The 60,948-nt window shown below is 40.2% G+C and overlaps 1 protein-coding gene across 1 annotated transcript; it reads left to right on the top strand.

Moving 5' to 3' along the window:
* Nucleotides 1-5,889: 5,889 nt before the first annotated feature.
* On the top strand, nucleotides 5,890-28,456 carry PSKH2 (protein serine kinase H2). The gene is made up of 3 exons (XM_025433625.3): nucleotides 5,890-6,068; nucleotides 10,518-11,184; nucleotides 24,506-28,456. Exons 1-3 carry the CDS (start codon nucleotides 5,890-5,892, stop codon nucleotides 24,809-24,811), a joined length of 1,152 nt encoding a protein of 383 aa, XP_025289410.1. The 3' UTR covers nucleotides 24,812-28,456.
* The last annotated feature ends 32,492 nt before the right edge of the window (nucleotides 28,457-60,948 follow it).

Here is a 60,948-nt window from a genome sequence, read left to right as displayed (position 1 = left end):
CCCTAGTTATCTTTGACTTTCTAAGTTCCTCTTTCTAGTGCAGTTTCACCCTCTGGTCTTAGTTCTGCCCCGGAGGAAGCCAGTTTTCAAGACGGCCCCCTCCAATGCCCACCTCCTAGTAGTCATCACACCCTTGCGTGCCTCCTGCACAAATGGTACCAGAGTTACCGTGTGACCAAGAACAAATGGCAACCGTGATGGGATGTCACTTCTGAGATGAAGCTGTAAGAGACTGCAGCTTCTGTTTTGGGTCCTTTCCTACTCATTCACTGGTGCATGCTCACTTGTTTTCCTTCCCTATTGTGGGGGAAGCTGGCTGTTGTGTAGAGAGGACATTCAGGCAACCTGTGGAGAAGCATGTGTGATGAGGCTGTTTGTCCAACAGCCAGTGGGGAACTGAGACCTGCTGATAGTTCCAGACATAAAGTTGGAAGGGCATGCAGGCTCAGTCGAGCCTTGAGATGCCCGCAGCCTCATTAGACAGCTTGACTGTAACTTCCTGAGACCTTGAGTCAGATGGACCCAGCTAGGGTGTACCCCTCCTAGACACTTGCTCTTCAGAACTGGGAAAACACAGAGGCTTGCTGTTTGAAAGCTGCTAAATTTGGGGGGAATTTGTTATGTAATAAGAGATAACTAATACTACCCCTTAAAGCCATTTACTTACATTCATTTTTAATATAATATATAATAATTATATATAATATATAGCAATAATGATATTTACTGAGTTTCCAAGTACTGTTCTCAGCACTTTACATGAGTTAAGTTATTCACAACAACCCCATGAAATTTATATTTTTATTATTTCAGGTTCCTTTTTAAAAAAATTATTTATTCATAAGAGACACACAGAGAGAGAGAGGAGAGAGAGAAAGACACATAGGCTCCCCTGTGGGGATCCTGACATGGGACCCGATCTCAGGACCCTGGGATCACGACCTGAGCCAAAGGAGATGCTCAACGACCCAGCCACCCAGGCGTCCCTATTTCAGGTTCCTAGATAAGAAAAATTGTGTGTGTGTGTGTGTGGGGGGGGGTTGCCCAGAGGGTTAAGTAGCCTTCCTAAGGTCATAGAGCAGGTTAAGAGTGTTACTGGGACTTGAAGGTGGGAGTCCGACTTTCTGAGCCAAGCTCTCAGAAGGTTGCATCAAGCTGTAGGCTGGGGCTCTAGCCATCTCAAGCCTCGGTGGGAGCTGGAGAATCCGTTCCCAAGATCGCTCACATAGTTGTCAGCAGGCCTAATTCCTTACTGTTTATTAGCCAGAGGCTTCCTTCCTCGCAACAGGAATATATCTCATTAGCGAGTTTAAAAATGAGATCACACCATATAGGGCTTTCTTTTTTTTCACTCACCAACATATTGTAAAGATTTTTCCATATAACTAAACGTTTCTAACCATCAATTTTTAAAGGCTTTGTATACAAACTCCCACCTTGAAAAGACAGATTTCTTTAGGCAAATCAACTGAAATTGTGAAATACTTTCCCGCTTTAATTTATGCAGTAAGACAGGGAAACTTGATTCACCACGATGGCTGTCAGCTACTATAGAAAAAGTGAAATTTGTGTTTTTGACAGCAGAGCTCTTACGTACAATATAGTACTATATACTAATATTTACCTTCTTTTTTGTAATTACAAGATAAAGAATGTTTAAAACTTGATATTCTACAAAAATTAAGTACTCTTTATTTAGTGCCAAATGCAATGAATAATTCATTATTGTAGCGAAGGAGAAACATTTCAGTCATTGAAAATTTCTTCCTGACTTGCCTGGATTATGGTCTTTCTTCTTCTTCTTCTTCTTTCTTTTTTGGTAAGGTGTCATGAGAGTGAGAAACGTCTGCCAAGGGAAGGGGGGAAAGTTTCTCCCATCTCTGACTTTCACACAAAGGCATCCTACTTAGAGACTCTTTTATTATTTGTTCGGGGGAAACAAAGCTCATCCAGCAGGTTTGCGCTGCTGCTTGCTTGCAGTCGCATCGCTGTGTATGTGAAATTGGCTTAAAAGAGCCCCAAGCGAGTTGCCATTACAAACACAAATCCTACACCTTGGGAAAAGGAAGTCAATCAGATGAATACCTTCAAACTGATGTTTCAGGCATGAGATCACTTCAGGGAAAATGGATCCCAGCAGGGAGTTGGGGTGGGGGGGCTCTAAAGAGAAGTTAAGACTTGAAAAACAGCCACAAAAAATTGCAGCTATTCCAAGAGGATTTAACTTGAGATAAAACAAATTCTTCATGTTATCTGTTTAAAAAGTCATTTGATTATAGATGCATATATACATAGACATTTTGTTTTTGAGATACAGGAGGGTATAGACTTATAGGGCTTCCCAGTGCATCACTCCTTGTGATATCTTTAATTTCTTGTTTTGCTCTCCTTTACTGAAGATTGGTAATAGACTAGAATACACAATGTTTATAATTTTTTTCATGTTTTCCACCAACATCACTCACGTTAAGAGTTATGTGAATTTTCTCTAAATTCTAATCTAAGTCTTTTATTATTATTATTTTTTCTAATCTAAGTCTTTAATTGGTTTTGATTTGGCATAATTCTTTACATGCTCTCAGTGGAATACTCTTGAAGAGTTGGATTATAACCTGTGGAATATAGCTTTCACAGGTCAAGTTACAGAAATCTATTTTTGAGGTATAAGCCAGAGCGTTATTGTAGGAAGTTTCTGCAGGTCCAGAATCTGTATCGCCCAGAACAATATTTAGGATTTACACTCTTTTTTTTTTTTTTTTTTTTTTTTAAGATTTGGCTTCTAATTCTGATTTTTATCTATTTTATTTTTATTTTTTTAAATTCTGATTTTTAAAAACTAGTTGTAAGACGGAACCTGGCATTTATTACAGCAATATATTCCATACTGTTATGAATATTATGGCTGACTACTTCATAAGAATTTGTGACTTTTGGGCAACTGGTGGAAGTTAAGAATGAGCTAAGTTTTTTTTTTCTTTAGCAGCTGGAGGGTCGATTCATCTAATGCTCTTCAGAAAACACCTCAGGAGTAGAATTTAGCTCAGAACCAGGAGCCAAACACCATTTCCATTTATTCAGCTTGTATGAATGTTACAGGAAGTAACTTATAGGCGCTAAACATTTGATGTAAAAATAAAAATTCATTTAAAACTGGCCTTGAGTCTAAAGTTCATTTTAACAATTTTATTACTTCAACTAGGATAAAATATATAATTAACTATAAATAATGTATAAATAGCATGTAAAAATAACTGTGTTTGAGAAGTCTCCCAAATAATGAAGCAATTATGCACAATAAAGAAAAATACAGGGGCACCTGGGTGGCTCAGTTGGTGAAGCATCTGCCTTCTGATCAGGTCATGATCCCATGGTCCTCGGATGGAGCCCTGCTGGGGCTCCCTGCTCAGCGGGGAGTCTGCTTCTCCCTCTCCCTCTCCCTCTGCCCTTCCCCCAAGCTCATGCTCTCATGCTTTCTCTCACTTTCTCTCAAGGGAATAAATAAAAATCTTAAAAAAAGAGAGAGAAGAATACACATAGAAGGCTGTAGTAGGGTGTTTCTCTGCATATAACTTTAGGTTAACAAACTTTCTCAAGGCTAACTTAGGCTCCAAGAGCATACTTACCCGTGATTTTAACATTTCAGCATTTCAAAACTTGGTACAAGCCTTAAAGTACAAGTTTTGAATGCATTAAGTAGTTAATCTTTTTTTCCTCCGGGCACAAGATTTATTTTTGCCAATAATACTTCCAGTTACTAGTTGGTGCTTCCCAAAAGAGAACTAATCAATGGTTCTATTACTGTTTTCCTTCTTAAAGACTTGAAGATCAGTGACCCTATTGGCCAATTTTCAAAGAATGTGGTTCAGGCTTAGTGAGAGGCTCTTGACAAATCTCTTCCTGCTGTGCAGCCAGTTGTGGCCATGACACAGAGCTTGCGCAGCCAACATAGCACCCAGACCACAGAAGGGTTGCCTCATAGCGCCCCGGCGCCTTCCCTGCTGCCCAGGCTCAGCATTTAGAGTAAATGCTTCCTATTTGCTGGGCCACACATATCCAAACACCCCATACACTAGGGCTCTCTGGGTAACGAAGACTGTTCTTCTTCTTCTTCTTCTTCTTTTTTTCCCCAATATTTTTTATTTATTTATTCATAGAGCCACAGAGAGAGAAAGGCAGAGACACAGGCAGAAGGAGGAGCAGGCTCCACGCAACAAGCCTGATGTGGGACTCGATCCTGGGTCTCCAGGATCACACCCCTGGCTGCAGGCGGTGCTAAACCGCAGCGCCACCGGGGCTGCCCCATGGAAAACTGTTCTTTAAACAGCACCTTGACATTTTACTTCTGTCCATTTGTTCCCTTTTTCTTTTCATTTCCATTTTGCTTTATGTTTTTTATTCTGCAACTTAGTTTGAAAGCTTGAGACCCCCGCAGCAGTTTAAAACCTGCTTAAAACCAATCTTCTCTCTTTGTTTCCCAGTACTTGGAGAATCCTGGGGGTTCTTTATCAAGAAAAATTCATTTTTGGGTAGTTTAGCTCCCTTTGCAGGATAGGCTCATTTTTCTCTCAGTTACCCATAAGACATGTCTTAAATTTTCCTTCAAAATAGAGTTCTTCTGGGCAAATTCGCGGCTAACTGACTCATCAGAGATATTCTGTTAAGTCAAACTAAAAATTAAATGAAGTTATAAAGCAAATTGAAAGAGTGCCACATTGGAAGTTTGGGACTGGGCCTCCGGTTCCGCCTCTACAACTTGCTAGGGGTGCCTCATCTTGATTAGCTTGGTCTTGACTGAATCTCAGTTTCCACACATCTTTTACTTAACATTTAGCAATGTAAATTATATATAATCAATATGTTGATAACTAATCAATACATAAACTAACATTTATCAAAAAAGAAATATTTATCAGATATATACAATATGCACACCCATACATGTAGGGATAGTTATGAAAGCAAAGTTGAATTATCTAAAACATAAGATTATATATAGTATAATAACTATATTCATAATATAATTATATTAGATATTATGTGATAATATTACACAGTCTCCACATAATATAAAGAGAGTATATCATTTTCTCCTTCTTCTTCTTTTTATATATTTTGTTCTTGTAGTTGCATTACGTGTTGGGCTGGGTTCTAGACATCTGGTTTTCTCCCAGTTTTTCTCTTTGCAATGCCTCATCCAGAGGGAAGGCCCTTCCCGCTGTAGGAGAGTTAGTGCAGTACCAGAAAGAAACTAGTGTGTTTAATAAATGCAATAGGGCAGCCGGGGTGGCTCAGCTGTTTGGCACCGCCTTCTGCCCGGGGTGTGATCCTGGAGACCCGGGATCAAGTCCTATGTCGGGCTCCCTGCATGGGGCCTGCTTCTTTCTCTGCCTCTCTCTCTCTCTCTCTCTCTCTCTCTGTGTCTCTCATGAATAAATAAATAAAATCTTAAAAAAAAATAAATGCAATAGAGCAGCCTCTTATTACATACTTCAGATGTCACAAGCTCTTAGAGTTTAAACCATATACGCATTCAATGTTCCTGCCATCTGGATATGAGCTCGGCCCTGGAAACAGGAAGATCCTTGAGAGATGATGAGATCCTTCATTGACTCCCATCATTTTGGGGGCTCACATCTCCACTTTGCAGATGAGAAAACAGGCCCAGGCTTCGGCCTCTCCGCGGAGGTAAGGGGTCGCTGACCCCTCCAGGCGGCCTACTGGCAGCCAGACCTTTTGCAAGCTTGTTTTCAGAGGCCCGCGGTGGGGGTTCCTTCCAAGCGGGCCCGGGGGGTGGGGTGGGGCGGATGGAGGTGCCCCCGCCCCCCCCCCACCCCGGGGCTCGGGGTTAAGCGCAGCCCCGCCCGCCCGGCCCTTCCCAGCGCGACGGGCATGGGCTGCGGCGCCAGCACCAAGGTGACCCCGGGGGCGCCCGAGCGGGTCCCGGGCGGGCAGGAGCGCGAGGGCCGCGGCAGCTCCGGGGGCCCCGGGCCGGAGGCGGTGGCCGAGGCGGCTCGCAGGATGCAGGTGGCCCGCTTCCGCGCCCACTTCCACCCCCGCGTCCTGGCCAGGTAAGGTGCAGGGCCCCGCGGCGGGGCCCGGGCGGGGAAGGCCCCGAACCCTCCCCCGGAGGCCTGATTAAACCCCAGGCGGGCTGCTTTGGGATGCAAGGCCCCTGAGGGCCCTAAGTTCTTTCTCTAACCCCTTTGAGATGTAAAAGTCTTGCAGGAAGGTCTTTCCCGAGGACCGGAGCACCCTCCCCTTGAAATGCAATCAGGGGGCCGCTTCCTCCGGGTCTCTGCCCACCTTGGGCCAGCACCTGCCGGACCGGCTCCCTCCGCAGGCCCTTCCTCTAGGACTCCTCTTCTACTAGCTCGCCCAGGACTGAAAACTGGCCTCTGGTCTCAACGGGGCTGAAGCCAGTCCCCCTCCCCTGCTGCCATAGCTTGGACTCCAGTCCTGATAGTCTTGGGACAGAGTCTTCCTCATGGTTTTTAAACAAGTGTTGGGGCAGATTCTGTTTGACCCTCTGAGCAGGGAGGGCAGAGGAGTGGGAGGATTCCAGACTGAAAGTAGAGGAGGGACAGAAGCAAGGAAAGAGGGAAAATCTGGGACTTCAGAGCTGGGGAAGGAAGGAGAGGGTCCCCCAAGCCCTACATGGCTGATGGGGGCCTTGCCACACATACGCTGGGGCTGGGTCCAGACAGGCCTGTTTGTGAAGGATCTTGACCACATTCTGGAAAAGGAGATCGTAATTCATAGAATAGAAATAAGGTTTTGAGTCAGCCAGACTTGAGATCCACTCCTGTGTCTTTTATCATATGTCTGGATGACCAGAGTGTGCCTTAGCCTCTCTCCTTCCTCAGTTTTGGTCTCAGTAAAATGGGAATAATCATAATATCTACCCCATATGAATGTTGTGAGGATAATTAAAGTGATACATTCAAATTGTGCTGCTTAGTTCATGAGTCAAGTCTTTTTTTTTTTTTTAAGATTTTATTTATTTATTCATGAGAGACACAGAGAGAGAGGCAGAGAGACACAGGCAGAGGGAGAAGCAGGCTCCATGCAGGGAGCCTGATGTGGGACTCAATCCTGGGACCCCAGGATCATGCCCTGAGTCAAAGGCAGATGCTCAACCGCTGAGCCACCCAGGCGTCCCAAATCAAGTCTTTACTGAGCTAAGGTGCACATAAGACCTAGCTGACCCCTATGTACGAAATGAGCAGGGATGATAGGTTGGTTGGTCTGAAAAAATAACTTCCAGAGTGTATCATGGCAGACGTACAGAGGAAGAGAATCATGAAATCCTCTTCCACCCTGCAGGGCTTGGTGGGTGGCTCATCTGGCTTCTCAGGGACATTTCCAGCTCTTGAATTGTATGCTCACTTCCCCGCAGTGCTGTGAATAGAGTCTGTGCAGAGCCACTTCTTGGCCTACGGGGGAACTTCTAATACAAGGAGACCTTGTGGATTAGTCCAGTAGCTGCTAAGCATGGAGACAAAGTTGTCTGATCCAATTGTACCTAAATCAGAATGGACATGGGAGGGATCTTATCACTTCTGAATTGGTTAGATGGCATCTCTGGTCATCTGTAGCCAGAGAAATGAGGCTGCTGTGGTCTAGTCTTACCCACTCTCATAACCTCCATGTGCAGGGTAGTCCCAGTTCTTTAGAGTGTGCAGGGGTCATAGACGGGGAAGGTCACAACATTGTAAGGGCTCTAGCGACTGACTCAAGGCTTTTGACCTGATGAAGAGTTAACCCCCAGATGATAAAGTGACTTGTTCAAGTCAGTGGCAGACTTGAGTCTCAAATACTGTTGTCTTTCTTCTCCATTGTGACTCTATTTATAACTCTTGCAGAATAGAGATGATAGAATTTAAATCTGACTATATGCACTTTCTTCTTGGGAGTTCATTATAATTGCTTCTATCAAATAGGTTGTGATATTATTATTGTTTCCGTGTTTCATTTTTGTATGCATGTTCAAAAAATTCCCAGTCTGTAGCAGCTGAAGTTAGAGTCATGATTTCAATTCTGAGGATGATGTAAAATTGCACCACCTACAAAATTAACTTTGAGGGTCGGGCGGTGGGAGGAGCAGAAGAGTGGAAGGGGAAGGAATGGAATGGCCTTGTAAATGCCTTCTCCAATGCTTGATTTGATCCTTAATGTTTTCGAAATATAAGTGATAATTTGGAAATAATATGTATTTAGTGAGTGATTCTTTCATTCAACATTTATTGCTGTACCCTCTGGGCCAGGTGCTGCAAAGATATAGCCACTCAAGTCATAAAAATGGTCACCATCCATGGCCATCAAGCAAGGCTGCAGTTACAGGAATTTGTTATGGGACATTTGTTGTTCAGTCTGAAACCATTTATTTCCAGTACTCTACATTTTGGCTTTAAGCCTACGGTTTCCTTCAATGCCAGATGACTAGCATTTTTTCAAGTATTTGGTATATGAGGGCCCCTTAGCAGCATTGAATAAAGCTCCTTTTATTTAAACAAAAGAGTGTAGTTCCTCAGAGATGGTAATGCAGCTGATAATGGATGATTAATTCCATGAACAAATGAATTTGCCTGCAGTTTTGAAGGCGTAGTGAAAAATTAGTACTTGCAAAGTGCTTTCATCCACATTAGAGGTAAATGTAAATTTTGGTCGGTCTGCAAAGCAGTAGCATTTGAAATGCCTGTGATTATCTTCAAAATCAACCTGAGTGTGCACGTGAATAAAAAAGCAAAGTTGGAAAGAGAAGAGGCAACAGAATCTATTTAAGATGAGTAAATTGCTGTCTGTTTTGATAAAGTAATTGGCCAGAAAATTAAATGCATTGCATAGAACAAAGCTGTTTTCTGTAAGCCAGTGCAGCCAAATGCCATTTTTATTCAGGAAGCATAGAAATATAAGGAACAGAGAGGTAGGGGGGGAAATTACTGGAAGAATGAACTCAGCAAAAAAGAAGTAAGGCTATTTACAACACAGATTTATATTTGCATTTGAATCTCTGGTACTGAGTGTGCAGTTGAAAGCATTACCTTTCCCTGCACACTCCCCTCAGCACACTCCACTCCCTGGCCTCCTCTCCCAGGAGAAGTTTTAATAAAGGGGAAGAGCAGCAAATTATGATAAAAATAAGGCGACCTGGGTTCTCATCCTCACTCTAGAACTTAATCCATCTGCTAACCTGATCTTCAGAGTTCCTCATTTGTAAAATGAGGGGTTGGATTCGGTCATTCTCCAATATTCTTTCCAGCTGTAAAAATCATGATTCTAAGTGATGCACTTTCTCAACATCTCTCAGATAGGCAGTTAAACTTGATAAAATTCTTAAATTGGCGTAGACGTTTACACAGATAGTTCAAGTGTAAGATCACCAGCCTTTGAAATACTAGCTGAGAGATAATGACTTTACACGTTAACGTGTATCCCCTGATAAAATTCGGTTTCTTGGGTAGAAAGTGTAAGTGTAGGGAATAAGCTGGGAGGAAACGGTGGCTCAAACACCACCCCCATCAGACGTGTTTATCAGTGATCATCTGTCAAGGTTGCTATCGTGGGCGCAGTAGGGCATGTGTGCTCACAATCAAGTAACCTGAAGAAGACTCTTTGTGCCCTGTCTTTTGATATGATTTCCTACTTCTTATGAGAGAGAGGCTATAAACAGGACTAGGTTTCTTTTCTGTACTCTTTCCACCTGGGTTGGTTGTTGTTTCAGAATAGTAAAAACAAGGGCTGGAGGGAGGAACGAAAATGGTAGAAGGTTGTCCCAAAGTTCAAGGGAATTTTGGTGAAACACACTTGAAGGGGTTGGATTTAAATCCTATCCATTTCAACTACTATGTACGTGGCCTTGGGAAATCACTTAACTTATGTTATTCTTCATTTCCTTATCTGAAAAAGGGGGATAGATAGTATTATATTAGCTGATAGGGACATTGTAAGAAGAATTTTTTTTAAAGATTTTATTTATTTATTCATGAGAGACACACACAGAGAGAGGCAGAGACACAGGTAGAGGGAGAAGCAGGCTCCATGCAGGGAACCCGATGTGGGACTTGATCCTGGGATTCCAGGATCACTCCCTGGGCTGAAGGCGGGCGCTAAACCACTGAGCCACCCAGGGATCCCAAGAATTTTTTTTAAAAAGTAAATTTTTAAAAAAAGTAATTAAAAAAATTTTTTTTACTAAGTAAATTTTTTAAAAAATATTTTTTTAAAAGTAAATTTTCTGGCATACAATAAGTATCTAATTAAATGGTAGCTGCTGTTATTAAGATGGTTGTCTTAATAGTTATCTTTCTGCCAACTGATTGCTTTAACATTGCTTACCTCCATTTCAAAGATGAATCTGGGGGGGGGCTTTCAAATATAATAAATATAATTAAGCAATAGCGAGCAAAGAATCAGATAGGGAGATGTAAAGATGAAAAGATGATATAAAGCACCAACTCAGATAATTTTTAAGAAACATCACTTCAGAGGATAACAAATTTGGCTTTTCTTCCCAATAGATACGACATCAAGGCTCTTATTGGGACAGGCAATTTCAGCAAGGTTGTCAGGGTGGAGCAGAAGACCACCAAGAAACCTTTTGCAATAAAAGTGGTGGAAACCAGAGTGAGGGAAGGCCGAGAAGCGTGTGATTCAGAGCTCACCATCCTGAGGCGGGTGAGCCACCAGTACATTGTTCAGCTCGTGGAGATCTTTGAGGCCCAGGATCGAGTTTACATGGTGATGGAGTTGGCTACTGGAGGAGAGCTCTTTGACCGACTCATGACTCAGGGATCCTTTACAGAGCACGATGCTGTCAGAATTCTCCAGATGGTTGCTGATGGTATCAGGTATCTGCATGCATTGCGAATAACCCACAGGGACCTAAAACCTGAAAATCTCTTATATTATCATCCGGGTGCCGAGTCAAAGATTTTAATCACAGATTTTGGTTTGGCACATTCTGGGAACAAAAGTGGAGACTGGACAATGAGGACACTCTGTGGGACCCCAGAGTATGTAGCCCCCGAGATTTTGCTAAGGAGACCTTATACCAGTGCAGTGGACATGTGGGCTCTTGGTGTAATCACGTATGTTTTACTTAGCGGAGTCCTGCCTTTTGATGATGAAAGCCATACAAGACTTTACAGGAAGATTCTGAAAGGCAAATATAATTATACGGGAGAGGTAAGAAATAATTTTATTCCTATTGAGTTAACCTAGTGTAGTTTCTCAACCTCAGCACTATTGACATTTAGGGCTGGATGATTCTTTTTTTTTTTAACTTTGAAAAAAAACAGGATTTATTAATTTATTACAAGTCCTGGAGGGTGTATGGCATGCCCAGAGCCATGCAGTAAGTTTGTGTGGGGCAGGAGAGATACCAGATGATTCTTTACAGGGAGGGGAGGGGAGAGGATGGGAATGGGGCTGTCCTGTGCATTGCAGGATGTTTAACGGCATACTGGGTGGGTCTCCATGCCAGCCCCCATACGCTACTGTAGATACTGGTATGTACTGGATATCTAGTAAATACACTAGATTCAACACCTTCCTCAAGTTGCAACAACAAAAATTGTCTCCAGACATTGTTAAATGTCCCCTATGGGGGCAAAATCACCCCTGGCTGAGAGCTCTTGGTCTCAAGGTAGCAAAGGCCTGGATTACTGAGTTGTCTGTGGTTAGCATATGACATTGATAATTAAGTAGACAAGTGAGTTTGTAGTTTTTCTTCTATCAGCTGAGTAGGCTGATGTGTACTCAGAAGCTCAGCATGACCCTTGGGTGTTTGGTGAGAGATTTTCTGCCTTGAATCTAGGTGATCCAAGCCCTTTTTGTAATGTAATGTTTCCTCGGTAGGAAATGTTTAATCTCGTAGCTTGTGTAAAATATTTATCTACTCTTTAAACTTGGAACTCCCGGTGTTTATGAATGTGTTCACTTCTTGTTGTTTTGGGGTAGAGAAGGGAAGTTGTGAATGCTTGTGTGTAGGAAGCCTGACAAAAGGGGAAATTCATTTCATCTTCAGCAAGTGACCAAATATAGTGTATGTTGAACTATGAAAGGATTCTTTGTCTCATGAAGGAAATTTTTGACAGTTTGATGATATCTACTTAAGGTATAACATCTATATATTTAACATCTTAAGCAAAATCAAAAGCTAAATAACTTTTAATTTAAATCTATATAAATTAATTTAAATATTATATATTCTGTACTTTGACAAAGCTTTAATATTTTATTGTATATGTATGCATTTTAAAAAACTCCTCCAAATTGGTGATTGAGAACTGAGACTTACATAGGGAAGTGGGAAAGGATGGTGAGGATTCACAGATAATGCAGTACCATTTTATTAAAAGTTGGAAAGATGTCCAGCCTCCCTAATAACCAAAAAATACAAATGAAAACAAAGTCTTGTTTAAAAAAATTTTCAAATTGATAAAGATAAAAAGAAAACCCCTTCAGCTCTGCTTATTGCTGCTGAGTACTAAGAGATGAACCATCTCATTTACTGATGATTGAGGGCAGATTTTACAGATTTCTTAGGATGCAATTTTAAAATATATATCTAGAACTTTTAAAAGTTTATATATTTTGATCTAGTAATTCCACTTGTTTGAGTCTTTTTTTATAAAAGATTTTATTTATTTTTTTGAGAGACAGAGCACAATTCTATTCTTAGAAATATAATTTGTGACTCCCCACTAAGCAGGGAACCCCTTTTTGGACTCAATCCTAGGGCCCACTGAGATCAAGACCTGAACCAATGGTAGCTGTCCATCCCATTGAGCCACCCAGGCACCCTTGCACTTCTAGAATCTAAGGAAATAATTCCAGATGCGACAAAGGTTTCAGTATAAAGATGCTCATCTGACCTACAGTTACAGAAGTGGAACATTTTAAAAAACCCTAAAAGAACATTTGAGTAAATTATGAAACATCCATATGATCGAGTATGATAGTCCCTAAATTATGCCTGCTTAAAAATTGTAGGGATGTTGGAAAATGTTCTCAGTATGCTACCAAGTGTAAAAAAAAAAAAAAAAAAGGCAGAACATAAACCATATAGAGAATGTCACAATCATGTGGAAAAATGTATGCATAGGAAAAAGGCTTAAAAGAAATACAGTAAGATGTTAGCAGAACTTCTTTCCTGGTGTGGGGATTATAGATCATTTTGGTTTTTCTCTTTATAGTTCGAATATCTTTCTGTCTCTGTTGTTCATTTATTTACAAAGAATTCATATTTCTGTTTTGCTTATAGCTCAGTGACTCTTCCGTCCTATGTGATGTGGGATGGAATTACAGTCATGGGGCCTTGATTGAGATAATGTCCCTGATGGTCTTTCAAATGTCTGATATCTTGGTGGGGGTGGCTGGAAATTTGGGGTCAACTAGGTCACCAGAACCGTAGGCCTTATTCACCTTCCTCTCTCTTTGCTTCATAGGGCCTTCTCTCCCTGGGGGATTCTTCATGGCATCTTTCCAGCGGAGTAGTAGTAGTCTTACATGGTAGTTTAGGCCTTGCAAAAGGGAGTGTTCCAAGAGGGAGACAGTGGATGTTGCCAGTGCTTTTCAAGGCTGTGTTTGGAAATGGCACAGCATTACCTCTGTCTCATTCTATTGTGAGTTCTATGAGCCTTAGGCTAGCCCAGCTTCAATGTGGAAAGAGACCACACACAGTCTAAGTACCGGGGGTGTGCTTTATTGGGCCATGTGTGGACTGGATATTGCTATTGCTTTTTTAATGTGCAAAAATAATGAGCAATATATTGTTTAAAAAGTCCTTTCATCAGGTTTAATTCTGAGGGTTTCTTTTTTTTATAAATTTATTTTTTATTGGTGTTCAATTTGCCAACATATAGAATAACACCCAGTGCTCATCCCATCAAGTGCCCACCTCCCCTTCCACCACCCCTAGTTTGTTTCCCAGAGTTAGGAGTCTCTCATGTTCTGTCTCCCTTTCTGTTATTTCCCACTCATTTTTTCTCCTTTCCCCTTTATTCCCTTTCACTATTTTTTATATTCCTCAAATGAATGAGACCATATAATGTTTGTCCTTCAATTCTGAGGGTTTCTAGGGTTGGATTCCCTAAAAGGCTGAGAAATCCCTGAGAAGAAGTTTCATGTTCAAGTGACTTATTAAGAGTCAACTCCCAGGGAGACAGGTCAGGGAGTGGGGTAAGCAGGACTGGGAAGGTGAGGAGGACTAAGCCATAAAGGTCAGCCTCATCTTGCAGGGAAGAATTCTTCAACATTCTTCCAACCCAGGTGAGCTGGATTTTCACACCTACCTCTCTCTGTTAGTCAGTGAGGGTGATGGTGGTGGGGAGCTGGTGGTATATTTTTACATTTTCTGAGGATCAAAGGCAAGTAGCTCCAGGAGCCACAGCACGGTCATTGAAAAAAAGCAAGGTGTTGGGTTTTAGAAGCAAAGTACTCCAAAGGAAGGGGGTGTGTGTACATACAGAAAAGAGGAGCTCATAATCCGGATGGAGCATTGACATTGTCTCCACAGTGGCACCCTCTACTACTTGAGGAGATGCCTGTTTGTAGCCTCAGACAACATGCAACACAGATTGCCAGATTGTGAAATACATTACTGGGTTTATATCCCATTGGCTTTCTTTCCTGTGTTTGTCAGGCACCTATGTCCATCATATTCACATTCTTTTACAAGACACAAACTAAGTGTCTTAGCTCAAGCTGCTGTGAAATACCACAGACTGGATGACTTAAACAACAGAAATTTATTTCTCACAGTTCTAGGGGCCTAGAAGTCCAAGATCAAATTTCCAACAAGGTAGGTTTCATGAAGAGGCCTCTTCCCTTGGCTTGTAGGCAGCTGGTATCTCATGGTGTGCTCTCGTGACCTCTGTGTGTGGAGAGAGAGAGGTGGGGTAGGGAGAGGCAGAGAGGGACAGAGAGAGCAAACTCTCTGGTATCTCTTAAAAGGGCACTAATCCTATCAGATCAGGATCCTACCCTTATGACCTCATTTAAAACCTTGATTACTTCTGTGGAGCCTTCTTTAAATATAGTGATACAAGGATTAGAGCTTCAACATATGAATTTCAGAGGGACACAAATATTCAGTCCACAAATATTCAATCCATAAAACAAGATAGTAGACATAGAAACATAGATTAGTAGACATAGAAAAGTATATCATCATGTTTTCTCTGTCATCATATTATTGTATTCCTACCATTTATCAGCAAGCAAAGTAATTTCTAAATGCACCAATTATTTAAATACCAGGGTGACCATTGATTCTGGAAGCATAAGTGTGGTAGACAGAATAATAGCCCCCCAAAGTCCATACACTAATACCCAGAGTCGGTAGATGTGCTACCCTCCGTGGCAAAAAAGAATTTGCAAATGAGACTAAGCATCTTGAGATGGAGAGATTATCCTGGATTATCTGGATGAACCCGAGGTGATCACAAGGATCCTTACAATAGGAAGGCTGGAGTGTCAAAGATAGAAAGAGGAGATGTGATGAAGGGAGCATAGATTGGAGCGATGTGCTTTGGAGATGGAAGAAGAGGTCACGCACCAAGGAATGTGTGCAGTCTCTAGACACAGGAAAGGGAAGGAAAGAACTCTCCTCTGGAACCTCTAGGAGGCAGCTCTGCTGATACCTTGATTTTAGCTTGTCAGACTCCTTTTGACCTGCAGAACTGTAAGATAATAAATGTGGGTTGCTTTTTAAAGTCCCTTTGTTTATAAATAAAATTCCAAGTATGACACATTGCGTGAATCACTTCTTTTCTCTAAAAGTCAGGTGGAAAAGTGCAATAAATAGAACAAAACTTCCTGAGATTTAAGTGCTGTAGCTCCTATGATGATGAAGAAGAAGAATGTGTTTAATATATATATAGCAAATATTTTGCTAGACACTTGGCAAATATATTATATGCATATCTATATCCATGTATAAGCAAATATAATATATATATATATCCATGTGTAAGCAAAAGATTAGCTATAATAATGTTTAATTCTTCTTGATTTTAGGTGAAATATATTCCTTCATGGAGTTTTGATGACCATTCCACTTGTGTTATTCTTTCTCTTTCCTGAATAGTGTATAGGATTATAACGAATTTCTTTTGCTTTGACATTTATGCAATCTTTCTAAGACATTGTTGGGTCTTTGAAGGCTGGGCCTGTATCATATTTCCTCCTTAGATCCAATAAGATGTCATGAAGAGTTAAGCAGAGAGAATGCATTTAACACAAATAATTGCTTTTAAAAAATTATTAAGAGATTCTGGGAAGCCTGGGTGGCTTAGCGGTTGAGCATCTGCCTTTGGCTCAGTGTGTGATCCCCAGGGTCCTGGATCGAGTCCCACATTGGGCTCCCTGCGAGGAGCCTGCTTCTCCCTCTGCCTATGTCTCTGCCTCTCTCTCTGGGTCTCTCATGAATAAATAAATAAAATCTTTAAAAAATTATTAAGAGATGCTGATTTATAACTACATGAATAAATATATCTCAACTATAACTGCATTGAACATAGAATTCAAATTTTAATTTATAGCAAGGTAAAGTTTAGATAACCAGTATCTTCAATTGCTAAATTTATTAAATTCATTCTGGAATGTTAGGATGGTTTGGAAGGGTACATTTACTCCACTCACTGGGCTTCTCAGGGTAGAGGTAGGAGTTCCCCTTTTCAGTCGCTTCTTGCAATGGCCAGGAGGCAACCAGGGTAGAATGACTGAGCGCCTGGTGAAGAAAAAAGAAATCCTGTCTCCTGTGTGAGGGAGGCCTTTACTTAGCTACTGGATCACCAGTACCATCACGATGGCTTTCAGCTTGGCAGCAGGGCTCATGCTGGAGATAGTAAGTAAAAGACTCATCCATCATTCTCCCAGAGACTGTTGGAAAGCCTTCTTGTGTGCTCTCCACCCTCCTTGTCAGGCCTTCCTCTGGCCACGAGTTGTGGTTAGCTCTGGGAATATCCACATCCACATGAAAATGCTCGGTGTCCCTGTTTCCCTGTTCTTTGGAAGCAAATGGTCTTGTCTGAGGGACCAAGTACTCTTTTTTTTTTGAAGAGTTATTTATTTATGTGAATGAGAGAGAGAGTGTGAACAGGGTGAGAGGCCGAAGGAGACAGAGAATCTCAAGCAGACTCCTTGCTGAACAGGGAGCCCGGCTCAGGGCTGCATCTAACACCCCTGAGATCATGCTCTGAGCCAAAATCAAGAGTTGGATCCTTAAGCCACCCAGGTGCCTGAGAGACCAAGGATTTTTATGTATCTCTTCAAATGTAAGTGCTCTGCTACATGAAGGAGCAGAGGTGCAAAGTCCATGGAACAAGGGAAGACAGTCTTACTGCTTAGGAAATTTGAGTCAGATTTCTTGAAGGAGGGGACATTTGTGCTGTGTCTTGGAGGAAAGGGAGGAGTTTCTGCAAGGGAGATTGACACATTCCAAGTAGACAGAACGATATATGCAAAAATACGTAAAAGGGAATATGTAGTAAAAATGAACAGTTTTAGAGCATTGTGTGCAGGTGAGTGTATATTTATGTGGGTATTTTGTAAAACAGTGTAGTGTTATGGTTAAGGGCTGGAGCAATGCTGGCTGGATCCATTCTCAGCTCCGCCTTTTACTAACTGTGTGACTTTGGGTACATTTCTTAATTTCTCTGTATCTCGGTTTCTTTATTTGTAAAATAGTAATAATGACAGTGTTTACTCACAGCGTTGTTGTGAAGACCAAACGAGCTTAAAAATGTCCAGTGCTTAGAATAGTTTCAGATATTAGTACAGGGCACTATATATGTGTTAGCTATTTCTGTTACTATTACTATTAATGTGGGAAACAGTGGGACTACAAGTTTGAATTTTACTTAACTAAGTTACTAGTTATAAATAAATATAAAAATCTTTATATTTATATATAAATATATATATATAGGCCAGTATATAGGCCTATATATAACCAGTATCTTCATATATATATGAAGGCCTATATATAGGCCAAGTATACCTTTATCACCTTTTAAGTGGAAAGTGTGAAAAGTGAGGTGTTAACATTTTAATGCTAATGATAAATTAATTACACATTCTCGCCAAGGAGTTGGGAATTGTATTATTGTCTAATTATATTGCACTATATCACAGTAATCTTTTTTGATGTGAAAAAAAATTGATAATAAAATGAGTCTCGTAACCATATTAGCCAGCTGGCAAAGATAAACACTGGTATTAAAAACATTTTTAAGAAATCCTACATAGATATTAATAGAAAATGGTCCCCATGTACTTAGATTCACCTATGATTGCCCTACTGGTAGGAAAAGGTTTATTGATGCCCTGACTTAAAAGTAACATATCTGATGGATTTTGCTCACCAGCCATGACCCCAATTTTCTTTCTATATCCTCATCCCCATTAATTTCTTTTATTTTTTCTCTGCTGTATTTCTTTTCCATTGAGATTATTAAGTAGGAAAAAGGGAAAGGAGAACAGAAGATTTGGCTCTTTGATTCTCTTTTATCCTCTTTCCATCATGACTAGAATTTCAATAATGAAATGAACCACATTTCAGTTAGGCCATAATTCTTGTAATTTGGTTACCATTCCTGTGGTTTAGTTCTTAAAAACTTATACTCACAAAAATGTGGTGCTCAACTTTTTAAGTGAAATTTTTACTTTGAAAGTTGAAAGTTGTTTTACAGAAAATAATTTTAATGGTTATAAAATCTTTCATTTCACATCTTTCACATACATCAAATGCACCTCATTTTCTTTTGATCACTTTCTTCATCTCTTCTCTGACTTAAATTGTACAAGTATATTTTCTTCCCTTAAACACAATCTGAGTGAGTGTTTCTTGGCATTGAAACCATGTGCATTTCATTTTGGCTGTGTAGATGTTACCCTTGGTATAACGGGTAGTTTATAAGAGTGTAAAGTACTTATCTGTTTCCTTGATTATGTTGCACTTTTTGACCTTGATATCATCAACGGAATTCATGGAGTTGAAGAGAAAATAACTATTTGCATGACGTTTTTGCCAACCTACAAATATCAAAATTTAATATTATGTTTGTGTTCTGGTTTATGAGATGTATAATAGGAACTGGGTTCTAATATATATTATATATGGGGCAACAAATCAACTATTGATTTAGATTTCAAAGACTAGTTCAGTTTCTCGTCTTATGTTCTATTATTTATTTATTTATCCATTTATCCATTTATTTATTTAAAAAGTGAACACATCTCTTTTTAACCTTGAGTGTTTCAAAATGTGATAATACTCAAGCAAATTAGACTGTACAATCCTCTCTAAATTCCACTGTTTTCCTTATAAGAAAAACTGGAAGCATCACTTCTCTCCTGTCAGGAACTCCTTAACTCACAAAAATATTCTTTTTGTGAGCCTGGTATAGGATTGATTCTTTTTCCATTTTTAATTAGATGTTACTTGTAATAACTTGCATATATCTCCTGACTTTTTCTAGGGTTTACAAATGCCACGATAGATAAAGCATTCTGACGCAATTAGCTCTGTCTTTGAACAGTTTTAACTTTGGCAAAGATAAAACAATTTAAGGTCTGCTTTTAGATTGGGGAGAAAACATTTTAAATTTTAAGTATTTATAATATAAAGATGATAGAATCTCCTGCTTTCTGACATGAGGAAGAGTGATTTTTTTCTGGTCTATGACTAATAAAATCATGGAGAGTTAATTGGTACTTTTGGGCACATTTATATAAAATTTAATTGCAAAGCTTAAGTGAAATCCTACCAAGGTTGGTCACTGAAGTTTAAGGAAGGAAAATGCTAGTTAGAGAATTGTCATCAGTAGAAGTGTTTTTTTTTCCTTAAGGATTTGATTATTTATTTTAGAGAAAGAGGGTGATCAGGGGAGGAGCAGAGGGAGAGGGAGAGTGTGATAATCTCTAGCAGACTATGTGCTGAGTGCAAAGCCTGACACAGGGCTTGATCCCAGGACCTGAGATCATGACCTGAGCTGAAACCAAGAATTGGATGCTTAACTGACTGAACTACCCACGTGCCCTCAGTAGAAGTTTTGAATAAATATTCTATAAAACAAATTTTTAAAAAGTATGTATGTATGTATGTATGTATGTATTTATTTTAGTGATCTTTATACCCAATGGGGGGCTCGAATTCACAAGGCCAAGAGCAAGAGGCATGTGCTTTTCTGACAGAGCTAGCCAGGCACCACTAAGTGCTACTATTTTTAAGGAGATAAATTCTACTTTGAGTGCTCTTAGTCCAGGGATTTTAATGGTAGCTTATCTGTCTACTTAAAAACAGATATTTGTAGTTTTCTGAAAACTATAATTAAATCCATCAATAATTATTACCCTGTACTTCATTAAGCTCTTATTTAGCAAATTTTAATGTTAATTACAATACTTAAATTATGAGATGTTGCATCTAGAATTTTAGGAGCTGTGTATGTGTGTGCATGTGTGAGTGTGTGTGTGTGTTAGTATCTAGCTTCTTAATAATGATTTACTACTGATTCTCTACAATCATTTCTGCAATCGAACTACATTAGGAGGAATTATTCATCAAGAAATTAGAACGCAAAAAACTAACATCATTCCTTACTTCTCTGCTTAAAGGTGAAAGAATCAAGACCAATAGAATATAAAATACCATTCCTCTAAGTTCCCTTTATTCTTCCAAAGTGAATAGATAGTGCAACTGCTAGTATTAAATTTCAGTTTGTACCTTCTTTTTGTTATTGTGTTTTATACAGTTTAATCAATTTCTATTGGAGAGGATAGACAAATAGACAAAGAACCAGATGAGGAAAGGAAGAAAGAGCAAAGGGAATAAAGAAGGACTGAATTGTTCATAAATATTACAGTTTGCTTGTCACTAAATTAATTGAATGACCTCAGAATAAAAGCAAGTGCTACCTTTCTTTCTTTCTTTCTTTCTTTCTTTCTTTCTTTCTTTCTTTCTTTCTTTCTTCCTTCCTTCCTTCCTTCCTTCTTTCTTTCTTTCTTTCTTTCTTTCTTTCTTTCTTTCTTTCTTTCTCTCTCTCTCTCTCTTTCTTTCTTTCTTTCTTTCTTTCTTTCTTTCTTTCTCTTTCTTTCTTCTTTCTCTTTCTTTCTTTTTTTTTATAGTTTTAAGTTTTGATTTAAATTCCAGTTAGTTAAAATATAGTATAATATTAGTTTCGGGAATAGAATTAGTGATTCATCATTTACATATTACACTCAGTGCTCATCCTGTCAAGTGCCCTCCTTAATTCCCATCACTTATTTAACCCATTCCCCGCCCCCCCATAATCCTCAGTTGCTTCTCTATAGTTAAGAGTCTCTTATTATTTGTCCCTTCCCCCCCTGACATTCATCTGTTTTGTTTCTTAAATTCCACATATGAGTGGAATCATATGGTAATTGTGGTTCTATAACTGACTTATTTCACTTAGCACAATACACTCTGGCTCCATCCATGTTGTTGCAAATGGCAAGATACATTCTTTTTGATGACTGAGTAATATTCTTTGTCCATTCATCAGTCAATGGACACTTTGCTTCTTGCCATAATTTGGCTATTGTTGATAATGCTGCTATAAACATTGGGATGCATATATCCCTTTGGATCAGTAATTTTGTATCCTTTGGGCAAATACCTAGTAGTGAGCCTGCCAGGTTGTAGGGTAGTTCTGTTTTTAACTTTCTGGGGAACCCCAATACTGTTTCCTAGAGTGGCCATACCAGTTTGTGTTCCCCCCAACAGTGTAAGAGGGTTCACATCCTCACCAATATCTGTTGTTTCCTGTGTTGTTCATTTTAGCCATTCTCACAGATATCTCATTGTAGTTTTGATTTGTATTCTCCTGATGATGAGTGATGTTGAGCATCTTTTCATGTGCCTGTTAGCCATCTGGATGTCTTGCTACCTTTCTTTCCACTTGGTTCATTACCTCTTAACGCAGAACTTGTTTTTGAGGACACACATTTATCATGATAACAGTAAGTAGAATCAGTATGAGAAGTTTTGGATAGTTTTCTTCTTCCAGTTCTCCGAATATAGTAGGTGGATGTGTCCACAAAAGAACTGAAGAAAGAACTATATTTTGATTTAATAGTAACAAGAACATGATATTTTATATTTTGAAAACCATTTGTCACATACTTGATCTAATTTGGTTGTAATAGCAATCTAGTGAGAGAGATATGGTCTCCATTTTTTTTGATGAGGAGGCTGAGACCCTATGTTAGAGCTGTATAGGGCTGGACAGCCTGTGTAGTCCAAATCCACTTGCCTCATCCCAGACTTTTTCCGCCTTAAGATGGGTCGACAGGCTGACTAATGGTTGATAGGCTGATTGATGGCAATGTCTCTTTGAGATTCCTGAGCAAAGCAAAACAGAGGAATTTTCTAGGCAAAAAGTGGAAATGGCAAGGTGGATGTCCAGGCTGGTAAAGGGACTGAATGATGTCATCAAGTGAGAGTCCAAGATATGAATTTAATTCAATGTTTGGTCTCCAAATCATTTTTTTAAAAAAGTAATCTCTATGCTCAGTGTGGGGCTCAACTTCACAACCCCAAGATCAAGAGTCACATACTCTACTGACTGAGCCAGTCAGGCGCCCCTCTAAATCATTTCTCATCATACAGCACTATTAGTCAAAAAATTATGAGCATGCACACTCAATTTTTATTCATTTATAAAATAGATATGTATGTTAATTTATTTCATACTTTATATAACATAGACAAAAATAAATTTTAGATCAAGAAGCTAAAAATAGATAGTTCTGACATTTTTTTCTATACCTGTCATTTTCTACTGTGTAATATGGAATTGACTCTCAGGTGCTCTCTAGCTGTTCATTATGGCTCAGGAATCCTGTAATTTATAACTCATCTTTGAAAAATGCACTTTGGCTAAAGAACTTTTCAATGTTGCCTTATTTTCTGCAACTGCATTTTAAGTATATATTCATTTGGGGTCATCTTAATGAGCTCTTCATAAATCTCACTACACATATTTTATATTTTCCAGAAATATTCAGTTGCTTGTCTTATAATGTTCCATTGGGGACATCTAATTTAACCTTGAGCCTAGATAAATGTGTCTGGATCCAGAGCCAAATAGATGTCTAGCCAAAGCAGAGGATATGCCATTGTGAGTGTCAGCCACTGACGTACTTTGTCTAGACATGTAGTGTTTACATTTTATTTTCCCTGTGTTTGAGTATTTGGCAAATGTGTCCATTTATTTCATGCCTTTTATTTTGGAGATAAATATTTCTCATATCTCATTTACCTAAATAAGATAAAGGAAAAAAAAGGAGCAATTGCTTTACTGGCTTCTTTTGATTCAAATTCCAGGCCAATAGAGTGTTAAGAGATCGAGAGTGTGACATCTGAATTGAGTCTGATTTTTTTCTTACATGAGGGCAAAGACAATAGGTTGTAAGGATTTCCTATCCTTCTTGGGAGATGCAATTTTTAAAAAAACACCTGTCAACCAGAAATTATTGTTTGAAATACAGTGACTGTACTGGCAATTTTCTCAATGTTTCTCTGTGGTAGATGACAACGGATACAAAACTACAGTTTTCTTTTTTCCTCCTAGGTCTATGGTATGTGTTGATAGATAATGCAGAAAACAAGTGTAAAACAACAGCTCTATTGTCTCCATCCTCACAAAAGTCACTATGAATTGCTGCTATTGTAAAGTATGTGCAAACTCTGTAAATATTGCCAGAATGAATCCCCGAAACATCAAGTAGCTGGTTGTACACGTGGCACCCTGCAGTCTCTCTGCCACATGACCAATCCCACTTGTATTGTATTGTATTGTAGCTAACTGATTGGGAGTAATGAGGGCTCTGAGTGTGTGTTGAAGAAATGCACTGCAGGAAGGTTCTTCACTCAAGTGCCCTTTATGTTTTACTCTTTCTCTCTGGAGGCCGTGGAGATGGAGGTGTCCTAAGTCTGGAATAAGTTTTTAAAGGGAGAGAAAAAGCTGACGATTTCTCTATCCATTCCACTTCCCAGTCTAGCTCATTCTCAGAGTCCCGGGAACTCTCTGAGATGACCAGAGAGATAAATACAAACCCGATTCTGCTGTACTGTCTGGACCACAGCTGCTTTGCCTCGTCCAGCCCACGTCAATGTGATGTGGGAACTCACACTGCTAATTGAAGCACGCTGGACAGATTTCTGGAAAGGAATTCTCATTCGGGAACAGAGAGTTTGGAAGACAATTTGTGTTTGTTTTTTCCTTTTGCCAAATAGAGTGTTTTTTTTTTGTTTTGTTTTTGTTTTTGTTTTTGTTTTTTTTTTGGCTCTCAAAAGTAGATTTTCCGATTCCCTGTATATTTAATGCTACAGTATTTAACTTACTTTTTAAAAAAGAGTCTTTTGGATTTGATATGCATTGATCTATGTAATTAAGAAGATGATTCTCTATGTGTGTTTGTGCATTTTTACTTTATATATTTATTTTATTCTATTTTATTTATTTTTCCTTCCTAGCCTTGGCCAAATATTTCCCACTTGGCGAAGGACTTTATAGACAAACTACTTATTTTGGAGGCTAGTCATCGCATGTCAGCCGGGCAGGTCCTGGATCATCCCTGGGTGATCACCAGGGCTGCAGGGTCTTCCATGAAGAATCTTCAGAGGGTCATATCCAGGAACCTCATGCGGAGGGCATCTCCCCACTCTCAGAGTCCTGGATCTGCACAGTCTTCTAAGTCACGTTCTTATCACAAATCAAAGCATATGTGGAACATGAGAAACGTAAGAGTAGAAGAATCACAACTGTCTGCACTTTTGTGAGCAGATAACCTCCAAAACCACTTTAACCAATTTTAAGGCAAATCTGTTAACTTTATTAATAGCATTAGGTCAACAGGGACCATTTCATCACGATTAAAGCACCTAAAACTGGGGACATGGGACATGGGACCATGGGGTTTTTGTTGGATAATGTTGACCTTAACTTAACCATGTTTTGGTCTGTATTGCTTCCTATGTCTATATTTATTCCCCAAAATATACTTCTGTAAAAGATAATTAATATAGTAAATACTAAATCTGTTTATACGATTAGAAATAGTTGAAGAAAAACTCTTAGGAATTGATGGATTAAATAAAATATGAGATAATAGGGATATGAATGTGAAGAAATGATAAATCAGAGACCTAGCAGGCATAGTTAGAAATGGGGAATAAGTGTATTTATAATGACATTATTGATTTATACTTAAAACTACTGTATGGTGTTAATAACCACTATGTAAAAATTACAAATTTGTTACGCTCATATTTAGTCTGCCAATATTAATGGAAATTGTTAATTATGGGGCATATAAAGAAACTTAGTTGGCAACAAAACCAAAAATGAAACAGTGGAACTATCTCAAACTAAAAATCTTCTGCATAGCAAAGGAAACAATTAACAAAATGAAAAGGCAACCTATGGAATGGGAGGAAATATTTGCAAACCACATATCTGATAAGAGGTTATCTCCAAAGTATGTCAAAAACCCCTAAGACTCATTAGTAAAAAAAAGAAAAAACAATCTAACAGCCTGATTTGAAAAAATAGCCTAAAAATTTGAATAGACATTTCTCCAAAGAAGAGATCAAATGGCTAATGATATCTCTTTGCACCTGTCAGGGTGGCTATTATAAAAATAAATAAATAAATAAATAAATAAATAAATAAATAAATAAATAAATAAAAGACAGCAATTGTTGGTGAGAATGCGGTTAAAAAGGAACCCTTGTACACTCTGAGTAGGAGCACAAAATGGTGCAGCCACTGTGGAAAACAATATACAGGATACTCAAAAAACTAAAAATAGAAATACCACATAATCTAGCAATCCGATTCCTGGATATTTGTCCAAAATAATTGAAATCATGATCTGGAAGAGGTATCAGCAAGGCTGTGTTCACTGTTTCACTATTCACAAAAACCAACGTGTGGAAATATGCTAAATGTCTGTCAACAGATGAATAAAGGCAATGTGGCACCTACATGTGATGGGATACTGTTCAACCTTAAAAAATAAGGAAACTCTGCCGTATGTGACAACCATGAATGAACTGGAGGATATTATGCTAATATATCTGCCAGTCACAGAAAGATGAGCACTACATGATTCCCCCCGTGTGAGGTGTCTAAAATAATCAAACTCAGAATCAAAGGGTGGCTTCGTGATTGCCAGGGGCTGAAGAGAGAGGAAATAGGGAATTACTAATTAATGAGTACAAAGTTTTGGTTAAACAAGATGAATGAATAAGCTCTAGAGCTTTGGCATATGACCTAGTACTCAGAGTCCATGAAAATGTATTATACACTTAAAATTTTGTTAAGAAGGTAGGTTTCATCTTACCACAATATAAGTTTTTTAAAAAGAATCTGAAAATACATTTTCTATTCCTAAGACACTCATAGTTTAATTGGGGCATGACTCACTGGAAATGGGAATTTTGTGGAGTCAGACAATAGTGATTTTTTTTCTAGTGTTAGCCTTTGTCACCCACTATGGTTCACAAAACAGTATGTGATCCTCTTGCTTCATTCTTCTCCTGTCAACTCTTTCTGATTATCACAGGTTCCTTCTAGAATCATCTCATCAAATATCTTGATGACTCTAAATACCTACCCTGGAATAATTATAAAAGGCATATTAAGAGAAGTAAGCTCTAAAACTCAGTTCTCCAGGCAAGGCAAATATGGTCTGATCTTTAGTACAGCAAATTTTTGTAAAGTGGTACATAGACTGAAATATTACTAATAAATATATCTGTGGGACACTTGGATGAATGGATATAGTACGTAATGGTTCATCAGTTGGTATCACTTAATATGTTTAATGACACACAATAATAAAATGCTAGAGTAGGGCATCCCGGGTGGCTCAGCGGTTTAGCGCCGCCTTCAGCCCAGGGCGTAATCCTGGAGACCCGGGATTGAGTCCCACATCGGGTTCCCTGCATGGAGCCTGCTTCTTCCTCTGCCTGTGTCTCTGCCTTTCTCTCTCTGTCTCTAATGAATAAATAAATAAAATCTTTACAAAAATAAAAAAATAAAAAAATAAAATGCTAAAGTAGACATTTCCTATAACTATAAAATCAGTCTCAATTTTCTACTTTAGGTTGCATAAATGGAATAATTTTGTGTGATATATAAATATGAATGTGAATGTATAATTAGTGACAGCAATATTTTCACTATAAATTATAATGCTGCACCACATACAACAAACAGTGGGTTATTTACTAAGAATTTAGAGTCATAAAAAAAAAAACAGGAAAATGGGCAAATGTTTTGACAAGTAGTTTATAAAAACACAAATGTCCAATGAGTAGGTGAAAAATGCTCAATTTCACTCCTAATTAAAAAGATGAAAATTCAAACAACAAAGAGATAAAAATTTTTCATCTATCAGATTAATGCAGTTCAAAACGTGGATAATACATTTGGTGAAAGGTTACAGGAGAGCAGATAGTGTCATGCTCCACTGAGAGATCAGAGTGCAATCTGGTTCTACCCCATAGGGGAACAGTTTGGCAGCAATATCTATTCAAATTAAAAATGCATCGACCCTTTGGCCTAATAGCAGGCATTTCTAGAAATTTGTCTTACCCATATTCTTGCCAAAGGGTGTCAAGACATGTGTACCAAAGCATAGAAAACACTGCTATTTATGTAAACAAGAATCACAAATAAATATCCATCAATAGGGGAACTCAAATAAAGCATGTCACATTTAAGCAAAGGACTAAAAAAGCCATGGTGGATCTGTATCTTTTGTTATATGACATACTATTGTGTTAAATGAAAAGGCAAGGTGCAGGGGGTATTGTAGTATGACCTTATTTGTATGGAATATATATTCGGAAGCTTGAAGATTCGTAAGAATTTGATAGAGATAGTGATTATCTCAGGGGAAAAAAAGAATAGGAAGTCAGTGATGGAAGAGAAAAGTTCATTTTTCATTTTATACCTCTTTCTACCTTAAAAGTTTTAAAACGGATGCATTGTCTTTATAGTAAAAGAAAACCCGGTTACAAAATGCAAGTGGCAGGAGGGAAAAAATAACAAAAGGGAGAAGCCTGAGTAGGTAGCCCTAGAGGAATTGGGGATGGACTAACCGGATGTGAAAATTGGTTCTTTATATAATTGGATAGTTTGCCTATTTTCCACTTGAACCTTTCAGAATAAAAATACAAGCAATAAAAAATCTAATGTGAGTGCTTTCAGATTTTTTTAAAGAGCTAGAAAATAGCTTTAACATGTAGCCAGGTTATTCTCCCCTAACGTTGGTTGAACACTCACTCTGTGCCGAGTGCTATGCCCAATACCCTTAACGTATATTATTTCGTTTAGTCCTCACAACAACCTCACAACAACCCTATATGAAGTATTATCCTTAATTTGATTTTCCAGGTGAGGAAGCCTAGGCTCAGAGATGCGCGGTAACTGTTGCATGGTCGCACAGCAGGTGAATTAGCAGATCTGGAGTTAAAAACTCAGAACTCCTCCTTCCATCTCTATGTTGGATCAATTCCAGAAGGTCAGAATGCAAAAGGCAGGCCCTTTTGTCCAAGTCCACGCGAAGAGATAGTAAGATTCAATATTGCCTGAAGTTATGATGTAAATATTTGTCATTTCTAGGAGTAATTTACTTTTGTGTTCTTTGCTTATGCCGATTACCCTGAGGTGCCTTTCTATCAAAAGCCAGGCTTAAAGAGCCCGCCTGCAGGTATCCTCTGGGCCAAAGTCAGGAAGGACTAGTTATTGCAGCCAACAGAGGTTACTGATTGCGGGGTGCAGAGCGAGGTTGTGGGGGAGATAGGGCCGACCTGGGAAGATGGGTTGAGTCTCAGAGATGAGCACAGGCAGGAGGTTATCCAGGGAAGTTATCCCTGTCTGGGGCAGCAGGGGCCAGAGAAGAAGGGTCAGGAATGTGGTACCTGAATTGGGTGTCTCTTGATGGGATGGGGGCCCCCCAAATGTGAGGTGACGATCGTGGAAGCTGGTGGCACAGGAGGTGAAAGAATTCACTGGAGGCAGAACAAAGGAGATGGAAGTTTATGGAAGCCACCAGAAGGTGGGCAGGCTGTCTGCCTCCAGGCAGTGGATGGGGGCTGTTTTTATTTATATTTATATTTATATTTATATTTATATTTATATTTATATTTATATTTATATTTATTTAGTTGTATCATTTTTTTATTAGTGCTTCAGTTTAAAAATTAAGATTTTTAAGGACAGTGACTGAGGATTTAAATCATCAACCTATATCTGGAATTTGATTTCTGTGGACTATTTTATGGTTAAAATCCCCCAATTATTTTTTTAACTTAAAATTGACATGATGTCATAGCATATTTCTAATATAACATCTATTAACAATGAAACCAATTACAAGAGCTTTTAGTTCAATAAATCTTTGCATTTCAACTTAAATGTTTATTCATTTTGTTTATTGAATTAATTATATATTGTTAGGGCTTACATAGTAGATGTTGCAATTTTTATTGATTTATTTCTTATTGCATATGGTTCTTTGACACATCTGTTTACTAATTACTTATTGTTCTTCTAAACACTGACATCAATGAGGTTTCTGTTTCACTTGACAGGTTTCAAAATTTTTCACTAGGCCAGTCAGTCGATTGATTGATTGATGTATGCAACATCCATCCCTTCATCCATTCATCCATTCATTTTTCCCTATTTATCCCTAGTTTGTGTTTCTTAAGGAGAAAATTTTCCTATAGAATCACAGTGCAATTAAGAAGAAATTAGGAAATTTAACTGTGATGGAATACTACCATTTAGCTCACAGTCAATGTTCAAATTTCATCTGTTGTCCTAGTAGTCTCCATCATAGCCACCCTCCACCGCCACCCCCACCAGCCCTATTCAACATCAGTTGAAGGATTATGCCCTTCACTTGTTTTTTATTTTTTTATTCCGTCTCTAGACAGAATAGTTCTTCTTTTTTTTTTTTATTGGAGTTCAATTTGCCAACATATAGCATAACACCCAGTGCTCATCCCATCAAGTGCCCCCCTCAGTGCCCGTCACCCAGTCACCCCCACCCCCGCCCACCTCCCTTTCCACCACCCCTTGGTCGTTTCCCAGAGTTAGGAGTCTGTTTTTAAAGGGGGAAGATGAGGAAGTAAGGTGACTAAGGAATCCTCCCTATTTGGGTGGACTGTGCCTGGCTGTAAGTAGCCCATTGGCCAGGAAGGACCTATGCATGTTTTGAGGTGGGTCCCCTGCTGGGCCTGTCTGTATGCAGCCTGGTTGGGGGTCGCCTGGGCCCCTTATGCATCCCATTGCTCAAGCCTGTTTGCCTAAAAGCCTGGATCCCAGGTAGAGGGATGACAGTGACTCAGAGCCTCTGGGGGGCTAGTGGGGGAGCTTGACACCGAGCCCCATGGTTTCTCAGGGTAACTACAGCATTATTGAGAGAACCCGCAGGCCAGAGGGCCGATGGCTGACAGTGCTTAGCTCAACATCTTTCACTTCTCAGGCTTAGGGACCAGACCTTATTTACCTTTGGAACCCCAGAATGCGGTAGTCGGCACCTACCAGGAACTCAGTGACTGTTTGAGAATAAAATGGGGACGATTCAAGGCCTACCCTTGCCCTCAAGCATTCTCCCACCAGCAGCTCCAGTTCCTGTTGAAGACCAAAATCTCTCCATCTTTTCCTAGAAGTTGGGTGCATTAGATGGGAAGAGCGTAAGATGCCTAGTGGAGTGCACATGGGGCATTTTCATGAGTAGGAAGAGACACCTTTCTGTTTTTTGCTGGCTGCTCCTGGACCTTCCCAACGTGTCCCCCAACCCTTTAAGGTTTTTTTGTTTTTTTTTTTTTTTTTAAGATTTTATTTATTTATTCATGATAGTTACACAGAGAGAGACAGAGAGGCAGAGACACAGGCAGAGGGAGAAGCAGGCTCCATGCACCGGGAGCCTGACGTGGGATTCGATCCCGGGTCTCCAGGATCGCGCCCTGGGCCAAAGGCAGGCACCAAACCGCTGCACCACCCAGGGATCCCCCTTTAAGGGTTTTGAACGGAAGATTGTGGTTGGGTCACAAGTGCCCTTCTCTCCAACTTTTGCAAAGTTCTTAAGAATCAACCCAGTTTGTTTATAAATGTCTCTTTGAAAAATGTTCTTTCACAGGCTGAACTTCTTGTTATGTCGGTCTGACGGGACAAGGAACTTGTAGGATGTATGTTAATGTCCCAGGATGGGAGTGTTCCCCACCCTTCTCCCCCTGTCCCAGATGACACACTAACAGGGATGCCTGGGTGCCTCAGTGGTTGAGCATCTGCCTTCGGCTCAGGTCATGATCCCAGGGTCCTGGGATCGAGTCCTGCATTGGGGTCCCTGTGGGGGGCCTGCTTCTCCCTCTGCCTATGTCTTTGCATCTCTCTCTGTGTGTCTTGTGAAAAAAATAAAATAAAATAAAGAAACACACTAACAAGCAAATCAACCGTACTAACAACCAACAGTATGCATGTATCACCTTCCTATTTTGTTTTTTATTTTAAAGATTTTATTTTTTTAAACTAATCTTTACACCCAATGTGGGGCTCAAACTCACAGCCCCAAGATCAAGAGTTGCACACTCAAAAAAAAAAAAAAAAAAAAAAAAGAGTTGCACACTCCACCAACTGAGCCAGCCAGGCACCCTGCGCTAGTATTTGCTTTTGAATAAACAGATTTTGACAGTTCCACAAGTTAGAGATAACCTATGCCTTTGTTGTGTGAACTCCTGGGAGAAAAAGAGAAAGTAGCTCTTTGAGCATATGTTTTGACCCAATCCTACCATCCTCTGGTGAAATTAGGTATTGCAAACGAATTTCAAAATACTTATTTGGATGTTCTTTTCTTTCCTTCACCAAGCTTAATAGGAATAGAAAGAACACCCAGATTATTTTGTAAAAAAAAATTAAAAAAATTAAAATACAAGAAGCCTTGTGTTTCCTTTTTTCTTATTACTTTCATGAAATGATTTCTATTTTTTTCTAAAATAGGAAAAACAAATTTATCCTTAACAATAGTATTAGCTTATCTTTCATCACCGTCTTATATGCATTTGGATTTTGTCTTGTATTATTATGTCTGGAATATTCTCATCTTAGTAAAGTCTCTCTTACCCTTTCTCCTTGTCTCCTGGCAGTTGTGCAATGACTTACTATTATCTTTGCTTGCATATGTAAAAAATGTTTGTCAAGGAGGTGTACATTCTGTGATATAAGCACAAGGTTGATAACTATATTTTGGGGAATTCTATGTCTGGTTGACATAATCTGAATAATAGGAATCATGCACATACGAGTTGTATTTTTTTCATTCTATTGCTTATCATACCATTGTCTATTAAAATATGTCATATACAAATGTGATGGTGAATAGCCTCTAAGTGTATAAACTTCTGGAACGTTAAAATACGTAGGCTAACATCTAAACATCTTCAACTTAATATGACAAATAGTTACTGCTTTGTATTTGGGATATTTGTTACAAATATTTAATATTTAAGCTTCTTCACTTTGAAAAAGTCACTGTAACCTAGAGTTTAATTCACAGATAATGTTTTTAAAATCTAAAACAGGAATTAGTGTGATGTTTATTTATTTAGAGAGTGCACGCGGCCATAGGGAGCAGCAGAGGGAGCAGTAAAGAATCTTAAGCAGGCTCCAAGTTCAGCTCAGAGCCCAATGCATGCACGTTGGGGGGGCTCGACCCCCGGATCCTGAGATCATGACTTGAGCTGAAATCAAGAGTTGGACGCTTAACCAACTGAGCCACCCAGGCGCCCTAAATTAGTGTGAATTTTAATCTGGAGACTTAAGATGGTGCATTAGTTTCCCAGGGCTGCTGTAATAAATGATCACAAACAGCATAGCTTAAAACACCAGAAATTGGGGTGCCTGGGTGGCTCAGTCGGTTAAGCGTCTGCCTTCGGCTGAGATCATGATCCTGGAGTCCTGGGATGGAACCCCATGTCAAGCCCCTTGCTCAGTGGGGAGCGTGCTTCTCCCTCTCCCTCTGCCCACCCCCCACTCAGGCTCTCTCTCTCTCTCTCTTGCTCTATCTCAAATGAATGAATAAAATCTTAAAAAAAAAAAAAAAAGGAAAAAACCTGCGTTCTGCTTCTCTCCTATCTTCTGGTGGTTGCTGGCAATCCTTGGCTCTCCTTAGCAGGTGGCTGCCCTCCAGTTGCTGCTGCTATTTTCACGCAGCTTTCCCCTCTGTGTCTTCTCCTTCTGGCTTTTACGGGGCTTCTTGCTGTTGCCTGTAGAGCCCACCTTGATTTAGGATGATCTTCTCATTAGGTCCTGTCCTTCATTAAGTTTTAAAAGACCCTTATTCCAGAAGTTCAGAAAAAAAGAAAAAAAAAAAAACAGGTGTAAAACCAATGAATCACAGTAATAGTAATTAGTAAAAGTTTATCGTGTGTACACCAAGAAGACAAGTTTGCAGACCAGGAGCACCTGAAGCAAAACACGGAATGATGCGTGGAGGTAGGTGTCATACAGCAGTTCACACAGTAGGGAGGCAGTAACTGTTTATTCTTCACAGTGACCGGTTACAATATTAGAGTTTTCTTAAATGAAAGGGACTTGATTAGTGGTTCTGTCCTATCAAAGTTGGGGAGCAATTTAAGTTTCACTTACGATCTTCCCAGGGACAAGCAAGAGTGACAAGGTTAAGTTAGCCTCCCTAGTCTTGCAAAATAAGCTAAATTAAGCTTTGCTTGTATGACTAAGCTGGTTTGGTCTGCTCAGGGAATTTTCAAGCCTGGTTTCCCTTTGCATTTCATTTGGATACGGACAAGGTCACACTCTGGGGTTCTGCTCAGATATGTCTTTTAGGGGTCACTGTTCAACCCACTAGAGAAAGGAATTAACACATTGGTTTGTGACTCTGGAGGGAACGCCTGGTGTCTTCCCTTAGATCTGGCTTCCTAAACCATTGTCTTCCTCTTTCTGTTGTATTTGCTTCTGGCTTTGGGTCCATGTTCAATCTTTCAAGAAATGGTGCTTTGAATATTAACTAGTGGATTTGTTTGGAACAATATTCTATCTAATTATTCTAACTTGATAAAATTCTATAATTGTGTTCTGTTTCCTGGTATATCAATTCAGGAAAAAAAAGATACTATATTTGCCTCTGAGAAATAACTAAATCAAGGTACTGGACATTCCTGGCTTTATTTATTCTTTTCCCTATTTCAAAGATTTTTAGTTATCTTATATAAATAGATAAAGCTGAGGTAAAAATTCATTTGAATTGAATGGAAGAGAAAAGCAGGACAAAAATTAAAATGAGAGTAGAAGGTATAGGGAAAAGCTAGAAGGTAAGATTATTATATAAAAATTATAAATAAAATATGGGATCCCTGGGTGGTGCAGCGGTTTGGTGCCTGCCTTTGGCCCAGGGCGCGATCCTGGAGACCCGGGATCGAATCCCACGTCAGGCTCCCGGTGCATGGAGCCTGCTTCTCCCTCTGCCTGTGTCTCTGTCTCTCTCTCTCTCTCTCTCTCTCTCTCTCTGTGACTATCATAAATAAATAAAAAAAAATTAAAAAGAATTAAAAAAAATTATAAATAAAATATTAATATTTTAATTTTATTTTCATCAGGATATGTGTTCTCTTTAATCCTCATCAGCTACTTTATCCATCCCGCATCCACCTCCGCTCCGGTAACCATCAGTTTGTTCTCTGTTAGTTAAGAGTCTGTTTCTTGGTTTGTCTCTCTCTCTCTCTCTCTCTCTCTCTCTCTTTTTTTCCCTTTGCTTGTTTGTTATGTTTCTTAAATTCCACACATGAGTGAGACGATATGGTATTTGTCTTCCTCTGACTGACTTATTTCACTTAGCAGTATACACTCTGGCCCAATCCATGTGGTTGCAAATGGCAAGATTTCATTCTTCTTTGTAGCTGACCATCTATCTTCTATCTATCTATCTATCTATCTATCTATCTATCTATCTATCATCTATCTATCTATCATCTATCTATCTATCGTCTATCTATATCTATCATCTATCTACCTTTCCTGTTCTTAATCCATTCATCTATCAGCAGACACTTGGGCTACTTCCATAGTTTGGCTCTTATAAATAATGCTGCAATAAACATAGGCGTGTATGTATCACTTTGAATTAGTGTCTTTGTATTTTTGGGGTAAATACTCAGTAGTATGATTATTGGATCATAGGGTCATTCTATTTTAAAGTTTTTGAGGAACCTCCAAACTGTTTCCGCAGTGACTTCACTAGTTTACGTTCCCACTAACAGTGCGAGAGAGTTCCTTTTTCTCCACATCCTCACTACCACTTGTTTCTTGTGTTTTTAACTTTAGCTATTCTGACAGATGTGAGGTGATATCTCACTGAGGTTTTTTTTTTTTTTCATTGTAGTTTTTAAAAATTTATTTATTTATTTATTTATTTATTTATTTATTTTCATTGTAGTTTTGATTTGCATTTCCCTGATGATGAGTGATGTTGAACATTTTTTCATGTGTCTGTTGGCTATCTGGATGTCTTTGGACAATGACTGTTCATGTCTTCTGCCTTTTTAAAAAATTGGATTATTTGCTTTTTGGGCATTGATTTGTATCAGTTCCTTATATATTTTTGATGCTAACCTTTTATTGGATATACCAGTTGCAAATATCATCTCCTATTCAGCCTTTTAGTTTGGTTGATTGTTTCCTTCAGTGAGGAGAGAATATTTAAAAATTTTAAACCATATATTGTAGAAGATGGCTTGCTAAGGATAAACTTCAGATTTGACTCTCAGCTTTTCAGCAGTCCATTCAAAGAAGAAAGAGAACATGCTTCAAAATGACAATAAAATTAAAACAAATTAATTTTAATTAGTTACGTAGAGGAAACAAATTCATTCCTGACTCTGCAGGATCTCCTGGAGAGGATATGCCATGTAATTAGCAAGTGCAATGCAATTAGCAACCTCTTTCCAGTAAATACACTGAGAGATTCAACAAGTTTCTTGTTCATAATATCCCTCAAAGTTGGTCAATGAGTAATTTGTTAAAATAGCTTCAGCGAGCTCAAAAACCTATGGTCCAGGTACAGACACGTAGGTCCGAATTGCTGCAGAGTGGGATTTTTAGAAAATCTAAAGGAACAGGTGTACCAAAATATTGTTTCTCAACACGATTTTGATTTATATTGCACAGCAGTGATTCCAGGATGTACTGGTGACAAGAACCTAGAGGGTGGCTGTCCTGAAGTGCTAGCTCAGGGCACAGTCATTTACTCCATCTGGCAGCCAGTGGGTCTGGACCCACAGGCTGTGGCGCACACATGCTGAAGAGAAGCTGCTCCCCGTATGGAGACAGGATGAAGGCACATCTTTGGGGGTCCCCAGGGCTTCCTCCAGAAACTGGAGCCCGCTACCCTGCCCTGAGGAAAGGGCAACAGGACCACCAAGACTCTACAACAAATGATGTGGGTAATTTTCTATTTGAAAAATCTTTGAACGCCTATGGAAAAATACTTCAGATTTAAAAAAAAAAAATGTCAACATGTTTCATAGAACCTTTACTTCGTCTCTCTACTAAGGAGTGATAGTATCCCCTTTTTAGTGTCCCTTCTTCTGAAATAAAATGGCATCGAGAACTATTTCTTAAGGTAACAAAAAATTAGCATGTTGTATAGAATGAATGCCTTTATGCTAGTTAAAAGTTGAGGATCAGCTGACAAAAATGATGACTTTGATCTTAAAAGATCACTAACTCTTCTTTCAGCAGGTATTAGGTAGTAGAGTCATTTATCTATTAAAATCATACCTGGCAGGACACCTGGGTGGCTCAGCGGTTGAGCATCTGCCTTTGGCCCAGGGCATGATCCCAGGATGCTGGATCGAGTCCCACATCGGGCTCCTTGTGGGGAGCCTGCTTCTCCATCTGCCTGTGTCTCTGCCTCTCTTTCTCTGTGTCTCTCGTGAATAAATGAATAAAATATTTTTTAAAAACTAGAAAAAAATCATACCTGGCTTGTGACAATAGAGCCTTGTAAGCTACATTTAAATAAGCAACTACCTATGACTTTATTTATTTTTAAGATTTTTATCTTTAAGTACACTCTACATCCAACATGGGGCTTAAATTCACAACCCTAAGTTCAAGAGGCACATGCTCTACTGACTGAGCCAGCCAGGCAGGCGTCCCTGATTTTATTTTATATTGGATTCCTATCCAATTATTAACACATTTTCTTAATAAAATAAGTGATCTAACTACAGATAGAATTGTCTTCACTGACAAAGGAAAATCCTTGTTTTAGCCAAAGAGTGAGGACATTTTTCTTGGCTACGTTATGCCATAGCAGGTCCACAGAAGCCAATTCCATTTTCTTGCCATGATACTGGAAAAGTTTGAGATGAGTAAAAGGATCATAGACTTTGATGTTGGGTCCTTGACCACTCACATCTCCTCCCTACTTCAATACCAGGACATCTTGTATTTAAAAAAATGGAGCAGAAAGCCTGGAACAGATGGGAGGAGATGCTGTGCCATATTCGTGGAGCTGCCCAGGGGATTAGCTTGCAGGGTTCTGTTGGGTAGCTCTCCTCTGGATCTAGAGGCAGAGTTCTGTTTGTTCTCACAAACCATCTGAAGTTAGATTCATGCTCCAGGTAGTTCCCATGGTATGAGCTTTGAGCGGCGGCTCTGGCCACAGTTTAAAGTAACTTCAGAAGAGCCTTGCTTCACTCCGTGCCAGAGCTGACCTCACTTTTATAGGGATTAGTGAAGCTCAGTGCTAGATGCTTTGCATTATCATCACTTCAGTGCTAAGAGCATTCCCTGCCATAATAAATACCATCTATCCATACCCATCAGTGTGGGCTAGGGACAAGCAGAATAATGAGAATGGTGTGGATGGTATGTGAGAGTGATTTTCACTCCTTTTAGGAGAGTGAAAAGGCCTTTTAGGCCTTTTAGGAGACATTTATGCTCAGAATGGAAACAGAAAATAAAAGGGAAGAAAGTCAAGGACATGGTCCCTTCTTAGCATGTACTCCAATGTTGTTAAAGAAACCAAGGGACTTGGGGCACCTGGGTGGCTCAGTAGGTTAAGCGTCTGCCTTTGGTTCACATCGTGATCCCAGAGTCCTGGGATTGAGCCCTGTATCAGGCTTCTCACTCTCCCTCTGCTCCTCACCCCACCCCACCCCTGCTCATGCTCTCTCTGTCTCTCTCTCAAAGAAATAAAATCTCAGAAGGAAAGGAAGAAGAAAGAAAGAAACCAACCAACCAACCAACCAACCAATCAAGGGACTCTTGTTTCCCAGCCAGACTCAAGCTGAAGCAAAGCTTTCCCCCAAAGTGGAGAACAAATCCTAGAGGGATCTGTGAATTCCAGCCTGGGTTGGAGGTTTTCACGAATCCAGCGTCCTGTCAAGACAAAGGACCAGGGACTGGCATCTTTCCAAGGGCCTATCTCAATTGGTGTTCGCAGGCAAAGCAGGAGATGCTAACAGCTGAGGGGCCATGCTCGTGGCTCTTTGGTGGGAAAGCCAGGGAGGAAGGTGGCAGTGTGGAAACGTGACTGTGCACAAGTGCCAGCTGCTAAGTGTTGGAACCCACAAGCCAGTGCAGAGAGCTGTCTTCTTGGTGGAAAGTGGGTTGCCCCAGTGGGAACTGTTTTCCATGGAAGACAGTATTACAGAAGCAACTCTTGTTCTATGTTTAAATATGGGTGATTCCAAAAATAGGGCTTTCCTTAGCGTCTTTAAAGACTACTTGATGTCTGCTGGATGAAAAAAGAAAGGAAAATAGACAAAAATCAGTTCCAAACTGAGTCCTCAAAATTTCTACTCAGTCAAGTCTTCAAAGAAGGGAGAGACCTATGAACACAACTTTATTAACACTTATCAAGAAGAGAAAATAGAGAATGGCATTCTTTTTTTGGTAGCATATAATAAGCTAATAGTTTTCTACTTGGGAAATGGATTGCTTTCTTAAAAATGGGGAAGACCACCTCTGGTTGTGGAGAGATGGAACCAACTTGTAGATATTCTAGAAATAATGAGAGAAAAGAAGGCAGAGGCCCAAATTTCCTCCCGTAGTTCTGGGGGCAGACCATCACCTCGTTAAGTCACTCAGAATCACTTTTTTTAGCCTTCAATATATACAAAGCACTAGTATTTTAAGACTTTTTCTTAAAAAGTTTTGTTTTGCTAAAACCAACTTTAAATCTTTAAGAATGATATAACTGTTGGCTTACCAGTTCTATTTTAAGTCTTCATTGGATCGCAGTAACATTTCCAAGTAATGATGGATATGATACTTTCAAAAAATATGCCAGTTCTTTTTTTTTTTTTTGAGATATAATTGGCATATAACATCACATTAGTTTCAGGTGTACAACATAATGAGCTAAGATGTATATATATTGAGCAATGATCACCACAGTAAGTCTAGTTAATGTCCATCATCACAAAAAGTTGTAAAATTTTTTTTTTGTATGGTATAGACTTTTAAGAGCTACTCTCTTAGCAACTTTCAAATATGCATTACAGTATTAGTAAATATAGTCACCATCTCTGGGACTTATTTTATTTTATAACTGAAAGTTTGTACCTTTCGACCACCTTCTCCCATTTCTCATATTCCCTGCCCGCTACCTCTGGCAACCGCCAATCGGTGTTCCAAAAGATATGCTAATTTTGAAATTTGTTTGGGCCGATGAACATTTTCATTGTAAACATACAAGAGGAACATGAGAAGCGAGGTGTGGTCTGTAAAAGTCAATGACCAGAAAATACACACTTTGCTTAGAAGTTTGATTGCCCTTTGTACGAGAAGCCAGCGAGGCGATACATGACCCTTGGTCACTTGTGGCCTATCTACCGGATGGTGACCACCCAGCACCCCCCCTCCATCAGCTCCCTTCCATCTGGCGCATCCAGGCTCTGTGCCTGAGTGAGAGGTGATGTGTGACTCGGGGAAGAGCTGAGAGGGTCCGCCTCTCACACTGCTTAACAGTAAAACAACAGCAGCAGTAGAAACAACAACAAAATACTACATATAAATTTAACGAAAAAAATTTTTTTTGGCTAGGTCAAAATTTGTTTCTTTATAAATGTAGCTGTATTCGAAAACTGTATTTTAAAAAGATCCCTTTTTAAATTATCCATACCTCTGCTCATCTAACCTTGTGCTTGATGCAGAGGTAGCTGGACTACAGAGTACATACATGTATAGTAGCACATATTATAACATAGATAGTAACATATATAATAATAACAAATATCTAAACAAAAAAAGAAGAAATAAAAAAAAAATAATAATAACAAATATCATGTCCCCCAAGGTTGGAAGGGGCTCTATGTAGCTATAATAAACTAGGAGTCGAGTGGCACGTGATCACTTGTTAAAGGGGAACAGACTAGTGGAAGTTGTCTAGTCAGATGGACAGTAATAATAAAAATAATAAATAATAAAAATAATAAAATAATAATAATAATAAAAATAATAATTAATAAAAAATTCCAAGGTTTGTGCAAACTGCACCATCACAGCCTGAGCAGCCACCTTCTAAGTGTCTCCTCTGTCTCCTTCTGCTTCCACTTGATCACCAAGCCCTGGGCCCTCTACATCTACAACACCTCTCTAATGTTCCCTGCATTGCATTTCTGTGGTCTTAGCACTGCTTCAGGAATTTTCATTTATTTTTCTAAGTTCTGGGCTACTACGGTAGCTTTCGTACTGATAGCTTGGCCTCTGGTTTCTTTGCCTTCATTCATCTTCCATACTACACACACACACATGCATGCACGCACATTCCTAAAAACACAGATTTGAACTGTGGCATCAGTGTGCTTAAAATGCTTGCTGACAAACTCCTGCCAATAACCTACTGAACGTATCCAAACGCTAAAGTCCTCGCACACCATCTTTCTAGTCATCCAGAACATTTTAAGTCGTCTTTCCAATCTCGTCCCCCTTCCCTGCTTGTACATCTACCAATTGTCATGGTCATGCTGTAGCTTTTGGGTAATTGAAACACGCGGGAAGCTTTGCCACACTTGTGTGAGCCCCGTTCTCGTCTCAGCATATATCTTACGCATGTGCATGGCTTAATATAATCCTGCTATAGGACCATACTAGTGTAAGTTATGAAAATGAAGTCTGAAGTAGATTCATGTAATCTCATCACATCAGTTACGAACAGCAGTGACACTTGGCTGGCCTCTGCGACGGTTGCTGAATTGCAGTTTACAGAGTCCTGATTATTTGGGAAGAACAATGGGTATTTTTGTTTCTTCATTCAGGCCTGTGACTCTGTCCAACACATGACTCTTGTTCTTTAGAGTTTTTTTTTTTTAATATCTAACTTATTGTTTATTTTTCAGAATACTGCAGGCATCATGCTCATTGGACAAATCTGTAAACTCCAGAAAGAAAACCAAGTGACCCATACCAACACCTAGAGATATCTACTGCTCACGTTACCGTATTTTATACATCTGGACACACTGTTTGCTAGTATGTCTTTTCCTTTCCATTTTTATGCTGTGAAATTTTTCTATCTCCTTAAATAATCTTCCATATACTTTTTAAATGGTTACATGGGGCTTTATCATGTGAATATATCATAATTTAGTTAAGCATTATCCTACTTTTGAGGATTCAGGTTGTTTTCCATCGTAAACAAATGGTATAATAAATATTCTGATGGTGTTCTTTCTGTATTTTGTATGTGAGGATAATGTGTCATTTTGAGCTTTTTAAATTGGATCTCTGCACCCTTTAGCCTACCAGGAATAAGACAAACAGATATAGACCTATAACTGCTTGTTCTATCATTTATTGATAAATTGTACAAAACTGTTTATTTTCATGAAGTATTCTTGGTAACGCCCTGCCCTGCCCTTTGCTGCCCACCTCAGAGTCTGGAGAAGGCTTCCAGAGGCACTTCCTAGTCAAGGTGGTGGCCTGCTAACCCCTGGCCTGGAGGAACATTAGCAGTGATGGTTTATGACTTTCAATTTGAGGGGCACCTGGGTGGCTCTGTGGTTGAGCATCTGCCTTTGGCTCAGGTCATGATCCTGGGGTCCTGCATTGGACTCCCCACAGGGAGCCTGCTTCTCCCTCTGCCTGTGTCTCTGCCTCTCTCTCTGTGTCTCTCATGAATAAATAAATAAAATCTTAAAAAAAAAAAAGTCTTTCCATTTGAGGCAGGGGCAGGATTAGCCTGTTCATTTGCTCCTACATTTCCATGAGCTGAAAGGAATTGGACTTATTGTTTACTCTGGAGTATTTGCCACTGTCCTCACCACGTTTTGTGGATATGACAGTTTGTTTATACTTTCAGTTAAGCTTCAGTCAAGTGGCTTTACACAATTTTGGGAAGTTATCGTTCTTTAACAGGCACTTGCCTTTGAAAGAAATGGGAACTGTAAAAACCCTTATTACCAGTAGCTGGCAACTTCTCACAAGAGATGAAAACACCAATTTTTAAACTCTATTTTGTTGAAATATCTGAGACAGTAGTTCAATTTACAATTAGGAAACTGACTCCTACCCCTGAAAAACAAATAAGCAAAAACACAGACGAACAAACCGAATGGGTTGACTCTTCCTCACTGAACCTGGGCATGCCATCCCAATGGGCGCAGACCAAGAGAGCTGAGGGGGCACCTGGGTGGCTCAATGGTTGAGCATCTTCCTTCGGCCCAGGGCGTGATCCCAGAGTCCTGGGATCGAGTCCCACATCAGGCTCCCTGCATGGAGCCTGCTTCTCCCTCTGCCTGTGTCTCTGCCTTTCTCTCTCTGTGTCTCTCATGAATAAATAAATAAAACCTTAGAAGAGAGAGAGCGAGCGAGAGAGAGAGAGCACTGAGACTTGCATGTGCTTCTGATTTGGCAAATGCCATCATTGACCTCAGTTTGTCCTTCTAGAATGCCCTATAAATGTAGGGCACAGAGGCATTTTCTGTGGATAAAGAAGAACCCTTGATAACACAGTCAGGCTATCAAGCTCAAGATGCTGAAAGCCTCGATTACGCAATTTACAGAAGAAATTCCTGTATAGAATTTTACCGCAAGAGACTATTGCCATTCTTTGTAGAGACAGAACTTTTTCTTATAAGGCAATTGCTTTGGGCATCCAAATTTTTCCTTTGAAATGGCAGCGTCATTCTACCAAGTTATTGATGCCTCTACTCTCATCCATCTGGATACACTTGGCTCCAGTTTGTTTCAGGGCCTGTATGCAGCTCAGCAGCCCCAGACAGGAGTGAGAATGGATTCGGCTAGGTCCTCACAGTGGAAACGGGCATGGGGAGCAGAAAACACATGGACTCCACAGGTCGTATGTCCAGAAGGTGATTTTAACAGAGATAAAGAACCGCCAACCTACTATTGCAGGCATTCATAGCCCTTCCAAACGGTGGTACATGGAATCTCTGGATACCTATGATAGAGATGCTTACTGTTTTCTTTTTTTAACATTTTTATTTAAATTCTAGTTAGTTGACAGACAATGCAATATTGGTTTCAGGAGTAGAATTCAGTGTTGCATCACTTAGGTGCTTATTCTTAGTAGAGCACATTGGCTATATAACCCTGAGACACTAGATGGTGCCCTTAGATCCTCATTCGTTAGTATTTTGGCACTCTGCAGAGATACTCCTTCAAACCCAAACTTGAGGTTGAAACCATCAAGGAAAAAGGCACAGTTTATAAAGTCAACATTTAAAAAAATTTTTTCCTAAAGTCTTCATATATTCTTCAGAACAAATGGAGTAGAGACATACATGTTACATAGGCATTTTAGATGTCCCACAAAAGTGCCCTGGGCTGTGGGAGTGTCTGGAAGCGATGGATTCCCATTTGCCTGCACAAGTCTATGGCCCCTCCCATCCTACACTCATGCAGGGTGGGGGCTTGATGTCCAAGTCCTTAGAAGTGAGTCTTCTTTCACCCAAGCCCCTTCACACCGTGTCCCTGAGCCCCAAAAGGTGATTGGGCCAGTGACTAGTCTTAGCTCTTGGGACTCGGTGGCCTCACATGGCTCCCGGGTTTGCAGGGGAAGATCTCTCAGTCGAGCACCCCATCCCTTCCATGCTCAGGGGACTATCAGCTCACAGAAGCTCACAGCTCACATCCAACCTGAGGCTTTCTTTTAGCTCAAAGACCCAGTGGCCTCTCTGCCTTGGCTTCTGCTCACAGCCCCAGCACCCACGTTTGGCTTTGATCCAAATGTGCCTGGGACGTGTTTCACACTCAGGCATGCATTCTGAACACTCTTTTGTTACATAGTAAGTATCCAGAATTTTCATGTTTTCAGAGGAGTGATTCCCCCCTCCCCCCGCTATTTCTATTTCAGTCCACTGGAAGTCCATTTTTACCATTTGAAAAAGACACTCTCCCTTGAGAAAGATAAATGAGAAATTGGTGAAAAGGACCTGATGGTGTTCTCAGGTGGTGTGAGCTTTGCTTTCCAGGGCCTCCCCAGCCTGGCCTATCACGATCGTCGGAAGGCTGTCCGCTGTGAGGGATGGGCCCGCAGCTACGTTGTACTTTCTTTTTTTCCAGGTGAAGCAGTTTCTCTGAAATTCCCATCCTCTCTAAGGATACATGTTGGTCGAAAATGTGGGATTTGTGCTTTCCTCAAACACTCTCCTCCTATCATTCTGCCCCCCATCCTTAGTGATATGACCACTTAGTTGAGTCAACGTTTTATTTGTGAGTCCCTGGAGTATGGTCCTTGTGGCTGCCAAGCCTGCAAGAGGCTTACATAGAATGTGTTCCAGACAATTCCAACATATTCCCCATGATTGCCACCCACTCAGGGACCCATGGCAGAAGGGGCCAGCAGCACCCCCTCTTCAATAGTCTGTCCTCTCCCCAACCCCAGGCCCCACATCCCACCTCACAGCACTCTTATCCCCATGTCCTGACCTCCTGGTCTCCAAAAGTTATGCATCTAAGATGGAAATACTTTTACGAAAAAAGAGAAAGGAAAATAAATTTTTAGAGATGATGGTTATGTTTATGGTCTTGTCTCTGGTGGTGGTTTCACAGATGTATACTTACGCTCAAACTCATCAAGATGTAGGTGTTAAATGTGAACAACTTCCTTTGCCTGTCAGTGACAACCTCAATTAAAAAAAAAAAAAAAAAGAGTATTGGGACACCTGGGTGGTTCAGCTGTTGAATGTCTGTCTTGGGCTCAGGTTGTGATCCTGGGGTCCTGGGATCGAGTTCCGCATCGGACTCCCCGCAGGGAGCCTGCTTCTCCCTCTGCCTATGTCTCTGCCTTTCTCTCTGTGTGTCTCTCATGAATAAATAAATAAAATCTTAAAAAGCAAAAAGTGTATTCTTTGGGAATTCACGAGTAGGAGAATCTTTTTAATGAAGAGTTTTTTTTTTAATGAAGACATTTTTTAATCCAATGACATAAATTCGTATTTTAAAACTTCCCCTTAGAAATCCATATTTTTAAAATCAAAATTTTAAAATTAAAAAAATTAAAAATTTTAATATCGTATTTTACAAATACCCCTCCCAATTCATGTAGACATTTCACAGGATGCTATAGGCAGCATCACATTAACCAAAGCATCGAAGGCTGCTGGGAACATGTACTGCTGATAATTCAGCTGTAGAGTCTTTCCGCTCACATGTGCCGTATCTGTTTTTGTATTGAACTTGCTCCTCTTCCTGCTTTTTAAAATCTTCTTTCTTTATTTGTTAAAAGATTTTATTTATTTGTTCATGCACAGAGTGAGAGAGAAGCAGAGACATACGCAGAGGGAGAAGCAGGATCCCTGCGAGACTCGATCCCAGGACCCCGGGATCATGACCTGAGCCAAAGGCAGATGCTCAGCCACTGAGCCACCGAGGTGCCCTCTTCCTGCTTTTTTAAAACTGAAGTACAATTGACACACCATGTTGCCTTAGTATCGGGTGTACAATGTGGTTGTTGGACAAGTCTAGACATCAAACTACAGACTTGCTGCTTTCTTCATGTCTCCACGGTCCTCCAGTTTTCCAAGCTAGAAACCCCAGAGCCAGCCTCAGTATCTTCTCTATTGTCCCCTACATTGAAGTGTTCACCAAGCTCTGTCTCTAACCCCCAAATGCCCCTCAACCTTATTCCCCCATGGTATTGCTTCTCCTTCGGCTCAGGCTGTTTCAGTCTCCCCTGGATTACTCAGTACCTCCTACCTAGTCTCCTTGGGTGCAGCCTTGTCCCCCTCAAGTCCACGTTCCATACCTAGCTGCTTTCTAAACACAGATCTGATAGCGGCCCTCCCCTGCAGTGTTGGTGGCCCCAAACCTAAAGGCTCCAGGCTAACCTCCTTTGCAGGTTAGGCCCTCCATAGTCACATAGCAGCCCATCTGTGCCTCCCCACCCCTGCTGGCCCATCCTGCAGGTCTGAGAAGGCATTGTTCCAGGGAGCCAGAGAGTGCTCAGGCCTGTGGGCTTTCTCCTCTCAGCTCCCCTGTATGCAGACCAGGGGCAATTGTTAAAAAGAACAACCCCAACAGACTGGGGCAGAACCAAATGGACCAAAGTTGGGTCCTCAGTGTAAACAGACAAGGAGAATTGCCAACATGTGGACCCAGAGGAAACTGAAAAGATGGGAACTCCTAGGCAAGGAGGCTGGGGTGGAGGGAGGGCAATAAACTTCATATCAATAAAGTGGGGATTGAGTCTGATGGTTCTTCATGGGGGAGGCTACGAGTTCTCGTTTTATTTCAGTTTTTGAGGGGAGTTTTTTTAAAAGCCCTCCGAGGAACTACTTGCTTTCGTGCACCTGCTTTGGTTGCTGTTCCTCTCACTCTGCGTTGGCTCCCCCCATTCCCTCTGCTGAAGACTCCTGTCTCTCCTTCGGCTTCTTGGTTTCCCACCTCCTTGGCTTCACTACCCAGTCTTCCATGGATCAATTGACCACTGGTAATCTGAGAAACTGAGATTCTGTGTGGTTGGCCCAGCTTTTATTGAGCCGAGACCTGATTAGGATCACTCCTCTTAGTCTGTTGGGAAATGTTGATGCAAAATGAACAAACATTTTACAAAATTTTAAAGAAAATGGAATAGAATTTTTATTTGAGCCCAAGTTAGGACAGCTGCCTGGATATACAATATTCACAAAGAAGAGGGTGCTCAGGGGAAGGAACATTTGGTGCAGGATGATATGCATTTTTTTACATTGACTCATATTGTCATAACACAGGATGCTCCAGAAAGCTACAGCCTAAAGCACATCTCACGTTTATAGAGTGCACAAGGTTGTGTGACTTCAATCTTATGGAAACTGGAGGGGGGGGTGATTCTTTTTCTTTTCTTTATATTTGGAATGCTCCTTCTTGGTTAGTATTATTATTATTTTTAATAAAGCAGGTGTGTACAAGGTATGCTCAGGGCAGAAATAGAGCCCATGCTTAGTTAGACGCTTTGGCAAGTCATTTTGACCTTGGTTAATGGGCTCCTTGGGAGCCCGGGAGCAAAGCCCACAAATATGAATGGTTGAAAATTGGGGTGCATGGATGGCTCAGGCAGTTAGGCATCTGGCTCTTGGTTTCGGCTCAGGTCATGATGTCAGGGTTGTGAGATCGAGTCCCATGTGAGACTCTGCACCGGGTGTGGAGCCCGCTCTCTCCCCGCCACTCACTCTCTCTCTTTTAAAAAAACAAAAAGAAAAAAATGTTGAAAATTTATTTTATTTTATCACCTCTGCAGTCACTTTTCTTACATTTCTTTCTCACGTTCCTTTTATGGGTAACTATCTTTTACCTTGAATAATAATCACCTAGTCAAGGAGTAATTAAATGTAGCCAACATTTTCTTTAAATAAAAATAAAGACAAATTATGCTCAGTATCTTTGAAATACCTCTTTGCCTTTAGTGGCCATGTCTATATGCAGAACTAAATGTATATATGAGCCATGGACAGTCAGCATCTTTGAGCAACTGCTGACCCCTTTCTGCTGGGACATTCTCTGCATTCTTGACTGGTTAACTACGGCTCACTTTTCCTGTCTCAATTCAAGTGTCCATTTATTTATTTATTATTTATTTTATTTTATTTATTTTTTTTCAAGTGTCCTTTTTTGAGAGAGACTTGATGAGAATCCCTGTTATTGTTTCTCAGAGAACCTATATTACTTGTTATTGTGCTTGCACAATTGGAAATACATGCTTATTTGAGTGATTCTTTATTACATCTTTCTTTTCCTCTAGACTGTAAACTATAAAGCTTTTGTTTCCCCAGGATGTCACACAGTGCTTGGCACACGGCAGACATCCTAAATATTTATTACATGAAGGCTTTAATGAGTCTTGTTCCTTTAAAGAGGTTATTCTGCTAGCTAACAGCTGTGGTTACATTCAAAAAGCAGTGCTTCTTTGGCAATAGGGGAATATTTGAAAATATTGACTCCACTCAAACCCACACAGCTCAGGACAAATTTTCTTGTTGGCCAAGAGAATGGCTTTCTGAGTTCTAATTATTAAGTTGTAAGTGAACTGTTCACCCCTTACAAGATTGGTGATGAACTTGAAGGTGAAAAATAAATTGACTTTTGAAAGCAATAGACTGAACCTGGGATAAGGAAAAAAGGCATCTGTTTTCTTGTGGATATAAGACTTATGTTTCATAAGCATAGAAATAGAGAGGCATGTGTTGGCGAGAGGGAAACTGAAGTGCAGAGCACAACCCTTGCAATCACGGTTTGCCCTTGTGAGGCGTACAATATTGTCCGTATTTACGGACAAGCTTTTGGGACAAGGGATAACTGAAAAGATAGTTATAATAAAGCAAATGAGGGCAATGATTGTGATATTCGTAGAAATGCGTGACAGTCAAAGGAGTGATGAATTCTGCACTGGAAAGTTGAGGAAGGTTGTACAGAGGAGGTGATATAATACCAGGTCCTGAAGATGAGTAGGGGGCTTGCACCCTGGCAGAAAGAAGGAAGGGGATTCCTGGAAGAAGAAACATACACATGATGGCACGAAGGTGTTAGGGATCGCGGCCTATCTGAATACGAGAGAGGCATGGGACGTGGATGGGACAGAGGCAGCCAGTGGGTAATGAGAAGTGAGCCTGGGAGGCAAGGCTGTCGTTGAATTGTGCAGAGCCCTCTGCACCAGAATAAGAAATGTGTGAATCATCTTTCAGGGTTGGCAATGGGAAAAATAATTCATTTGTTCATTTAAAAATAGCGTGGCAATTACTGACTTCCAGGGAGATACATTTCTTGGCTGGCATATCTCTGGTCGAGTCTTCCCTTCTGAGGTTCTCACATTAGAAAATACAGCAGGAAAACTATTCAGCATACATGTGACTGTTACTTTGGCAATTAAAAGTGTCTCAAGTGCAGTAGCAAGCTTTCTGATCCCTCAACGGCCTTCTGCTAGGAAGAGACCGGTAGCAGTAGAGGATGGTGGCTCAGAGCAAAAAGTGCGGATTTCAGTTGTCTAGGTGGGAATCCTGGCTCCACTTGAGTAAGCTACTAACCCCTTAAAACCTCAGTTTTCTCCTCTGTGAAATGGATCGAAAAATAATATAACATTACTTCATGAAGCTGCATAAGGATTAAGATAATGCTTGTAAAGCTTAGTTCGGTATCTACAGCACCGGGGAGATAATATTTGCTAACCAAAGATCCCACTATTATCCAAGATGTATTCAGTGCGCATCAGAACCCAGTGTCTTATCCATGGAGCCTGAATTAATCATTGTTCGCCTCCAGAACTACCACATGAGAAATTTGTTAAAGTTAGAAATGAGTCCTGTTTTTCAGGGCCTTGTTCAACAGTCCTTCCCAGGTTCTACATGAAATCCCAATGGATGATGAACAACGGCCATTCTGCACATCTGTCAACTCTGAGACTTTGCACTCATTAAGACCATGAATCGGAATACGAGTAGTTTTGTCTCAATTATTTTGGGGGACAATTAAGAGCTTTGAAAATCGTGTTTTTGGTCACTGGAAAACAGAAAAATTGAAGTTACTTGGGAGCAGTCATTACTCTTGTTGTCATGATAATGAAAGATTAAAATGAGCTGAGGCATGCGAATTAACAGAGAATTATTCATAAATCCTTATACAACGTGGCTTAGAAAATTCAAGGAAAAGTTGCAGCTAGGTGAGGGGAAGGCCAAGGATAAGAAAGTCTGAAATAGAAGAGCTTAATTAAAAGAATGACGGAAGAACGGATATTAATCTCTGTCTCCTCCTCCCTTGGAAGGAGTGGGGGGTGAGCTAGAGTCAGGAGAAATTGGTTAAGAGGCTTCCAAAGACAATGATAACTCTAGGAAGATGTCCTGGACATCCTGAATGATTAGCAAAAAGAGAAAACAAAACTAAATATGCAGAAAGGATTTTTTTTTTTTTTTTTTTTTGCAAAAAGAGTGAAAGGCATTTCCTCCCATTTTATCATGAGGGAGAGAATTTTCTTCACAGAGCACATCTGCATTCACTGCCAGGGTGAGCACAACATGGGAGGGAGAGAGTCACGTGCCGAATCCACAAAGAACTGAGGACTTTCGAGAAAGGAATGGATGTTAATTTAGAAAATCACCTCAAACCAGAACTTTGATGTGACTCTGGGGATTAAGAAAATGAATTCTTCTCTGATGTGATGATTTTGTGAGGACCCGATAGGCTTGTACTTATATTTCTTAGGTCTGCTGAGGATTGCATTGCCCCCACTACACGTTCTCTGTCTCTTTTTCTCTCTCTCTCTCAATCCTCCCTTGGATCATTTGAGTTAATATTTCAAGGGGAAAGCAAATTAGAAACAAAACCAACAAGTGACCGAGTCAACCTGTATATGTATCAGCTTTTACCTAGGAGATTTTAAAGTTGTTAAGAGCAAGAAATGCCATAGTGTCCCCACAACACCCTATATTTACTGCTAATGTGACCTTGGCTATGAACTGTCTGTGCACGATTTTATTAGCTACTTCATCTGGTTGTTGTGACAATATTATGAAATGATACCAGTGTGTCTCATGGTGCCTGACATTGTGCTTTATTTGTTAAAATATTGCTCACTGTTTCTAAATGTGCTGCTAGACCCTCGACTCAGAGGGATCCATCTCTCAGCATGGTTATCATTCTACTTCTAAAGTTTCTGTGGTGAAACACCACAAACTGGGTGGCTTGAAACAACACAAATTCATTGTCTCACAGTTCTAGAGGCTGGAAGTCCAACCCACAGGAGAGACTCCTTCCTTGCCCCTTCTTAGCTTTTAGTGGTCTCTTGTCAATCCTTGGCACTCCTTGGCTTGTAGCTGTGGCCCCTCAATCTCTGCCTCCGTCATCACATGGTGTTCTCCATGTGTGTCTGTTTCTCATCCTGCTACAAGGACACCAGCCGTATTGCAGTAAGGGTCCACCCTATGCCAGCATGAAGCCAGCACAATTAATTACATCTCCAATGATCCTATTTCAAAATAAGGTCACATTCTCAGGTACAAGGGGTTAGGATTTGAACGTACCTTGTTGGGGGACTATGTAATTCAACTTACCACACTCCTTCATTTTATGTTCATTACAACTGTGACTATCAAGCACTGGTTTACAATCAAAATGAAGTATGAATGGGGTGGTTGTTTAAATTGCCCAAGATTATAACAAACTGGAAATCACAGCTCTTTCCCTAATACAAAAACTTACCTGTAGTCACATGGCTGTACATTAATGGATAGCAAATGAAATATCAGCTTTTTTTGGGTAACTGATTGCCTGACTTACATGTATTTACATGTATCATGGTGATTTTAATCTTGAACCAATTAGGATTGTGCTTTCATTCTTGGTTCTGTTGTAACATTACAGAAGGTGACCACAAAGCAAACAATCCAGAAGCAGAGTAAACGGTATTGTGAACGCAGCCTGGTATGGACGAGGGAGACCCACATGAGGTTGAAGGCCTTTGCTGTTTTGTTTGTTCGAGAATTTTTGGCTTGTTTATTCACTCAATAAAAAAGAAAGATGGTTTCCTAAGAAAAAGACTACATAAGGAATCCAACAAGAAGAGTACTTTTGGGGATTAAAAAATATATAGAGAGATAGATATAGATTTATTTTAAGAATTTGGCTCATGCGATTGTGGGGGCTGGCAAATCCTAAATCTGCAGGGCAGGCCGTGAGCTGGAAGCTGAAGCAAATGTCGATGCTGCAGTTTTGAGTTGGGGGTGTGTAGGGCTGGCCCCCAGGCTGCAAAGCCAGGCAAGATCTCTCTTGAGGGAGAATTTCCTTCTTTTCTGGGAAACCTCAGATTTTGCTCAAAAAGTCTTCAACTGATTGGATGAGTCCCACCCACATTCTCAAGAGCAATCTCTCTCTCTCTCTCTCTCTCTCTCTCTTTTTTTTTTTTTTTTTTTAACTTTTTGGGATCTCAATGAAGTCAGAACCAAGTTGCAATGTTGTCCAAAGTTCAAGGAGCATATGTGTAGGAGAGCAATATAAATGTTTGGTTTATAAAGGACCTGAGCAGTCCAAACAGCTCATTAAGTATGAAGAGACAGAAATGCATGAGGTCACTTTCCTGAGGTTATGAGACAGGGAATAGCTAGAAAGCGGGCTCCAGACCCCTTGCTCAATTCACTGTCTGCTGCAGCTCCAGTCTCAGCTTCTGCAATAGCCTCCTGCCTGGGCTCCCTGCCTCTATATCCAGCCTCATGAAGTGCTCTTGGATCAGGGCTTATACTTGGGCCTCTCGATACCTATCTCCTCAGTGAAAATGTCATTGAGCAACAATTGCACTCATTGCATTACCCCTGTTTTATGTTTTCATCATATTTATTAAAGGATATCTAATTTTGATTGATTACATTTTCTAGGCTTGAGCTTGAGTATTTGAAATTCAGTTTAAAAACCTGCATAACAGCAAGAAAAACTATGGAACACTGGTTCAGCAATGTCATAATCACTGACCCCAGTCCTTCTCCCCATCTCTTTGGTCTTCAGAACTCCCAGAGGTTAGAAAACAGAGTCAGTGAGGTTGGTGCTCTGACAACAGCCTCTGAGAAGGAAATAATTCAGTCAGAAGTGACCTTAGGATCATCATGGTTCTTAAATCCTCTCTTCTCTTCTGGAAGCTGACTAGGCCCAAGCCTCATGCTAATTATGATTTTTGTACTTAAGCCCACCACATGGCCATCACTCTGGAATGTGTCTTAGCTAATTTAAAATATATCTCAGGTGCAATTAAAGTGCGGGTCACCCTCAGAGTCACATATTATAGATCTGCAAGGCTGTTCCCACGGAAGTGTCACATCTGCAGACAATCAGCTCTGCAGTGCACCGTGCTGGCTGTTTTAATCTCTGCATCTTCTAGCAGCATAATATAGAAATGTGCTAAGAAAACACAATGCGTACAGAGTGTTTTGGAAAAGCAAACATTTTTGCAAAAATGATATTTTTCAGTTTTTTTTTTTTAATGTGTGTGTGTCCCTGGCTGTGATTCTTTGGAAGGTAATTTTTATGCTGATTGATGGTTAGCACAAAACATCAAGGCTCTCATAATCTCATCTCCTCCCTCAAGTCCATGTTTCTATTGAATTACAAATACGGCACGCACATTCTCAAATGATTTTTGTCTTTTTGGCATTTGCCTGAAAGAGTAAGTCCCATTGCTCATTTTAATCATCTCTCTTTCTCTTCGGCATATTATTATTCAGATTTTCATTTGTATGTAAAGAAGAATAGTTTTCCGGTGATGAGCTGGTCATGGCCATTTCTGAGGTTGAAGGAAGGCAATTGCAACGTAGGGATTAAGTGTGTGAACTTGGGCCAAACAGAAAAGAGATTCCTAGCTCTGCTTCTTTATGGAAAATTACTTGCTTTGGTCTTACTTCACTCATCAGTAAAATAAGGATGATAGTCACTGTATCTAGTTCTTAGGGTTTTAGTGGAGATCAAACTGCTTAGCATGATGACTGGCACACAGTAAATCTAGAATAAATATTATGTAAAATTATTTCCCCAGCCATTTGTATCAATTGAGAAGCCAGAGGGTGTGCACCTTAAACATTTTATAATTATTTACTGAGAACTTGCACACATACAGATGTCTTGAGAAATAAAGACGATTTTGTGAATTCGTGTCTAATGTGAATCAGTGAACGCTTGGTGGCTGTTACTAGGACACCAGGCACTCCACCTGGCACTGAGAGTACCAAGGTGACTAATCACAAACCCCATTCTCAGGTAGCTCACAGCCCACAGGGAGACAGTTATAGGAACACATGGTTGCCGGGTGCCTGTGCAGGGATGCAAGGGTGTGGCAGGTGCATGGGGAGCTCAGAGGAGGCACAAGGGAGCTCTGAGCAGCCTCCCAAGGAGAGGTCACACACTCAGAGAAGGCGCCCAGGCAACAAGCAGGCTCTTCCTTCTTTCGAGAAGCATCTAGAATTTAGTTTGTCTAGAGCACCAACAGTTTCCACTGGGTTCACCTTGAAAATGTTTCTTGGTGCACTTCAGTGTCCTCATTTGGATGCTACAACTCTGATCTGGACTGTTGCAATGGTCCCATGTGCTCTCCAGGCTTGTTCCGGTCTAGTCCATTGAAAAATAAAACACAACTCCGGACTTAGGAAGGAGAGACTTTATTTAAAAGGATTATGGTGAGGTGGGGGTGTGAGATGGATTACTGCAACAGGGAGAAGGCTCTGACCACAAGATCCCAAGCATCGAAAGAGTTTTTCTTCACCAGAGGAGTAAATAAGGCTAGAGAGAACTGGATGTGGGCAGGTTGGATGAGCAGGAGTGGCATGATTGGAAAGTATGCTCGAGAATGGTCTGAGGCTACTCTGCTCTCAGGAGGGGCTGTGTGCAGCATCAAGCTGATAAGGGCCCAAGTTCACCTTACCAAAATTTGATTAACAAGCATTTTGTTCTCATTCATCAGTGGGGGACCAAACAGTTTAGCTAATTATTTACAAAGCAAAAAATGGGAATTTGGAGAGTCTGTGCCTGGCCTTGTAGATAAACAATGGGGCCTCCATGAATCTTACCTAAGGACTTGAGGACTTACTTCTTTGTAAGTGTCGACAGAGCACAAGGGACTTCTAAAACTCCACCATTCTCTAGGAGTGCAGAGCTCAGGTAAAACTCAACATTGTCTCCATTCTCTCCTCAGCTTTCTTTCTGAATGACAGATGTGGCCAAGTGGCTACTGGCTTAACGTAGCTTCATGGCTCCCATCTTGATGACCCTTGCTTGCTTCTTCTGCTGTATCTTCAGTTTTGGACTCCAGAAACACCAAAGAGCATTGGCTTCCTGTCTATGCCATGTAGTTTCTAATCTCTGTGCCTTTGTTCAGACTGTCCCTGATGCCTGCAATGCCATCTCACCACTTTCCTCGATGACACCAAAACTCCTAATTATCCTCAAAGTGTTAGATGAGGTGACATCTTCAGGAGAACTTCCTCAGCCTTGAAGCAGATTCAGATTGGTTATTTATTTAATTTACTTATTTGAGAGAGAACAAGCATGAGAGAGAGAAAGCAAGCATGAGAGAGAGAGAGAAAGAGAGGGAGCAAGCATGAGCAGTGGGGAAGGGGGAGAGGGAGAAGCAGACTCTTCAATGACCAGGGACCCCAATGTGGGACTGGATCTGAGATTATGACGTGAGCCAAAGGCAGAGATGGAGCTACTCAGGTGCCCAAGGTTGGTTATTTTCTTTGTGTTTCTGTAACATTGTGAACTTATGGCTCTTATTGCACTTAGCACACTTAGCACTTTGTGTGTTTAGCATCAGGGACTGTGTTATAAACCCTATCAGTCAATATTTATTTAGAGTGTGTCTGGTTCTCTGGCAAATGCGATAAATAAATAATTTTTTTAAAAGATTTTATTTATTTATTCATAGGCACAGAAAGAGAGGGGCAGAGACACAGACAGAGGGAGAAGCAGGCTCCATGCAGGGAGCCCAATGTGGAACTCGATCCCAGGTCTCCAGGATCACACCCCAGGCTGCAGGCGGTGCCAAACCGCTGCGCCACTGGGGCTGCCCAAATAAATAAATTAATTTATAAAAACAACTGAGTTTGAGAGAGAGAGAGAAAGTGCATGAGGAGGAGGGGCAGAGAGAGAGAGAGAGAGAGAGAGAGAGAGAATCCTGAACAGACTTTCCACTGAGTGCAGAACCCACATGGGGCACAGTCCCACAACCCTGAGATTGTGACCTGAGCTAAAATCAAGAGTCAGACCTTAACCCACTGAGCCATCCAGGTGCCCCAAAATCACTTATTTGTTGGTCTCCATTTTTCAGATGAGAACACTGAGACTAGGAAGCTAAGCAATGTACCAGTTATCATGCAGGGACCGAATTGAATAGACCGGATACGCTGATATTAAGAGTACTTTAGAATCGTATTTCCAGAGTTCTCTTCTCATTTGTTCTGGTGGTGATAGAATATTTGAGCTTAGTGTGATTGTGGTGCTCACCCTGTTCATTGCCACCAACGTACACGTTATTAACCTCTAGGAGGTAAGAGACACAGAACTCCTTGTGCTTGAACAATATTGGCTCCTCTTAATTCGTGTTGAGGTTTGGAACAGTGAGCATGTCTTCTTCAGAGGTGTCTAAGTGGGAGAGCGAGGTTCTTGTCTCACAGAGTCGAAGAATGAATCTCACCAACAACAGAGAGTGAGTAAAGGGATAGGAGTTTAAGTGAGGATACAGAGAAAGCTCTCAGGAGCCAGAGGGGTCTCGACAGGATTGCCACCAGGGGCTTGTAGGGTTGGTCTTTTATTGAAGGCTAACCAGGGAACTTAAATCCTTTGAACCTCTTTATTGATAGCACTCTTGAATAAGGACCTAGTGATGACATCTTTAATGGCCCATTTCCCTTTTAGGGTCCAGTAATTCTCTGTCAGTCACCAGTAGGGGCTATAACGAGATCCTACCTCTGACACCTGGGACAGGATGGTCTCATTTATTTATCTTCGGTTTCCCTTCATCTCCACTTTTTGGGCATTTTTGTGAGCCCGATTCCATGGCGCCCTACCCATCTCTCCCTACCTAGCCCCTCCTGTCCCTTACTGAGTGTAACAGTCAAGTTATCTAGTGCATGCGTCAACACAGCCCTTGAAGGTTGGTATCTTTCTTCAGAATGCTGAATAGAGTGTTCAGAAGCTGCTCAGCTTTCAGTTCCTGAGAAGGTTTTCTGACATTTCAGAGACTCCTCCCTTGTCTCATTCTCTGATACTCTAATGGTGGCAAAATTTGGGCTCTGTGGCCTTATTTAATGGCAGACAAAGACCTGCTGAGAAATCCAGTGGTTGTCTATTCTTCCTTTCATGCAATTAGCTATCTACTCACTCATTAGATAACTTGACCAGTATTTCTTAAATACTTCATTTGCATCAGACACTCTCCTAGGCTCTGGGGATAAAGAGAAAAACAGGGCGGAGCTCCTATCTTTAAGGAATTTATAAGCTGCTGAAAGAAGCAGTCAGGTAAGCAAATAAGGAATAAAAAGATATCAGTGCAGAGTCAGAAATACTGGTGGGTGAGAGAAAAGAAAAATAGAGCTGGGATCCTTTAAGTATTATTTATGGTAATTGCAGTTTCTCTGATTATGTCAGGTCTTATGTCACTCAAGTAGTAGTAAAGCCAAATTACTGACCAGATTCCATCGAGAAGCAACTAGATCCCATCAACACAGTATTATGATTTTGAAGGCTTAAATCTGTGTGTACAGATTGCATAGATGACAAAAACTAAATTCTACCTCTGAAACTAATAAAAAAAAACCCACTTATGAGTACACTTTGAATCAGTAATAAACCATGAGACCTTGGGTTGGACAGAGGACGTGGGTGTCAATCCCTGAGTCTGAAAAATAGTAAATGCCAGAGTATTTGCAATGAAATTGCCAGTCACACTCTTGATAAAAATACCATCTAGAAATCTAGAAATAAAAAGGCTGTTTGTTTGTTTCTCTGTCTCCTGTAGGTGATTGATAGGATAAAACTCTGAAAGACATTCTTAGGAGATTTTTGTTTCTCATGTTTGTTTGTTTTATTTTTAATCCTGTCTCTCCACACTCTTGTCCGAGCTCTGTGGACCTGGTCCCACCTGCCTCATATCCAAGAGCACACAGGAAGGCTGATCTTTTTGCTAGAAGGCCTCTGGGGCCTCTGGGGCATATTGATTTACAAAGAAAATAGCTTATGAAACAAAAGCGCATGCAAGGCCAGGAAATGTCTCTCTTTCCTCATGTTGTTCCTATTCAAATGAGAACTAAATATGATAACTTATTCTGACTGCCAGTTGGTCTTTGTAAGATGGCCTTATCTTCTTTGCTGAGCTAGTGAATCTCCGCAGGACCCCTCCTGAGACCGGGCTGAGGTCCCAACACCACTTATTGGAACCTCTTCCTCTTCTCACCAAGTGAGGACAGTAATTTTCTTCCCCTGGGGAGGCTGCTTCTGTTTACAAAACTTAGGAGAACTAGAAATGGTACAATTTTGGGAAAATGAAAAAAAAGATAATATACAATACCAACACTTTGAGTTGATTTTTTACTTTTTTTTTTTTTCAGAAGGGCACCACAGTGGAAAGTGGATGGTATCTAAAAGCCAGATAGAGCTGGGAATGATACTTATTCACTGAGTGACTTGGATTAATTTCTTTTTCTTTTATACAAATTCAATTTGCCAACATATAACACCCAGGGTCATCACATCACATGCTCTCCTAAATGTACATCACTCAATTACCTCATTCCCAGCAACCCTTTGTTTTCCAGAGTTAGGAGTCTCTCATGGTTTGTCTTCCTCTCTAATTTTTCTCACTCAGTTTCCCCTCCTTCTCTCACGGTCCCTTTCACTATTCCTTATATTCCACGTATGAGTGAAACCATATGATGATTGTCTTTCTCTGATTGACTTATTTCACTTAGCATAATACCCTCCAGTTCCATCCATGTTTATGTAAATGGTAGGTATTCATCCTTTCTGATGGCTGAGTATTATTCCATTGTGTATCTATATACACAATGGAATATTATATATACATACAATGGAATATTATATATTATAATATATATATAATATATATTATATATTATAATAATATGGAATATTATTATATTATTATAATAATATAATATAATAATTATATTATTATAATATATATAATATATATTATATATTATAATAATATGGAATATTATTATATATATAATAACATATATATATATATCCCACATATTCTTTATCCATTCATCTGTTGAAAGACATCGTGGCTCCTTCCACAGTTTGGTTATTGTGGACGCTGCTGCTATGTACAATGGGGTGCAGTTGCCCCATCGTTTCACTACATTTATATCTTTGGGGTAAATACCCAGTAGTGCAATTGCTGGGTCATAGGGTAGCTCTATTTTTAACTTCTTGAGGAACCTCCACACTATTTTCCAGAGTGGCTATATCAGCTTGCGTTCCCACCAACAGTGCAAGAGTGTTCCCCTTTTTTGTATGAATTTCTTAACTTCATTTTCCTTCTACATGAAAGGACATGTTATCCGGTTAAATGTAGGTTGAGGCCAAGGATGCTGCTAAGCATCACTAGATGCCAGTAGCATATCCCTCCCACATCCAGTTGTGATAATGAAAAATGTTCTTCCACCATTGCCTGGGTGTCAATATCATCTTGGACTAAGAATCATAGCAAGAGAAAAAGGTGCTTTGGATTCAGAGAGGGAAGACTGGGTTGTACTTCTGGTTATTCTACTTACTAATTCTAGATTTCACTTTTTTCACCTTCAAATGTAGGGGTTGGCAAGATGATCTTTAAGGTGCCTTATTCTACCCCTTACAAGCTGTGATTCTATGGAAGAAAGGAATAAAGATAATGAAGATTTAGGAAGATATGGAAGTGACGACTAGGGAAATTGACTAAAATGTGGAGTGGTCTTGGAAATTCTGTGTTTATGAACAAAGTTGAGTCTGTGCCACTAATTAGAAAGAGTTGCTAATCTAAGCTAACTAGCTAGGGAGCAAAGGATCAGAAATCCAGACAAGGAATTGGGACTTTTACAGATGATGATGATGATGATGATGATGATGGTGGTGGTGGTGGTGGCAGTGGTGGTGGTAATACAGAAAAGGTAACATTTATTAAGCAACAACTATGGATCTGGCTCTCAGTTTTGTGGATGACAAAACCTCAGCATTTAGGCTTGAATGGGGTGTAATGGTAGGAGTTACAAAGAAAAGCTGCAAGAGCCAGACTGCTCTCAGATTTAGGGTAAATCAGAGCCAAATGAAGTGAAGACACTTGGGATGTTAGCACACATTTTATAGAAGGAAACAATGCAACAAGGTCAGCTGAGAATACATACTTGCTGATGAAAGTATTAGTGCTTCACTATTAAAATCCAAGTTGGGGTCATTTCTAAAGGAAATAGAAGGAAGGGAACAGTGGGGCACCTGGATTGCTCAGTTGGCTCTGACTCTTGGTTTTGACCTAGATCGTGATCTCATGGTCTGTGGGATGGAGTCTAGGAGTTGGGCTCCTTGCTCATGCTTGAAAGATTCTCTCCCTTTGCCCTTCCCCTCACTCACCTGTGCTTGCTCTTTCTCTCTCTCTCTCAAAGTAAATAAATAAATCTTTAAAAAAAAGAAAAAGAAAAGGAACAGTAAGAGGAAGGGAAATGTAAAGGTGCTAAGATAAAATGAAAGTGGCTAAATAGCAAATTAGCCTCAATAATGAAAATATTTTGGGGGCACCTGGGTGGCTCAGTGGTTGAGCGTCTGCTTTTGGCTCAGGTCATGATCCTGGGGTCCTAGGATCCACTACCACATCAGGCTCCCCACAGGAAGCCTGCTTCTCCCTCTGCCTTTGCCTCTATCTCTTTCTGTGTCTCTCATGAATAAATAAATAAAATCTTAAAAAAAAAAGAAAATA

Source organism: Canis lupus, chromosome 29, assembly GCF_003254725.2.
Source record: "Canis lupus dingo isolate Sandy chromosome 29, ASM325472v2, whole genome shotgun sequence".
NCBI lineage: Eukaryota > Metazoa > Chordata > Mammalia > Carnivora > Canidae > Canis > Canis lupus.
The sequence above is the reverse complement of the archived record's forward strand: the minus strand, read 5'-3'. Positions and strand labels throughout refer to the sequence as shown.

Coding starts and splice junctions, on each gene's coding strand:
- PSKH2 (XM_025433625.3), top strand. CDS start 5,890: ATGGGCTGCGGCGCCAGCACCAAGGTGACCCCGGGGGCGCCCGAGCGG. Junction 6,069..10,517: donor CACCCCCGCGTCCTGGCCAG/GTAAGGTGCAGG, acceptor TCTTCCCAATAG/ATACGACATCAAGGCTCTTA. Junction 11,185..24,505: donor AATATAATTATACGGGAGAG/GTAAGAAATAAT, acceptor TTTCCTTCCTAG/CCTTGGCCAAATATTTCCCA.